A 60,963-nucleotide genomic window follows, 5' to 3' on the forward strand; every position below is an offset into this window, starting at 1 on the left:
ACAAAAATAAACTAACAGAGGATACAGTGGAAGTCTACTGAAATGATCTATGATATTTGCTGATAGGCTTCATTATGTCATAATTGTCCGGTTTATTCAACGTGATTGTGATGTCTGGGAGACCAGCCCATTGTAGAATAGTCATGACCAATGCAGTTCCACCGTCGTCAGGGTCACGAGGCTTAGGGGACACCTTCCCACGGGTCCCCTGTGTCTGTTTGATGGCTGTTTTCCTGATCCCTCTCCCAAGCCCACTACTCCGCAGTCCTGGCCGCTAACACCATGGGGACCTGACTCCGTCTGGCTCTAGCAAGCGCCTTTCCCTTAGCTCACAGCTCTCCTTTCCAGCTCTGGCTGTCACCTCTTACAAGCTTTCTCTTCCTTCCTTCCTTCCTCCCCACCATCTCTCCTCTCCACTGAGCTCCTGCACTCACTTGGATTGTCATCACCCGGTCACCCCAGGACAGTGCCCACTGGGCGGGGGGGGGGGGACTTGCCTCCCAAGGCAGGAGTGCACTCTCGCTTGGCCTTGTTATGGTTAGAGTAGCAGATCTGGGGAGCCAGGGAGGAGATGCAGTTCTGACGGAGCAGACACTGAGCAGTGCCTTGGGCCTGCCCCTCCCTGGGATCTCTTCAGGGCGTCAACCTCAGCCAGCTGCTGCTGCTCTCAGCTGCGGATCCCAGCCACCCAGAACCCCAGGGCTGGCATTCTGTGATGTCAACTGTTCCACACAGTTGCAGATGTTGCGGGGCCGTGTTGCCGGGTGGCGATCGCTAGTGTAAGTGACCTGGATCCGGGTAGCCACTCTAGGAAGCTGTGCCCTTAGTTGTCAGGGTTTTGGGAGAGCCACTGGCTGGCTGAGTTTCCTACACTCCGTGTCCTGTGGGGATGTGGGTTATTGGGAATTGAACAGCGCAGTGCTGCAGAGGGAAGAGCCAGGCCTGCAGGCCAGGCACTCTTCTGTCTCCAACCCAAAAGGACCTGCTTCTCCATCTGCCCGAGTGAGGGCTGCTGTCCTGTGCCCAGAGGTGTAGGTTGCTGTCCACATCCAGACACCAGCCACAAACTGTAAAGACTTCTGAATCTGACATCTTTCCTAAGACAGAAATGTCGCGGCTTCCCTGATTTGCACTCCAGTTGAGGAAGTTACTGTTTGGTTTCTTTTTGGTCCCCTTGTGAATCTGCTGCCAGCTATCTGATTGGTCTAGAATCCTTCTTGCCTTGCTTTTGAGGCTTTATTTTCAATAAAAAAACATTTAAATTGAGCTAACTCACCCTCTTTCTTTCTTTCTTTCTTTTTCGTAATACTGGGATCTAAACGCAGGGACACTCTACCACTGAGCTATGTCTCCAGCCCTGTTTTATTTTTTATTTTGAGAAAAAGTCTTGCTAAGTTGCCCAGACTGGGCTTGAACTTGCGATCCTTTTGCTTCAGCCTCCCAGAGTGCTGAGGTTATAGGCGAGCACCACCATGCCTGGCTCCCAGCCCATTTATTTATTTATTTATTTAGCAGTACCAGGGATGAACTCATGACCTTGTACTTGCAAGGCAGAAATGGCGCCACTAAGTTAAATCCCCGGCCCCCAGCCCTTTTAAATTTGCTTTGTTTCCTTCTTTGCTTTGTTGTGTTATACAGCCTCAATAAGTTGCTCAGACTGGTCTCAAACTTGTGATCCTCCTGCCTCAGCCTCCCTCACTGCTGCAGTTACAGGTTGTGCACCACTGTGCCCACCTTCAAAGGAATACTTTCTTGAATGACAACAAATTCCTACTTGCTTTTGTTTGAGGTGGGAGCTTGCTCTGTTGTATAGGCTGGCTCCAACTCCTAGGCTTGAATTCCTGGGCTCAAAATGATTCTACTGCTTCAGCCTCCTTAGTAGCTGGAACTACAGGACCACCACCAAGCCTAATGATAAAATTTTTAAAAATCACATTAATGATATGCAGTTAGAGGAGAAACTCATATAAATGGAGCGTTATTTATCCAGAAAAGCATCGTTTGTGTTGTTATGTTGTGTGGACACCTCTGGCTCCAGTCCAGTTTGCTGAAATGCGCTTTCCTCTCCCTTCCCTCCAGTTGTCATGGATGATGATGATGACTCGTGTCTCCTCGATCTTATTGGGTAAGAGGCTCCTCCCACGTCTGGGGAATCAACTAAGGTTTGCTGAGCAAAAGAGCCTAAGTATATGAAAACTCACTGGGTTTTAAAATAAGGAGTCTGCCGGGCGTGGTGGCGCACGCCTGTCATCCCAGCACTCGGGAGGCTGAGGCAGGAGGATCACTGTGAGTTCGAGACCAGCCTGGGCTACATAGTGAGTTCCAGGTCAGTGTCATCTACAGTGAGACCCTGTCTCAAAAAAACAACAAATAAATAAAAATAAGGAATCTTGATAGTCAAAGCAGCAAGACCACAGGAGGTTTGTTTCAACATGGGGTCGTTATTCAGGAGTCTCTTATTAAGTTTTTGTTCCCAAAATCCCCAGGGGTGTGGCTCAGTGGTAAAGCCTGTATTTAGCGTCTGAATGCCCCAGGTGTAAACACTAGCTCTTGCACAGGTGCCCACACATAGATATATACACTCAGTCATGGGAGGCAGAAATGAATCATGATGGGAAATGAGACAGCATAAATATAAAATAAAAGGCTACTGAGAAAATCATTTTAAAATAGTGAGTGATTAGCTGGGCATGGGGGCGCACACCTGTGATCCCAGCACTCAGGCAGGCTGAGGCAGGAGAATCTCTGTGAGTTCCAGGCCAGCCTGAGCTACATAGTGAGCTCATGACCAGCCTGAACTACATAGTGAGATCCTGTTTAAAACAAAAAAATAGTGATTTTACTCAGGCTAATACATCATCATTTTGCCCTAGTAATAACCCTAAGCACAGGTTACATATGTGTTTGTTCTTTTCTCTCTTTTTTTATTTTTCTTTTCCAGAGACCCGCAAGCATTGAACTATTTTCTACATGGACCTAGTAGTAAACCTGTAAGTAATGCTTATCAGCACGTCGCAGACACAAACTGGGTTTTTCCTTCCAGTCTCAGTAACCACTGTGCCGACTTTGTCCCTTTGCAGAGCAGCGATGACTTGACGAGTGCAGGGTACCCTGCGGCCAACTCCAACTCAATTTTTGCCAACTCCACTGTGAGTATTAGAAACTGAATGGAAGTGTTTCTGTGTCAGGATGCCTGGTGAATGGGGGTTTAATTGCTTTTGTATCCCAAGGAATCCTAACACTGTCCTTTGTAACTTACACAGCAGGAAAAGCCATTGAGTTAGGGGGACGCTTCTCTTTTAACTTGCTCACACATAAGGCAAGCTGAGATTTACTTTGCCAATTTTTAAAGTTTTCAACTTTCTTCCTGAAATGATTCAGAAGTATTATACCCAAGAAAGTCATCACCGGGCATAGTGGCGCATGCCTGTAATCCCAGCACTCAGGAGGCTGAGGCAGGAGGATTGAGTTTGAGACCAGCCCAGGCTGCATAGTGAATGCCAGGGTAGTCTGAACTACATAGTGAGACCCTGTCTCAAAAAAAAAAAAAAAAAAGTCATACCCAAGAAAGTCATACCAGAAAATTTTGAATCTTTTTGCATATGCTTTAAAGAAATCTTACATAGCTGGGTGTGGTGGCACACACCTGTAATCCCAGTGAGGCTGAGGCAAAAGGACTGTAAATTCAGGTCTTAACCTGGGCAAAAAAAGAAAGTAAGAATTTATTTATTTATTTATTTATTGGCAGTACTGGGGATTGAACCTAGGGAGCAGTGAGCTGCATCCCCCGCCCTTATTACTTTGTTTTAAACAAGGTCTTGCTAAGTTGCCCAGCCTGGCCTTGAACTTGAGATCCTCATGCCTCAGCATTCTGAGTAGCTAGGGTTAACAGGTGTGTACCACAGTTCCTTGCAAGAAATCAAATCATGTTTTATTTTATTTATTGATTTTGGGGTGTGTGACAGGGTCTCACTATGTAGTTGAGACTGACCTGGAACTCGCTATGTAGCCCTTCGCTGGTCTCCAACTCACAGCAATCTTCCTGCCTCAGCCTCCTGAGTGCTGGGATTACAGGCCTGTGCCACCATGCCCTGCTGTCAGTCTGTTTTGTTTTAATTTTTGTTTGCAGTACTCTGGATTGACATGGCCAACTGTTTGTTTGTTTTTTTTTTTTTATTTTGAGACAGGGTATTGCTAAGTCGCTAAACTGTCAAGAGTTGGCTCAAAGTCACAGTCCTTCTGACTCACCTCCCAGAGTGCTAGGATTACAGGTGTGTGCCATCACGCCTGGCTAAGAAATCATTTTTTATCACAGTTACAGATGATTTTCATCTTATGGAGGAAAAAAATGACATTTTTTGAGCATGTACTACATGTGTAACACTTGGGGCCCAACAAATACTAACATCACTTAATCTGACTGATTGTGTAAAGTAGTTCTGTTAGTATTTATATTCTGTAGATGAAGAAACTAAAGCATCACTGGGCCATAGTCACAGAGCTAGGATTCTGACCATAACCAGAGGTAGAGCTCATGTTCTTAAAATGGAGCATGGGGGCCAGGGATTTAGCTCAGTGGTTCCGCCGCCTGCCTTGAAAGCGCAAGGACCCTAGTTCAATCCCTGATACCAAAAATAAGCAAACAAAAATGGAGCATCAGCCTTGAGGAGGGGGAGTCCTGCTTGAGCTGTGTGGATGGAGATTACTATAGTCAAGCCCTGTGAGTTCAATCCCTGATACCAAAAATAAGCAAACAAAAATGGAGCATCGGCCTTGAGGAGGGGGAGTCCTGCTTGAGCTGTGTGGATGGAGATTACTATAGTCAAGCCCTGTGCTGCCTTAGTACTTAGTGTGTGTTTTGCTTTTTTGTTTGTTTTGTTTTTGTTTTTGTTTTTGAGACAGGGTCTCACTGTGTAGTTGAGACTGACCTGGAACTCACTTTGTAGCCCAGGCTGGTCTCGAACTCACAGCGATCCGCCTGCCTCAGCCTCCCGAGTGCTGGGATTGCAGGTGTGCGCCACCACTCCTGGCAGTATTTAGTGTGTGTGCGTGCGATACTGGGGACTCAACCCATGGCCTCCTGCCTGCTAGACAGGCATTCTGCCACTGAGCTACAGCCCCAGTCTTTTTTTTTTTTTTTTTTTTTTGATTATTGAGATAGAGACTTGCTAAATTGCCCAGGCCAGCCTCAGGCCTTGATCCCTCCACCTCAGCTTCCCAAGTAGTTGGGTCACAGGTGTGCGCCTCCTCTGGCTTACCTCACCCCTCTGGGCTGTGGGTGGGAACCTCGCCCAGCTGCTCTTAGCTGTGGAATTGGACACCTCAATAAATCTCTGATGTTCCATCAGATAGTATTTCTTTTTTCTTTTCTCTATTTTTAAGTGCTGGGGATTGAACCCCAGACCTCATGCTCTCCCACTGAGCACCAGGCTGAGTAGCATTCCTGACATTTGTTTTTTATTCTCTGACATGCATTTTGAATGAGTAATAATGGCATGTGATGCTACTAAGTCCATAAAGTAGACATTTATTTAGCCTGTCTTTCAACATAAATGCTTTGTATTTACTAACTCTCCTACTTCCATGTATTTGTTCTACCTTTTCAGACTGTTTTATTCAATATTATTTATTATGTCAGATGTAGTAGAAGTATTTAAAATGTTCTAAAAAAATGGGTGTCTATCCCAGCATCGAAGGAGGCTGAGGCAAGAGGATCGCACATTCAAGTCCTGCCTGGGCAATTTAGTGAAACCTTGTGTCAAAATAAAAAGGACTAGGGACATAGCTCAGTGGTAGAGCATCCCAGGGTTAGATCCCCAGTATCTTTAAAAAAAAAAAAGTCTTTTAAAGCCTGTGGTCTGTTAATTTGTAGACTATGAATGCATTGAACTCTGTGTTACTGTGCATGAGATACCCATTGTTGCCTTAATGTTTCTCTGTAAAGAAACCCTTGTGGGCAACTCGCTTTCTGGTTCCACGTCTGTCTCTTAGGTAGAAGCTTTCTTTCTCTCAATAAACTCTTCCTACTCTTAAAAAAAAAAAAGAAAGAAAGAAAGAAAGAAAGAAAGAAAGAAAAAAGAAATCCTCCTACTTTCATCCCTATTTCCTACTTTCTTTCAAATGATTTGCCAAGTCCTATGGTGATGTCCTTATTAGTCCTGTTTCAATTGTTAATTGGGTGTGAAAGGAACTGCTCTTGACTTTTCCTTTTTTTTTTTTTTTTTTGAGACAAGGTCTTACTGTGAAGTGTAGGCTGGCCTTGAACTCACTATGTAGCAAAAGCTAGCCTCAAACTCAAAGCAGTCTTCCTGCCTCAGCCTCCCAATTGCTGAGATTACAGGCGTGCGCCACCACGCCCGGCTACCTCTTTTGGCTTTGCTTTCCATTATGAGCTCCAGCACTTTACAGTTTAGACCTGGGATGGCTACAGTTTTACAGATTGGTGTGGTCTTGTTTTGTTTTGCTTTTTGCAGTACTGAGTGAGGATTGAACCGGACCTTGGCCTTCACATTGAACTATATCTCCTACTTTTGGGGGAGTGGGTGTAGAGCGGGTACCGGAAATCAAACTCAGGACCTTTCACTTGCAAGACAGGTGGCAGTGCCACTGAACCAAATCCCTGGCCCTCCTGCTTTTTTAAAAAATTTGTGACAGGGGCCTTACTAAGTCATTAAGTTGCCCAGGCTGGGCTCAAACATTCTTTTTTTTTTTTTTTTTGGTAATGGTTCTGGGGCTTGAACCCAGTGCCTTGAACATGCTAGATAAGCACTCTATCTCTGAGTTACATCTGAAGGCTGTGGCTCAGCTTAATATCCTTTGACCTCAGCTTCCTAAGTCGCTAGCCATAACGGGCATGCCCCACTCTTCCCAGCTTGGGAGCAGTCTTAAAACACAAAGCTTTAGGAGCTGGGAAGCATAGCTCAGTGGGAGAGTACGTACTTAGCCTGCATGAGGCCTTGGATTTAGGCTTCAGCACCAAAAAAGTAAAAGCAGTAGTCTGTGCCAGTGTCTCAAAACCATGGAGCTGAGCTCCAGGTAATCTGTGACTTCATGTTGTTTGTTTACGCACTGTAAAATAATATATCAAAGGAACAGATGCACAGACTTACAAACACGATGGCAAGCATGATCACTAAGGAACTAAGAGATTAGAATAAGGCGAGCAGTTTGGACAGTTGTACCTGAAAGGCAGGGTGTTGCTTTATTTATATTCAGGAATGAGATGAATCTTTTTTTATGGCTCTCTCAGAAACTAGCTATGCCCTGTAACGTGCTGCTTATTTTTTTAGAATGCTGATCCTAAATCATCCCTCAAAGGTGTAAGCAACCAGCTTGGAGAAGGGCCCAGTGATGGGCTGCCACTCTCAAGTAGCCTTCAGTTCCTTGAAGATGAACTTGAGTCTTCCCCACTCCCTGATCTCAGCGAGGACCAACCTTTTGACATTCTTCAGAAATCCTTGCAAGAGGCGAACATCACTGAACAGACGCTGGCAGAAGAGGCGTACTTGGATGCCAGTGTAGGCTCCAGCCAGCAGTTTGCACAAGCGCAGCTTCATCCTTCCTCATCAGCATCCTTTACTCAGGCTTCTAATGTTTCCAGTTACTCAGGTCAGACGCTGCAGCCGATAGGGGTGACGCACGTGCCCGTGGGAGCGTCGTTCGCGAGCAGCACGGTGGGTGTGCAGCATGGCTTCATGCAACACGTGGGCATCAGCGTTCCCAGCCAGCATTTGTCTAACAGCAGTCAGATCAGTGGTTCTGGTCAGATACAGTTGATTGGGTCATTTGGTAATCAGCCTTCCATGATGACTATTAATAACCTGGATGGGTCGCAGATCATATTAAAGGGCAGCGGGCAGCAAGCCCCGTCAAGCGTGAGTGGAGGGCTGCTGGTCCACAGACAGACTCCGAATGGCAACTCCCTCTTTGGGAACTCCAATTCCAGCGCCGTAGCACAGCCTGTCACTGTTCCATTTAACAGCACAAATTTTCAGACATCTTTACCTGTGCATAACATCATCATACAGAGGGGTCTCGCACCAAATTCAAATAAAGTCCCGATTAATATCCAGCCAAAGCCCATCCAGACAGGTCAGCAGAATGCGTACAATGTGAACAGCTTGGGGATCCAGCAGCACCACGTGCAGCAGGGGATCTCTTTTGCCTCTGCGAGCTCGCCCCAGGGCTCCGTGGTCGGCCCACACATGTCAGTGAACATCGTCAACCACCAGAACACACGGAAGCCCATCACCTCACAGGCCGTGAGCAGCACCGGGGGCAGTATCGTCATCCACTCCCCCATGGGCCAGCCACACACACCCCAGAGTCAGTTCCTTATCCCCACCAGCCTCGCCGTCACCTCCAGCTCTGTCCACCACGTCCAGACCATCAACGGGCAGCTTCTGCAGACTCAGCCCTCCCAGCTCCTTCCCAGCCAGGTGGCCTCAGAGCACGTCATGCTGAACAGGAACTCCTCCAGCATGCTCAGGGCCAGCCAGCCCTATTCCGGACCCATGCTGAACAGCCAGAATGCCGCCGCCGTCCAGCTAGTGTCCGGCCAGACCTTTGCCACCTCCGGCAGTCCCGTGATCGTCAACCACGCCTCCCCTCAGATCGTAGGTGGACAGATGCCCTTACAGCAGGCGTCTCCAACCATGTTGCACCTGTCGCCTGGGCAGAGTGGTGTTTCCCAAGGAAGGCCTGGCTTCACCGCCATGCCCTCGGTGACCAGCATGGCAGGACCCAGTCGGTTCCCAGCTGCCAGCTCAGCCAGCACTACCCATCCTGGTCTTGGGCCTGCAGGTCAGTCTGGGGCCTCAGGAGCAAACTTTACGGGAGATCAGCTGGCCCAGCCCAACAGGACTCCGGCACCAGTCAGTGCATCTCATCGTCTTCCAGTTTCTTCTTCCAAATCGACCAGCGCCTTCAGTAACATGCCTGGCACAGGAGCCCAGCAACAGTTCTTCTGCCAGGTAAGGCCCTCAGGCAGATGATGGTCTGACAGATTACAGATGGAAAAATGAAATGTGTATTTACATGACTATGATTTTCATCTTCCTATGTGTGAGCTTAAAATCTTTTTTTTTTGTTTTGTTTTGTTTTGTTTTAAGACAGGGTCTCACTACATAGTTGAGACTGACCTGGAACTCACTGTGTATCCCAGGCTGGTCTCAAACTCACAGTGATCCTCCTGCCTCAGCCTCCCGAGTGCTGGGATTACAGAGGTGTGCCACCATGCCCAGTTTAAAGTCTTCAATCTATGGTGGATTGCCCTTTTTTTCTTAACTAAAATGCTGTACTCAGCTAGGCTTGGTGGCACATGCCTAAAATCCCAGCACTTGCTCAGGCAGGAGAATCACCTCGAGTTCAAGGCCAGCCTGAACTACATAGTGAGACCCCGTCTCAAAAACCTAAATAATTAATAAAATTTTTTACCTGACACAGCACTGTGGTTAGAGTACAGACTTTAGATCAGACTTGGGTTTGAAGCTGGGCTTTCTGACATGGACCAACCTCTCTAGGCTTCAATCCTCCTGCCAGCCTCCCGAGTGCTGGGATTACAGGCGTGTGCCACCATGCCCAGTTTAAAGTCTTCAATCTATGGTGGATTGCCCTTTTTTTCTTAACTAAAATGCTGTACTCAGCTAGGCTTGGTGGCACATGCCTAAAATCCCAGCACTTGCTCAGGCAGGAGAATCACCTCGAGTTCAAGGCCAGCCTGAACTACATAGTGAGACCCCGTCTCAAAAACCTAAATAATTAATAAAATTTTTTACCTGACACAGCACTGTGGTTAGAGTACAGACTTTAGATCAGACTTGGGTTTGAAGCTGGGCTTTCTGACATGGACCAACCTCTCTAGGCTTCATTTTCCTCAGCAGGGAGAGGGAAGGATCACATTACCAACATTACCAGCTGTGGGGTTGTGATCCCAGAGCCTTAGCAAGATCTCTTAGCATGAGCCACAAGGCACTTGATTTTGGTTTGTTTTTTTTTTTTTGGTACCAGGGATTGAACTTGGGTCCTTGTGCTTGCAAGGCAGGTGGTGGAACCACTGAGCTAAATCCCTGGCCCCACAAGGCACTTGATGAAATGTGCTAAGGCACTAAGGAGGAAGATAGCTTCGGGTTACACTTACACCCATGTGCCTGGCCTGCTGGGAGTGCGGTGCTGCCGCCTCAGTATCAAAGGGAGCACCTGGGGGACCTGGTGGGACTCAGCAGTGGGCCTGCAGGGTGCACAGTGATCTTTGGGCCACACTCCTGAGCCTGCTCTAGTGCAGGGAAATTGTCACAGGCAGTCGGATTGTGCTTCTGAACAGTGTCAGGTCATTGCTAGAAGTCCCTTCCTCTCTGTGGCTGACCTCTGACTCCTCTGCTCTTGGTTCCCCCATTCCAAGCATGCGTAGGGGTTCAGGAGGACCCATTCTACCCCCACACCTGCCCTCCTCCATCCTCCTTGCCTCTGCTTAATTCCTCCACAGTCAGGAGTTTCAAGAACTTCTCTGTTTCTGTGCATAAAAATGTTTCGCTGTCAGGCTCTTAAGTATGGGCACAAAATCTTTACAAAAAAATATAGCTGTGCCTTAATAATTCCACTGAGAACCTAAGGAAACAAAGATTGTTTATGGTCAGAGTTGTTCAGTGTATTAGTTTTGGTATCAAAGGTGTGTGAGTGTGGAGTGTGTGTGTGTTTGAAATAATATCAAACTACAGAAAAGTTAAAATTACAAGAATTCTGCAAAGAGAGGTGTGTGAGTGTGGAGTGTGTGTGTGTGTGTGTGTGTGTGTGTGTTTGAAATAATATCAAACTACAGAAAAGTTAAAATTACAAGAATTCTGCAAAGAATTCACATATACCTTCACCAAGATTTCCAAAATGTTTACTTTTTACAACATTATTTTCATCCTCTTTACGAGATTTATTCCTTCTAGTGGACGACAGTATTTAGCATTTACCCCTCCCCTTCCCCTGTACACACACACACACACACACACACACACACAATTTGCAGAGTAAATTATCAGCCTGATATTTCTTGACCCTAAATGACTTGACTTCAGTGTATATTTCCCAGAAACAGTGCGTGACATTTCCCTATAGAGCTATAGAATAATTATCAACTTCAATAAGTCAGCATTAGTACAATAAAACAATATACAGACCTTACTCGGACTTAGTTCTTCCAATAATGTCCCTCAGAAAAAAAGGAAAAGAATTGCCTTGGTGTCTGTGGTCCAGGATGTAGCTGGGATGCTGCTTCATTTCCCCGATCTCTTGCCTTTTAAATCTCCAACACATCTTCTGTCTTTGGCTTTCGTGATCCTGGTGTTTTCCATGCGTATAAACCTGTTACTTTACACTCCATTGGGGTTTCTCTGATGTTTCCTCCTGATTAATTTCAGAACGTGTATTTTTGGCAGGATTGTCAAGAGGTGTTGCGTCCTTAAGACTCATGATATAGGTTTATCCCCTTACTGGTGAAATTTACTTTTTAAAATAAGTATTTATTATTATCAACTATGGATACTGCTTTTTGGTTTTTTGGTACCAGGAGTCGAGCTCAGGACCTTGTGCTTGCCAGGCAGGCATGGCAACACTGAACTACATCCCTGGCCTGACCTTAACTCTGAATGCTTGCTCAGGGCAGTGTCTGCCAGGTCTCACCACTGTTTTCCTTTTTGTTATTAGTAGGAATCTTCTGAAAGGTACTTTGAGACTCTAGATAACAATTTCTTATCAGACTTGTACATACTAATTTAAACTTGCGCTGGTGATTCCAGACTGAATCCTTCCCTCCCTCTTTCTTCTTTCTCTCCTTCCCCCGTTCCCTTCTTTTTATTTTTATTTACTAGAGATTGAGCCCAGGATGTCATACGTGCTGGGCAACTCCTCCAGTGCTGAGCTACATCCTCAGCCCTGTATCGTCTGAGAAATGACGGAGCTCTTGCTGTGCAGGTCTCCAGATGGGGACTCTCTCATTCCGTCACTGTTTTACCCTTCTTGTGACATCTACAAGAAGCTTTTCCTTCTCTTCCTACACTTGATCTTAGCCAAAAGGCTGAGAGTGATTTTTTTCCTTCTCTTCCTTTTACTTGTTTGTTTGTTTGTATGGGTGTATACTATAGATACTTATTTTATTCCATGAGTTATCAACTGTTGTGGTCATTTGAGGCTCAGATTTACCCAGGATTGACCAGCGGGCACTCCTCCAAATTGGCGGCAGCTCCTTCGGACGTGTTCTGTCATGCTCTGAGCACTGCCTCTAATTTGGCAAAACAAGATGTTCTGTGTTTGTCTTTCGTTTCTCTGTTCCTACCCCAGAATCATCAGTTGCTTTTAGGAGGTTTATTCCAATTCTAGTGGACAGCAGTATTTAGAGACCAACATCCAAGCAGAAGTACGGTCGCTGCTGCTGGGCCAACTCTGCTGGGAAGCCTGGATGTGCGTGCGTGCTCAGCATCCCTTGCTGTCCAGTACCTGTCCACCTGTGTACGGGCTCAGAGTTCACACTGGTGCTTCCGGTTCTAACCCACGGCTGCCAGATTCACCAAGTGCCCTCTTTTCCATACTCACCGCTCTCTTTTCTAACCGAGAAAGCCGGCTCCACAACAGATTTACTCACTTATTCATTCATTTGCTCAGTTGCAGAATTTGCACAGAGTAGCTTCAGAATTACTAATCCATGTTGCTCACCACCGTGAAAAGCAAACCTGCTAATTAGACTTTATTATCAGCGTCGAGTGCCGTCTTTACCCAAGGGTCCTGGTTAATTTACTGTATTCAGAAATGATTTAGCTTTGTTCTCTTTTCTTCTCCCTTGGCGGGAGTATGCCAGTCTTCTGAAGGATAGTTCCATTTCTGCTTTTTCTCACTCTTGGGTTCTTTCTCACCCTCCTTGCTGGTGTTTTTCTGTGTGTAATTCCTTTGGAATACATGAGCCACTGGCGCTGAGGATGCTTCGCAACCTGTTAACCTGGCCCTGGTCTTGCTCTTCCCCATCTCAGCCTCCCCTCCCCTGCCCGCTCTACCACGCCTTCCCCTGCTACTTCTCCCCACCCCTGATTCACTACTCTTGACTTTCTAGTTTATTTTTCCTATGTCCCTTTTTACAGAGAGGCAGATGCATACAACTTTTCTTTCTTTTCTTAAAATTTTGTTTCTGAGTGTGGTGCTGGGGAATGAACCCAGGACCTATGCAATGAGCTTGTTTGTTTGTTTGTTTATTTGTTTATTTTTGAGATAGAGTCTCACTGAGTCACTAAGTTGCCCAGTCCGGGCTCAAACTTGTGATCCTCCTGCCTCAGCCTCATGCCTGGCCATGCATATTTATATTCTCTCTCACTCTCTCTCTTTTTTTTTTTTTTTTTTTTTTTTTTTTTTTTTTTTTTTTTTTGGTACCAGGCATCGAACTCCAGGTCCTTGCACTTGCGAGGCAGGCGGCGGCACCACTGAGCCCCAAGCCCTCTTTTTTTCTTTTTGATACAGGGTCTCATTATGCAATTCAGGCTGGCACTGAACTCACAGCAAACCTCCTGCTTCAGCCTCCTGAGTGCTGGGATTATAGATGTGTGCCACTATACCTGGCTTCTTCCTTTCTTTCTCAGAAATGAAGCATACTATAGATATTCTTCCTTGACATTGATTGCAAAAAGTTTAAGTCCCAAATGTCCAATGATAGGGAAACAATTGGATAGAAGTATCAACTAACATATGTAGCCATTTAACATGCCTCCAAAATAATTTCTAATCTGGGGACAGGCTTAAAAAGCAATATTCGGGACTGGGGATGTAGCTCACTGGTGCTGTGCCTGCCTGGCAAGCACAAGACCATGAGTTCGATTCCCAATACTGGAAGAAAAAGAAAAAATAATTTTCAGTTAAAAGTACACATGCAAATGCAAGATATTTAATAAATAAAGGAGTTATTTACACTTTTAGAAGAAGGATGAAGAGAGACAATATCGTGAGTTAGAAAACTAGTTGCTTACAGCAGCCAGAAACTTGCTCAGGAGGAAGTGCCCAGAGTGGCGGCAGCAGTGTGGGCGGAGCCGTGCCAGGACCCCCCATGGCACAGAGAGCCATCTGCTGTGATGAAGTGTCCCCCAGCCCAGCCTGCTGACAGCTGCCTGGGTGTGACTGAAGGCCCCTCCCACCATTTGGGTTGGGGAGACTTTCAACCCTTTGGAAATGTGGAGAGTCCCGTGAACCCGTTCACCTAGTGTCACGTGCTGTCCATTTTGCAGCGTTTGCTTTCTTTGCACTAAATATCTGTGTCTCGCTATGTGCACTCACACAAATACACTTTCATCTCTTACTGTTTTATAGTTGGCAAGCATCATTACTCTTAATTATGTTTTTCTTTTTTACAGTACTGGAGATTGAACCCAAGGTCTTTGCACTGTGCTACACCCCCAGCCCTTCTTTATTTTTTGAGGCAGTCTTGCCAAATTGCACAGGCTAGGCTCCAACTTGCAATCCTCCTGCCTCAGCCTCCCAGAGTGCTGGGATTGCAGGCGTGCACCACCGCACCCAGCTAAAATCATGACTTTCTCCCTGCATGCTTCAGCCATGCTCCCCTAAGGAAAAGGACTTCCTTCTGCAGTCACAAGATCACTATCATACCCAAGAAGTTTAACATTAATACAGTAAAATGTCAGATTTCTTTCATTTGAACCAGTAAGGTCTGTTCAGTGTCTTTGCTCTCTAGAATCCAGCCAGAGCTCTGGTTCAGTTCTGTTGTCACAGCTCTTTACCTGACAGTACCCATCAGCTGCTGGTAGAACAGTCCTCAGAGCCAGTGGTCTGATCACTTCCTCCTGCCTGAGTCCATCTGGTCTTGTGGCTTGGGCAAGGATGCATCATGCCCTTGTGTCCCATCATCAGGAGCGCGTGTTCTTGGTGAAGGTGGCTTTCCCCAGGCTTCTCCTCGAGGTCCTTGTCCCCTCTGTAGAGAAATGATCTTAGAACGGTGCTTTGGGGCCACATGACTGTCCTGTTCCTTAACCTCTCCCCCAGAGATCTGAAAAGCATTTCATGGCTCTCTGACTATTGATAGTCATAAAATGGTGATTTTTTTCTAATTTTGTTAGCCTATGGACAGTTATTGGTTCGAGTTTGTCTATAAATATTTTTTTCTTCCTCTCTGTTTCCCAATTTTTAAAAATAACATTATGAACTCAAGTTTTTAAAAAAGAATTTCTGCATTCATTTAAAAAAAATTTATTATGGAGAATTTTAAATCTGAAAACATAATAGACCGAACTGGGCAAGGTAGTGCAAGCCTGTAATACCCGTACTGTGGGAGGCTAAGACAAGAGGATCACAAAAAAGTTTGAACCCAGCCTGGGCAACTTAGAGACTCAGTGAGACTCTGTCTCAAATTTAAAATATCTAAAAAGGAGCCAGACACGGTGGCACACGTCTATAATCCCAGCACTCTGGGAGACTGAGGCAGGAGGATCATAAGTCGGGGCCCACCCTGGGCAACTTAGCAGTTTAGCAAGATCCTGTCTCAGAATGGGGGTTGGGGGTGAAGCTCAGTACAAAAGGGTTCAATCTGTAGCTCCCCCCTCAAAAAAAAAACAAAAAGAACCATGTAACAAGCTTTCTCACTCAGCTAGAGCACTTACCAGCTCATGGCTGTTCCTGTTTCATCCCCTTCCCACCCCTTGTGGCCTGGTTGTTTTTGTTTGTTTGGTTTTTGGGTTTTGGGTTTTTTTTTTTTTTTTTTTTTTTTTTTTTTGGTTTTCTGAGACAGGGTCTCACTATGTAGTTGAGACTGACCTGGAACTTACTATGTAGCCCAGGCTGATCTTGAACTCAGCAGCTCACAGTGATTCTCCTGCCTCAACCTCCCAAGTGCTGGGATTACAGGTGTGCGTCACCACACCCAGCTCCAAAAAAACCCTGAGGCATCAAGACAATTTTAGTTTATGGTTTTGTTTTTTTGTTTGTTTGTTTTTTGGTATTTTTTTTTTGTACTGAGGATCGAACTTGGGACCTTGCACTTGAGAGGTAGGAGGTGGAACCACTGAGCTAAATCCCCAGCCCCTTGTGGCCTGGTTTTGAAGTACTCCTGACATTAGTTCATCTCTGATGTTTCAGAATGTACTTCTGAAAGTTCACGTGTTCTTCTTGGGCATAACGTGCTATGATCCATTACCATCTTCATTCTTTTGTGTGTACACATTTTCCCCGATGCGATCCTGTGTCCTGTCTCCACTTTTGGGCCCTTCCTAGCTGTCTCCAGGTTCCTAGGCCTCAGCTCTAGACTCAGCCCCTCCAAGGGGATTTTAAGTGAGTTTAAGTCTTAGTTCTGAGAGGAACGTACAGGATGTATATTTTACTATAAATGGATTCAGCTCAAAATTCAGTGATGAAAGCAGATGATTTGTAGGAGTTGAGCCTACAAACAAATTAAACAAATTATTACAGGTCTAAATCTCTTTAGATCTCTAAAGATTTAGTAGATTTAAAATCCTTGAGAGCTACTAAGCCTGCATAGCCTGTAGCACCTGTCATACCTAGGTATGGGAGTGCAGGGGTGACAGGTGACACGGCTGAATTGCATTGCCCCTCCATGATTCCCTGTCCCCCCTGCAGCCTGCCTGCCATACTGTGCAACCGTTGTTTTCTAGGACTTACTCCAAAATCTGGATGTTCTTGTTTTCTTCCTCTCTATACCTTTACTAGATTACCAAATCCTATAACTTCTCCTTTGAAAATATCTGCAGTCCATTCTTTCAGTAATGATGGGAATGAGGCTCATACTCTTCGCAGAGACCGTGCCAAGAGCTGGGCACATTATTTCCCACTGTTTCTTGCAGTGTCCAGTAGGCCTTAGCCGTCCTGGGTCGCTGCAAAGAAAGCCCAGGGCATGGACAGACTTTGTGGCTGACTGTACATCTGGTCCCATCCTTCTCTTTCCTGCACCCACTGAGGAAGACTCTAGAGGGACTGAAATATAATCCAGAAGCAGAGCTGGATCCCAACCCAGAGCAAAGTCATTGGTCTGGCTCTGCCAGTGAGGGGTTTTAGTCTAAGCTCTTTTCTTGAACTCTCTCAGCCCTGAGTAGCTCTTTTTTAGCCGTGCAGTAAAATCACCCAGGGAACTTTTTAAAAATATGGATCCCTAGATGACGTCCCATAAATCCTGATTTAAACAGCCTAGGGAAGGACGTTAGGCATCAACATTTCCCTAAAACTCCCCAAGTGCTTCTAAAGTACAGTGGCTGGCAGTTCCCGGGGCACTGACATCCATAATTAGACACCTGAACAATTGTCCTGGTGATTAATCGTCTTCGCTCGCTCACTCTTCCTAAAGCAGGTTCCACTGCATTAATCCTCCCACGACATGTGCTTGGTGACCTGAAATGAATTGCTTGGGAGCTCCTGTCCCTGTGGGAGGAAGCTCGAATCCCTGGCCTGTGGCCAACTTCTCTGATCAGAGGCCCCATCCGTGAGGCAGTACCTCAGCTGTCCCCTGGGCAGGCCAGGCACGTGGTGTGTGCAGTCCTTTTCTGTCTGGCCTCCATCCTTCACGTCCTTCTGGGACCCTAGCCAAAGCACCAACAGGAAGGAGCCTTTCTCACTTCCTCTTCTGGTCCCATCTCCCTGCCCTGCCTTGTTTGTGCCACCCGCTGGTTGCAGAATCAGTGACTGTGCTATGGATTTTCTCCCTCTTTCATTCCCTCAGCAGTCCCCTGAGAACCATGCTCAACGGTTCCAGGGTGTCAGCCCTCCTCTAGGCAGACAGATAAGCCAGCAGAGGCACGTGACACAGAATGTCCCAGGACATCTGGCTCAGCCAAGGAGCTCTTGGCACGGTGGCCTGGCAGGCAGGTTTCCTGGATACTGGCTCAGGGCTGAGCCCTCCTGCGGGGAGGAAGTGTGACCTCATGGGGAGATGCATGGGCAAGACACCAAGGGATTGTGGGGAACAGGAACTTCACCACTTAATCTTGTGTGCCAAGTCGTAGTCTGTACCTGAAGTGGTGATGGCCCACACCAGCCTGAGGTGGTTGAAGACCGTCGGTCTCAGAAGACTGGGGGTCACAGAGGAAGAAGGCCCACCCCGGGATCCTGACAGTGACAGGTCCACTGGGACAGAGAAGTGGGGGGAGATTTTAGTTTGAAGGGAAGGTACTGAGTGAGGATGTGTCTGTCAAGGTAGAGGAACCCAATGGACAAAGAGGGCTGACAAACAGCTACTTGTGCTAAAGCTTGAGACCCACAGTGAGTCTGAAGCAGGGTTGATCAGCAAATAAATTATCACTGGTGAAGCCAGATGTGGTGATGGACACCTGTCAGCTCCAGCACTCTGGGAGACTGAGGCAAGAGAATCCAAGTTCAAGCCCAGCCTGGGCAATTTAGAGATTTAGCAAGACTCTATCTCAAAATTTAAAAAAAAAAAAATTTTTTTTTTTTTTTTTTTTTCGAGACTGAACCCAGGGCATTCAAACTGAGCTACATCCCCATTTAAAAAAAAAAAAAAAAAAAAAGGCCTCGTACTTCCCCTTCGTTATTAGCTTTCATTGTTCTCAAGACCAGAATGGGCTGGGGATTTAGTTCAGTGGTGCCACCACAAGGGACTGAGTTCTATCCCCAGTACCAAAAAAAAAAAGGAACTTAAGATCAGAATAACCACTGAGGTTTCTCCACAGTATTCCAGTAAAGCCTTTAACAGCCACCACAAGGGCAGTGATTCCCAGAACTTAGCAGGGCATCAGAATCAACTGGAAAGCTTTCAAAATTATAGATTCTTAAGCTCTATGTTGAATCTCTTTTATTTTTTTAAATCCACATTGGATTTCTGAATCCATCTTTGTAGATAGAAAGATAAAAATTTTATCTTTCAGAAGCTCTGTGTGTGTATTTTCTCCCAGTACTGAGGATTGAACCCTTGCCCTGACCTACATCCTCAGTCATTTCTTATTTTGAGACAGTCTCCCTAAATTGCCTAGGCTGGGCTCAAACTTGGGATGCTCTTGCCTCAGCCTCCCAGAATGCTGGAATTAACAGGCATGCAACACCACCAGTATAATACTGGATTTCATTTGCTGATCTTTCCTGGGGATTTTTTCATTAGTGTTCATGAGTGAGACTGGTCTGTAGTTTGAAGTTCTTGTAATGTCTTTGTTTGGTTTGGGTATTAGGATAATGCTGATTTCTTAAGTGAGTTAGGGGTTTTCCCTCTGCTTTGGTCTTCTGGAAAAGATTATAAAGAATTCATAAGAGTTCTTCCTGAAATATTTGGTGATATTCCTCTGTTAACTGCTCCGGGCTAGCACTGTCTGGTTTGTTATTACCTATTTGTTTTTTTGTCTTTCAAGGAATTTGTCCAGTTTACCTCAGTTATCAAATTTACAGGCCCACAGTTATTACTTTATTACTCTTTCTTTCTATTTTTCAGTCCTAGGGATGGAACCAGTGACCTCACACGTGCTAGACAAGTGCTCTGTCATTGAGCTGTTATCCTTTTATTGCCCATGGAGTCTCGGGTGATGTCCCCTCTTTTATAAATAATATTAATTTACATCTTTTTTCTTTTTTCCTTAGTTATTTTGATTAGAAGCCAGTCTATTCTGTTGATCTTTCACAGAATGAGGTTTTTAATTTCATTGACTTTTCTCTATCCATTTTCCACTTTAAGTTTTATTGATTTTCCATCCTGATTTTTGTTATATCTTTTCTTCTTACTCTAGATTTAATGTATTCTTATTGTTATAAATTTGTGAGGTGATTGCTTTTAGATCTTTCTTCATTTCTTTCTTTCTTTTTTTTTGGTCTTTTGAGGCAGAGTCTCACTATGTAATTCAGACTGCCCTGGAACTCACTATGTAGCCCAGGCTGGTCTCGAACGCACAGTGATGCTCCTGCCTCAGCCTCCCTAGTGCTGGGATTACAGGCGTGCGCCACCACACCCCGCCTCTTTCTTCGTTTCTCATGTGTGCATCGAATGCTACATAGATTTCCCTGGAAGGTTGCCTTCGCTGCATCCACACATTTGATTTTAGCTTTTTTTTTGGTACCAGGTATCGAACTCAGGATCTTGCACTTGCAGGGCAGGCAGCAACACCACTGAGCTAAATCCCCAGAGCACATATGTTTGTTTTGAAGCAGGGTCTTACTACACTGCCCAGGCTGGCCTCAACCACCACTCTCCCGCCTCAGCCTCCCGGGTAGCTGAGATTATAGGCATGTGATGTTGTGTCGGACTCCATCCCACAAATTCGATATTTTCATTTTCATTTAGTTCAGAATATTTTTAAATTTATCTTGAAAAATGTTTCTTAAATTAAGAACGGGCCAGGGATTTAGCTCAGCGGTTCGGAGGCCTGCCTTGCAAGCGCAAGGACCCGAGTTCAATCCCCTGTACCAAAAAAAAAGAAAAGAAAAAAATTAAGAACGCTTTCAACAGAGAAAGATGGAGAAAGGGCAGACTCTTCTGTCCGGAGCCCCACCTTCGTAACAGCACTGTCTGTTCACATGTGTCCTCAAGGTCTCGCCACGCTGCTCTGTGGGTGTGGAGACTGGGCATGAACCACTTCACTAGCTGTATCGGACGCCACAGCACCCACTGCGGCTTTCCAAACCCATCCCCTCTCACATACAGAATTCGGTTCCACCCCCGGGGTTCCCTAGGCTCAGCCTGGGTAGCAGTCACCAGGAGGAGTCTTGGGCCTGCAGCTCTTGCAGCTGGTATTGCTTCCTGGTTGCTCTACATTTCTGGAGTCTCAAGGTCCCTGGCTGGGCCCCAGGCTGTGAGGTGCCCAGCTGTACCCTTCATGCCAGAGCCACACTGGGGCAGCCCAGAGCCCTGTGCCGGAGCATGGCGCAGGGTCCCAAGGGCACCTGAAGGCTGTCTCCCCAAACATCGTGCCATCCTAGAGGCCTGGGCCAGTGAGAGGAAGGAGGCCTCAAAGACACCCCTACACTGTGGCATGGGGGCAGTGAGGGGAAGGCGTGTGCCCAAGGCCTGCTTCGGCCCCAGCACCAACCAAGAAACTCCCAGGCCTTCAGGGTTGTCCTCCCTCGTCTTGGTGAACAGCCTTTGGCTTCCTCTCCCTTGAATACTTTTTGTTCTTCACATGTCGAGGCTGAGAATTTTCACATTCTGCTTCCCTTTTAATTGTAAATTTTACTTTTTAATCATTTCTTATTTTTGCTGTATGTACTTTAAAAAATGTAAAGGATTCATAAGATCCTTAATGTCTTGTTTAGACATAATGGCCGGGGATTTAGCTGAGTGGCACTGCACCTGGCTTGCAAGCTCAAGGTCCTGAGTTTGATCCCTGGTACTGGGGTCACAGGAGGGGAGGAAGGGGGGGGGAATTACTTCCTCCAGATGTCCCCATTCTCTTATACTTTGCTGTCCACAAAGCCTGAGGGCTTAGTCCTAGGGAGCCACGCACCGCCCCTTTCTGACGTGGTTGGTCTTGCTCTCGTTCCCATCCCCTCGGTCCTCGTTGGTTTAGACCATCGGACTTGCCTTTGCCATCCTTCCTTCTTTCTCTGTTTTGTGTTTGTATTCTTTTGTGGTTTTGAGACAGGGTCTCAATATGTAGTTCAGGCTGCTCTTGGACTCAGTATGTAGCCCTGACTGGCTTTGAAATCACATCAGTCCTCCTGCGTCAGCCTCCCAAGTGCTAAGATGACGGGGATGCACCACTATGCCCAGCAAACAGAAGACACTATCCTCAACAAGCATAAAATTTCCAACATATGAATAGAGGCTGGAATTGAATATTTCCATTCCCCACACAAAAAGTCAGATACCTAGGTTGGTTAGACTCTGAATTATCCTGGCCAAGAGCTTCTCCTAGCTCAGGTCTTGCTGAGAATCAGGCACTCTGTTCCAGACTGGCTCCAGCCTCCCCCTGCAGGCAGTGAGGGGAGCCTCCCATGCTCACTGTGAGGACCTGGCAGCACTCCCAACAGGCAGAGCTCACAAAAGCATGAGGGTCCCTGTACCAGGGCCTCAGGAGTTGACACCACGCCAGCAGTCACAGCAGCAGCCCCACCTCCCCTGCACTGGCTCACAGCCTGGACTCCTGATCCTACACCCGCCTGGCTGTTGCTCTGCCCTGGGGGCTCCCTTCTCTGACTAATCTAGGGAGAATTCTGCATTTTTCATTGTGTTCAGCTTTTAGTCATTAGACTTCCTCACAACTCAGACAGAAATCTGGAGTCCTTCGTGCATCTCCAGCCTTGCTGGTCATCAACCCATTTTCGTGGCAGTGGGGCAGTGCAGAGGAGAAACTGGGCAGACTCCAAACGCTTCTTGCAACCTGTCCTGCAGAGGGGGAACTGCAGGTATTTGGAGTTCATTGGGATTTTTCTGTCTACATGGTATGAATGCTTCATGGACCTTGAATTAAAATTGTCCATTGATATTATTAGAATTATTGGAGCCAGTTCTCAACAAAATACAAATAGTCCCTACTTATGATGGTTCACCTTAATGATTTTTTTTTTTTTAACAATACTGAGCATTGAACCGAGGGCCTTTGCACTGAGCTACATCCCCTGCCCTTTTTCTTTATTCTTATTTTGAGACAGGATCTCGCTAAGTCACTAAGTTGCCCAGGGTGGGTTTAAACTTGTGATCTTCCTGCTTCAGCCTCCCAGAATTCTGGAATCAGCTTCATGATTTTTTTACTTTAGTGTGGATTTGTCTGGATATAACTCCATCCTACATCAAGGAGGATCTGTATCCTCAGGTAGCTTTTATATTTATGAAGAAAATGTATTTCAAGAACAAATAAACTCTCTCAGATACTCTTCTCTAAAAGCTCGATAAAATACAGCCAAGAGAGGTGACACATGCCTGTAATCCCAACACTCAGGAGGCCGAGACAGGAGGACCACGGGGAGTTCTTGGCCAGCCTGGGCTACATCTTGAGTTCAAGGCCAGCATAAACTACTACCAGACAGGTCCCTCTCAAAAACAACAAAATAAAGTTCAGTAAAACAAAACAGTGATAAATTTTATCTCTGGAAAAGATCAGCGGGGCAACCTACAATCTGGGTGAATGGGAGGAAGTTGACGGCTCATTAGGCTGGACCATTAAGACTGGGAGGAGGACCCTATGACTTTTGCCTCAGTGGATTTCATTTACTTATTTTTTTTAGCAACTATTTCCTGCGTGCTCAGGGCAGCGCCTGGTCCTTTGTTGGTGCTGTGATCTAGAAGTGACCAGACAGAGTCCTGCCCTCAGAATAGAGGACTGCAGGCCACCAGGTCACCGTGCCCTCTTCCAGTTGTTGTGGTACCTGGCAGCAGGGCCTTTTGACCACACAGACCAAGGGCATTCAGGAGACTCGAGGTAGGGACCCTAGTGAGTGTCCCAGGTGGTGGGGTGATGGCCACCCTGGCCCTGTCCACATCTCCCCTGGCCTCTGCCCCCATGGATCGAGTGTCCAGTCCCAAGGGAAGGGTACATCATGGCTCCGGGCAGTGATCGAAGACTGAGACTCAGCCATGTTGGTGCCCAGCACCCTCCCAAGCAGGCGAGAAGACTTTAGAAAAACGAGAAGGGCTCATCTCACTGTAACAGACTGCACAAAAATAGCCCTGAACGGGGGCCAGGGACGTAGCTCAGTGGCACCATGCCTGCCTGGCAAGCACAAGGTGATGAGTTCAATCCCTGGTACTGGGGGGGGGGGGAAAATAGCCTTTAATGATAGCAGATTTTCTTGTTTTGATGTTAAATTGTTTTCCTCTAATATTTTGTATTGTGAAATAAGACATACTTGGAAAAATGCATAAAACAGCAGCAGAGCTAACAAGTTGGTGTAGAACAGTGGTAGCCATCCTATGGCACACGTGTTATTTTTTCCTTTAAGACAAGAGATATTAATGTATAGTTGTTTTTTCTAATTAAAACCTTCATAGGGCTGAGGATTTAGCTCAGTGGTTCTGCCACCTGCCTTGCAAGTGCAGAGACACGAGTTCGATACCCGGTACCAAAAAAAAAAAAAAAAACCAAAAACCTGGATGTTCAGGTTTTTGTTTTTTTGTTGTTGTTGTTGTTGTTTTGGTACCGATGATTCTTGGGTCCTTGGGCTTGCAAGGCAGGCAGCGGCACCACTGAGCTAAATCCCCAGGCCAGTATTCACGTTTAATTGCCATGTTGACACTGCGATAAATAAGTGGGTTTTGGGTCGCACTTTGAGTACTTGTCTCTAAAAGTTTCACCATCACTGGTGCAGATCAAAGGCTTGTGTAACTACCACTTCCCTGGAGAGAGAGGATGGCCGGTGCCCCCAACCATGTCCCAGCATCAGCCCCTCCTGGCTTTTGTAGTGACCTTGTCTGTGTGGTTCCACTGCGTATGCAGACTTGGTTTTTGTCCCAGGTGTTTGTTTAATAGTCAGGAATCATCCCACGTTGTTCTGATAAATAAGGAGGGAGATGAAGCTGTTTATGCCATTTCAATAATAATAATAATAATAATAATAATAATAATAACAATGTTTGCGGGCTGGTAGAGTGCATCTCCAGCACATACAAGGCCCTGGGTACCATCCCCAGTGCCACAAAAAAAAAAAAAGGAAAAGGAGATTTGCTCGAAAGCCACAAGGATGACTGTCCTGTTTAATGTGAACCAGAACCACTGAAAGAAACCCCAGCATAAATTGACCATTTTAATATGTTTAGAACACTAGAGGAAACTGTGTCTAAAGACCTGCAGGTTCCATGAAAAAGAAGTATATACTGGGCCAGGCATGGTGGTGCACGCCTGTAATCCCAGCACTTGGGAGGCTGAGGCAGGAGGATTGCTGTGAGTTCGAGAGCAGCCTGAGCTACATAATGAGTTCCAGGTCAGTCTCAACTATATAGTGAGACCCTCTCTCAAAAAACCAAAGAAAAAGGGCTGGAGATTTAGCTCAGCGGTTCGGTGGCCTGCCTTGCAAGCGCAAGGACCTGAGTTCAATCCCCGGTACCAAAAAAAAAGAAAGAAAGAAAAAGAAAAAAAAAATAGAAGTATATACTTACAGGAAAGTTTGACAATGATGTTTTGTCAAATCGAGAATATCAAAGACTATACTCCCATGTATAAATTCTTACATGTTTGTATATGTATTATTATATATTCACATATTGTATATAGATTGTAGAATTAAAAAGTACAGTAACTGAAGCGGAATATTTGCTAGGGGAACTCGGTAGCAGATTTGGGCAGGCAGAGGAAAGAATCAGTAAATTTAAAGATAGATTGATTAGAGGCCCTGGATTTAGTTCAGTGGTTCCGGCATCTGCTTTGCAAGTACAGGGACCTGAGTTCGATCCCTGGTACCAAAAAACAAAAACAAAGAAAGAAAGATAGATTGATTAAGATCATCAATTATGAGTACTGAACGAAAAAAAGAATTTGAAAAATGGCTGGCACCTCAGAATTCTGTGGAACATGATCAAGTATAATAACACATGCATAGTGAGAATTCAAGAAACAGAAGAAAGGGGCAGAAAAAAATATTTAAAGAAACGATGACTCAGAATTCCACCAATTTGATGAAAATCGTTAATCTGTGCACCCAGAAAGCTCAAGAGGGCCAGGGGTTTTGGATCAGTGGTTCCGCCAACCTCCCTTGCCAAGCACAAGGACCTGAGTTCAATCCCCAGTACCAAAAAAATAAAAATTAAAAAAAAGAAAGCTCAAGAAAGACCAAAGAAGACACATGTAAAGATGGAATACTTTTTTCTAAAATTGATTCTTGCATAACTCTGTGAATATACTAAAAGCCATTAAATTGTACTCTGTACTCTGTGCAAATCGTTAAGAAAAAGAAAGAAATCCCAGCTTGTCCTGTGCGGGCCGCACCACTGTGAGGACTTGGCAAACCTGCACTTCTTCATTCGTTTCATCTGTTTCATCTGTTGCTGTCGTTTTCCCGGTGTCTTCCCCCAGGGTACCCCATTTCCCAGTCCCACCTGGGAAGGCGTGTGGTCGAGTGGCTTAGAGTCTGACCCCTTGACGTACTTCTGGGGAGGGCTGTAGTTCCTGCTTGTCCCGGTCCTCCCTGAAACCCAGGCGACCTCCCCGTGGGTGTCCTTGTCAGGGTCACCTTCTGGGGGCGGTGCTCAGAGGACTGGAAGGTTTTTGACAGACTTTTCCCCTCGTGATTTTCTTTCTTCCTAAGACTCTGTTGTCTGCCGACCTGGAGCAGTGTGGGTTTGCCCTCTCTACTACCGCATGAGAAAAGGGACCATTTCCCACTCTAGTGACCCCCACCAGTCTTACTTGGTTAATATCAGATTCCTTTCTATTTTCATATTAGAAATGAAGAACCAAATAACTGAGCATGGTGGTAGACACCTGTAACCCAGCACTCTGGGAGGCTGAGGCAGGAGGATTGCAAGTTGGAAGCCAGCATGGGCAATTTAGCAACTTCATGAAACTGCGTCTGATGTTTTAAAGGGGTGGGGATGTAGCTCAATGAGGATTGAACCCTGGTTCAATCCCCAGTACCATATATGCCATCACATTAGTGATTATGTTGAACTCAGGCAAATATTATATTATATTGAATTTACATTTCCTGATTACTGGTGATCTGGAGTTGATGTGGCACAAACTGGAGACACTCCAGAGGGCAGGAATGAATTGTGCTCACCTCAACCCAAGTTAGTGTATCTTGGCAGGAGATCGGGGACTGGTCCGGTGTCCAAACCACATAGGAACTGGTAATCAAGATCATAATCCCAGCAGGTGTGGCATAAAATTGCCATGGACAGAAACAGAATCTCTAGCCCCAGCTCTTGCATCTTGCACTGCAAATAGCAGTCCTGGGATTTAAGAAACGTCCTGGTGTCAATTCAGCATCCCTGCAGACCAAGGTCAAGAAACTCACTGTGGCTGTTGATTTGATTTCACTTATTCCATTTATTTTTTGAGATGTGATCTTTCTGGTTGCCCAGCTGTACTCAAACTCTGACTCCTCCTGCCTCAGCCTCCCAAGCCGCTGGGATCACAGGCTGCAACACAGTACATAGCTCTGTCTATAGATTTTAGGGGATATACTCTGCAAAATTTCTCCAGTGTTCTAAAGTAGTAATGTTTTGAAAGTTTTGTTTTATCATCTAACCTGAAAGTGATGCCAGGTAGGCATTGAGAGGCTGGGTTGTCATTTTAAGTAATCCATAAACTTTTAGTAATGAAACTCATTTTTTTCATCTTGGTTGTGTTCCACAGGCTCAGAAAAAGAGTTTGAGTCAAACCTCCCCTGTTTCCACTTCCAAGGCTGCAGATGGCCTGAGGCCGGCACAGATCCCCGGGCTCCTGAGCACCCCGCTGCCAGGTCAGAGCCCCGATGCAGTTCCCAGGCTGCCCGTCTTCCCCACCCTGATCCGTCTGCATGGAACCTGCCTGCCCAAGTTTCCCTGTACTCTGATCAGTCCTCTTCTCTGTATCCTTTTCATCCAAATAATGCACTGTGTTGCATCAACCATAAGATATATCACCATTTCATTTGTTATTAAGAGAAAAAAAAACACAATGGAACTGGAAGGATTTTTGTTTGTTTGTTTGTTTGCCCAGACTGAGTTTAAGCTTGTAATCCTCCTGCCTCAGCCTCCCAGAGTGCTGGGATTATAGGAGTGCACTAGTGTACCTGACAAAAATATGCTTCTTTGGGCCAGGGATTTAACTCAGTGGTTCCACCACCTGCCTTGAAAGCACAAGGTCCCAAATTCAATCCCAAGTACCAAAAAAGAAAAATGCTTCTTTGAAACAATGAGATCTACTATCATATAACACACATATGACTTTGTAATTCTCCTCATGCCACTTTATATATGTATAGTAATAATCCCAGGCAGGTTTGATGGTACATGCCTGTAATCCCCACACTCTTGGGAGGCTGAGGCAGGAGAATTGGAGGTTTGAGCCCAGAACAGACAACTTAGTGACTTAGCAAGACCCTGTCTCAAAATTGTAAAAAAATTTTAAAGGGGCTAAGGATATACCTCAGTACCAAGGCTTTGGGTGAAGCCCTAGTATCCACCCCTCCGACAAAATGACCCTTCTCTCATGAAACTGAAAATATTTTTGAGTTATAGTGCCATTTTTTTCCTAATGCTTTGAACACCCATGCTACTCAGTTATGTTAGAAAACAACAAAAGCTTGGGCCTTGCTAGTCAGTTTCTTCTTTGGCCTTATGCTGCATTTCGGGGACTAGAGTATTACAGACTGCAGGCTTGAGATCTGTTTCTTAGTCCATAGATAATTTGAAATAGGCTTTAATGATGCTCTCCTCTGCCTGACAGAGAAATGTCCCCGCTGCTCCTGTCCTTGCAGGAGGCGTTCCTGTCACTGGGCGCCTGCATACACTGGGCTCCGGTGTCCGGCAGGCCTGATGTACCACGTCTACGCTGTCTTCTGTCTTAATTCTCACAGGACAGGATGCGGGAAGCAAAGTGATGCCAGCGTCCTTGGGAACAGCACAGCCACAGCTGGAGAAGGCAGCGGGGTCGTCTCCTGGGCAGCCAGCCCTGCAGGTGGGAACCGTCTGCTCGTGTCTACATGGCTGGACGGAGGTGTGCTTGAGGCACACGATTCTAGAAGGAAGGTGTCTAGGCCATTTCTGAAATGTTACATTTTTCATGAATCTGTTCTTCCATTCTGATTTCGTAATGGACCAGCAGGGGCTGAAGCGTGGCTCAGTGATAGAGCTCTTACCTAGCAAATCCCCAGCACTGAATGAATGAATGCACTCATGCATGAGGAAATTAAATATCAGCATCTGGAGCATACGTACTAGACACTCAAGAAATCCACCAGCTGGGCGTGGTGGCGCACGCCCGTAATCCCAGCGCTCGGGAGGCTGAGGCAGGAGGATCGCTGTGAGTTGAAACCAGCCTGGGCTGCATAGTGAGTTCCAGGTCAGTCTCAACTACGTAGTGAGACCCTGTTTCAACCCGCCCCCCAAAAAACAAATGCACCAGCTGGTGAGGTGCACACACTTGTAATCCCAGCACTCTGGGAGACAGAGGCAGGAGAGTCGCAAGTTCAATTCCCACTACTGCCAAAAAATTACCAGTTAAGAGTTTAATGAAACTTGCCACAGTCTGGGCCAGCCCCACGATACCAGAGAAGGATCTATTTGGTTCTCTCCAGGTCTGATATACAGAGAGCTTGTTTCCTTAATGAGACATAAGAAATTCTGTTAGACCACACAGCTGGGCTGTGTGATAGGGCTGAAAGTGCTGCTTCCTTACTCACTGTGACCAGATGATTAAGTAGCATCTGCTGATTTCCAGATGTGTGTGGAGTTGGTACCCACACACATTGCTTCACAAATGTAACAGTAGAGAGCTAAGGGTTTAGGCTTAAAGTACAGCTGAGCTGGGCACAGTAGTGCCCATCTGTCTTCCCAGCCAGCTTCACAGATGCTGGGGCACAAGGCTTGCTTGAGCCAAGAGTTCAGAGCTGGGTGATACTTTGTCTCAAAAACAAGAAAAATCCTAAAAAAAAAAAAAAAAATCCTAGAAACTTGAGTCCTCAGTTTTTTGGTTTTTTTTTTTTTTTTTTTGGTTTTTTTTTTTTTTTTTTTGGTTTTTTTTTTTTTTTTTTTGGTTTTTTTTTTTTTTTTTTTGGTTTTTTTTTTTTTTTTTTTGGTTTTTTTTTTTTTTTTTTTGGTTTTTTTTTTTTTTTTTTTTTTGGTACTGGGGATCAAACTCGGGGCCTTGCACTTGCGAGGCAAGCAGTGGAACCACTGAGCTAAATCCCCAGTCCTTGAGTCCTTCTTCGACGCTAACAGCATAGCTCTCTGTAACCTGAACTCAGCACCGCTTTGCTGCCTAGAGTCTGTGGGTTTGTTGGGTTTTTATCAGGGTGCGTCCTGGAGCCCTAGAAGATGCTCTCAGTAGGTCATTGAAAATGTTTTGAACATAGTGACTTTTCTGTGTAACTGCATGCTGCTGCTTTTTCTAGAAAGGGGACTAATGAGAGGTGTCTTGCCCTCAGATGGACAGTCACTCGGGAGGACAGAAGAGGCCAGCCACAAAACAGCTCACGAAAGGCGCTTTGTGAGTACCTCTGGAAATGACATTAACTTTCAGCATTTCTCAGGATCCCTAACCTATATTAAATAAACTCCAGAAACAAGGCTACAATAAGGAACTTAGGAGCCTTTTGAAAAATCTTTGCTTTTTTGCATGATGGTGCACACCTTAATCCATCACTCTGGGAGGCTGAGGCAAGAGGATTTCGAATTTGAGCCTAGCCTGGAGAAATTGGTGATTTAGCAAGACCCTGTCTCAGAAAAGAGTCAGGGATGTAGCACAGTGCAGAGGCCCTGTGTTCATTTCCCACTACTGAAAGAAAAAGTCTTGAAATCTTTTCCTGCAGTTTAATTTCAGTGGGGCCAACGAATATATCAGCCATAGCTTGAGCTTACCATTGCTCACTTATTCTGAAGTAGAGCAGTTCTTCATCTCTTCGAGACTCTGAGGAGAGGCCTGGCCTGATGAACTCCACGTTGGAGGCAGTCGCGTCAGCAGCACATGCTCGCAGTCCACTGGTAGCAATACTGTGCCTCTGCTCTACAAAGTGCAAACCAGGGGGGAAACCCCGGTGCTCTGTGAAAGCAGCACTCCTGCTGCCCGTTTGCTTCGCACACACACACGTGTCATGGCCACACTCGCTCCCTCCCTCACTGCACTGACCTCGCCACTTCCCTCTGCAGAATCCTCGAGCAGTTACAGAGGGACCAAGCCCATGCCGTGACCCCCGACAAGAGCCAGTTCCGCTCACGCAGTGATGCGGTGCAGAGGCTGCTCGCCTACCACGTGTGCCAGGGCTCCATGCCCACCGAGGAGGACTTGAGGAAAGGTGAGCACCCAGCGCCAGGTGCTGTGCTGCCCTGGGGAGTGGGCACCGCTTATCCAGCCGGGGGGTGGGGTACAGTTTTCATTACAGACTTGCATTGCTCCCCTGTTCCTGTTTCCGGGGCCACGGGTGGGGTGTGGCTTATTCTTCATGTCCTGGAACGGGGACCTCCTCATGCCGCGGTGTCTGATTGACGCACAGTGGGGCAGGGAATGACGCAGATGGGACAGGTGTGCACTTGCTGCCCCGCACGGTGCTTGAGCTTAGGGGTTTCACCAGTTGTTCCCCAGGTAGTTCTGTGAGCCTCGAAGGCATTTCCTCAGGTCTCAGGTTAGGCTGGAGCAGTGGCTGAGCTTAATGTGTCTTAGTCATTTTCCTGTTGCTGAGACACAGTACTTGACACCCACGACTTAGAGCAGGAAAGTTTAGTTTGGCTCGGTTTCCATCCAAGGTCAGCTGGCTGCAAGGCAGAAGCAGCACGGCACAGGGGCCTGGACAGGAAAAAGCTGCTCACATCATGGTGGCCAGGAAGCAGAGAGGGCAGTGAGCTGAAGAGGGAGATGCCCCCTTCTAAGCCACGCCCTGGCGACCAAGGCCCAACCTCCCAACAGCATGTCAGCTGTAAGCCTTCCTGCAAGCATGTGAGGCTCTTGGGGGACATCTAGATATAACCATAATGTCAAGAAACTGGCAGGAAGATGAGGGACCGGGGCCCCTGCTCCAACCTAGAGCTCAGCCCATTTGGCTGCCTGGCCCAGCCGCCAGCTCTGACTCCATCAGTGCCTTCCATACTCCAGTCCTTCCGGAGGGGCTGCCATGAGTCTGGCTGCTCCTGGTGGCATCTCTGATTTCAGAGGACAGTGGAGTCTGTCAGTCACTGTGAGCCTCCCACGAGGCTGTAAAGACAGAGAAGATGAGTAAGTTAGCGAACATGAAGTCTTTGGAGACTGAAAGACAAACGACAGAGCTGCACACCGTGATCCGCATGGCATCAGGGCCGCGTTCATGCCTCTGCATTGAGCCGGCTGCCCAGCTGCACCATTGGTGGTCGTTGTATCCGCACGGTGTGGAGGGACATAGGGGCTTAGCTCGTGAGACCAGCGGAGCTCTGCCTGCTCACTGAGGTCTGGTGACTATCCGAGTGGGGCCACTCAGTGGCATCAGGGTTTTGGTTCCTACTGAACGTCCACATAGCCGTGCACAGCGAGAGACAACAGCACAAGACGCCGTGCTTAACGGAGGGAGAGCGCAGGAGCAGCATTCCAGTCCTCAAGAGACGAAGGCCTGGCAGGTGATCCACACTCGCCTACTCTCTTCTCTCTTTTACAGTGGACAGTGAGTTCGAAACAGTTGCCACTCAGCTCCTAAAAAGGACGCAAGCTATGCTTAACAAATACAGATGCCTGCTCCTAGAAGACGCCATGGTACGTACATTGTACTCCCAGGTACACTCGTTTCTGGCTCCCCAGCCCCAGCGGCAAAATTGGGGAGGAAGAGGTGAAGGAGCTGTGCTTGCAGAACATGGTTTAAGAAGCTCAGATATTTCAGGTTCAGGAAAACTGACGCTTAGCCGCTACAAGTGACAGCAGCTGACACGGGCTGTGGCTCCTTGTGTGGATCATGAATAGTGGTACCTTCTTCTCATTTAACAAATAAGGAGTTGTGAAGTTACACAAAATGAGGCCGGCCCAGAGAGACAAGCATCTTGCTGTGGGCTCCCTCCAATCTAAAGTAGTGGATCCTCATGGTAGTTAGAGTAGAGTGGTGGTTCCGGGAGGCTGGGGAGGAGCGGGAGGGAGAGAAGGGGAGAGATGGATCAAGGAATACCGAGCTGCACTTAGACAGGAATGAGAGTTCTAGTGCCCCTGGGAATGGTGCCGTATGCCTGGGATCCCAGCTACCCAGGAGGTTAAGCCAGGAGGATTACATGTTCAAGCCCAGCCTGGGCAAGTTAGCAATACCCTGATTCCAAAAAAAAAAATTTTTTTTTTTTTTTTAGGAAGGGCTAAGGAAGCTGGGTGTGGTGGTGCACAATTGTAATCCCAGCACTTGGATAGCTGAGGCAAGAGGAGCGCTTCGAGTTCGAGGCCAGCCTGGGCTACGTAGTGCATTCAAGGCCAGCCTGAACTGTATAGCCAGACCCTGTCTCACAAAAATAAATAAATAAAAGAAAAAAAATGAATACAATTTAATATTTGATTCTATACTGCAAAAGCCTTTAAAAAATTCAGAACCTAAAGTAAAACGTCCCAATGAAAAGATGTGTAAAATACATTAGTAAGTAGACAGGAAGAAGAGAAAGGTACAGAACCCCACTGCTCTCATTTATGTGCAGACATAAAGAGAGAAACGTTTGGCTGCTGTGTCTGCCTAAAATATCTCTGCAGCTGCTGTGCAGATGGGTGACTCCAGTGAGAGACACCTGCTGGCTGCAGGTGTACAAGGGATCCAAGAGGGCAAGCTCCTCTTCACTTGCTCTTACGGTAGAACCTTCAGAATTCTGCACCAGTGTGTAAATTACTTTTTAGAAATGCATCCTGTGCAGCTAGGCTAAAGTAACCAGAAGAACTTATTTCTGATGACTTCATTATTCAGAGACGCAGCCACTTGTCTGCTTTAATAAAAGGTGCCAGGAACAACTGTCTTCTCTCTTTCACAGCGGGTCAATCCCTCTGCAGAGATGGTGATGATCGACCGAATGTTCAACCAGGAGGAGAGAGCGTCCCTGTCCCGAGATAAGCGCCTGGCGCTTGTAGACCCGGGTAAGACCCCAGCGGCCCCTGCTGTGGCTTGGAGACGGAGGGAACATCGGGGAGGTTGTGAACTGATCCATGGGCAGGTCCAGAAAGTAGAGCGTGAATTCCGGGGAGAAAAGTCCCGGAGTTGAGAGTAGTATATGAAGATGCTGAGAATGTCTCTATTCTGTAAAATCCAAACTGGAATTTTCCATTTGGTTAAGTGATTCTTCTTCCCCTTGTAAAATGAAAATTCTCAATCTTTCTCTGTATTTTGGTTTTGTTTTTTGTTTTTTGTGGTACTGGGGATCAAACCCAGGACATTGTGCTTGCCAGGCAGGTGTGGCGCCTGTCAGAGGGCTTCTCAGAAGCAATTAAATCTAGGTATATTATTATTTTTACTTTGGGTACCAGGGATCAAACTCAGGACCTTGCGCTTGCAAAGCAGGTGGTGGAACCACTGAGCTAAATCCCTGGCCCTAAGTATATTATTGAAGCTGCTTGCTATTTATAAGTCACACTCAGGAGGGAAAGATCGTAAAAGTCCCTGAACACAGCCAGAGCATTGTAACACTCTGTTGAAGTATTTTTCTCTCATCGTGTTTGTTTCCTGCCAATTTCACATATTTTAGGTTTGTCCCATATTCTGTCATTTAAAAATGAGTTTTGGTGCTAGGGTTGTAGCTCAGTGTGCAAGGCCCTGGATTCAGTCCACAGCTACAAAAATAATGAATTCTCTGCTTTTTCCTAGCCTCTAAAATATTGTTTTGTTTTTGAGGAGGGGGTCTCAAAAACAGTCTGGTCTTGAACTCATGTGCTAAAGTGATCTTCCCACCTCATCTAAAATGTTTTAAATCGGGACGGGCGTGGTGGCGCACGCCTGTAATCCCAGCACTCAGGAGGCTGAGGCAGGAGGATCACTGTGAGTTCGAGACCAGCCTGGGCTACATAGTGAGTTCCAGGTCAGTCTCAACTATATAGTGAGACCGTCTAAAAAAAAGGGCTGGGGATTTAGCTCAGCGGTTCAGTGGCCTGCCTTGCAAGTGCAAGGACCCGAGTTCAATCCCTGATACCAAAAAATAAAAAATAAATAAATAAAATAAAATGTTTTAAATCAAATAACACTATAATAATTCACAGAATATAAATCTTATCTATGTTTGCACCATTTATAAAAGAAATGTTTTTATTTTTCCGAATTTCTTCCAGTTGTGGTTCACATCGCATGCGTCATATGTACAGTTAGACTCGTAGATCATGTGCTAGATATGACTTTGAAATCTAATATTCTTTCATTTAACACATCATGACAGGGCCAGGGATTCAGCTCAGCAGTTCCGCCTCCTGCCTTGCAAGCGCAAGGACCTGAGTTCGATCCCCGGTACCTCCCCCACCCAAAAAAAAAAACACATCATGAGTTTTTAAATCATGTTGCTGTAGTCTTCAAAATAATATTTAATGCATTTTAATATTATCAGCTTGATAATTTAGCTAATTCCTCACCCTGTGTCTTACTTTTCTCGTTGCTGAAACAAAATACTCTACACCCAAAGTTAAAAGGGAAAGGTCTATTTAACTCACAGTTTGTAGAGTTCATAATCAGCTGGCTCCAAGGCAGGGTGGCCCACAGCGGTCATGGCAGCAGAAGACAGCCAAACCAAGCAAACAAGGGAATTTAACAGCGTCTTTCTGCCCTTTTTTATCTTATCCAAACTACTCAGGGCGGGTAGCACTCACATCCTTAATCCTAGTACCCTTGAATCTAGCATTGCACCATGACTTACACCCTCTAAATTCTGCCTCCTCTGAAAAAGCCCCACCTATAACTGCATGAAGCTTTGGGGGAGAGATCTAGATACAAGCCATAACACCCTGCTACTGGACTGTCATTTTCCTGTGGCTTTAGTCTCTTTAATGTCTCTTCTGAGACCTGAATTTTACGGTTCTGCCTTGTTTTTGATATGGCTTGAGAAGACTACAGATAGAATACATGACCTTCGCACTCTATCTAGTGGAAAAGAACTCTGTGTGCCTCACAAGAGCCTCAAGCCTTACTAAAAAAAGGAAGAGGGCGGTGTAGGATATATTCCTATCCTTTTCTTAGAACCTGAAATCTCTCGTTGCCTCTTGATGAACTGGCTGTGTCCTGTCCTAGCCCCAGTCCCGGGCACCATGTGGTAAGGACGCTTCCCTAGGTGTGGCGTTTACACACCCGGATTCGAGCTGTATTCTCTGCCTAGGCCTCTCATTTGGGGATTTGATAAACAGTTCATTTTTGCTCTGTGTATACTTTTGTGGCTTTGTGGATGTCCAGAACCCTACTTTGTTTTCTTGCTGCCTGACAACAGTCTGCCTGCCCCCAGCCAGCCCCCGACACCCTAAATCCTCACACACACGTCTTTGCCACCCGCCGGCTCCCTGTGCCCAGACAGCCCAGTGCTCACGTGGACAGCGTCTCTGACCCACTGATCTCCTTAGCAGATACTGTCTTGCTGTGCTTGGCCATTCACCTTGGAGTCTTGGCAAAGTGACAGAGTCTGGAGGGGCTGAATCTCATCCTCAAAGACAAGTCGCTGTCTCCCTCCCCCTTCCCTGCACACACACACTGCCGAGAAGCAGCCAGGCTGGTACCAGTGCCGACTTCTGTTTTCAGACTGTGTCTTTTTTGGGGGTATGAGGAATTGAATTTATCCTTGCCATGTAGACACTGTACCACTGAGTTACATTTCTGTCCCTTTAGACTATGTCAAAGCAGTCATTCACAAGACACTCATAGAAAATAACAGTGTGAGGTGCCAGAGTGCAGCTCAGAGAGAGAACACATGCTAAGCATGTGCATGGCCAGCATGGCGGTGATAATCACACTCAGAGTCCAGAGCTAAGTGGAGCCTTCTGTCTGTTGCATTTTCCCACGGGACATAAAGCAGCTACCTTTTCAAAGAGGTTCAGCTTCCTGCTGGAAGGTAGGGCTCCAGAGCCTTGATTACATTCGTGGGATTCTCTCCCTGTTTTTCCCCCAGTACTGGGGGGAGTTGAACCCAAGATCACAGGGTCTTGTTAAGCCACTGAGTTGCCCAAACTGGGCCTCTTGATTCTCCGGCGTGAGCCTCACAGAGTGCTGGATTTCAGGCGTGCCACATGCCGACGGGGTGCCCTCTCCACGGTGCTCCCGCATGCCGCAGACCGGGTCTCACCTGCGTGCTGAGGCCTGCTGAGTCGCCCCTGCCCTCTCTCACGCTCACTAACGTTCTTTCTACTCCGGTTTCCAGAGGGCTTTCAGGCCGACTTCTGTTGCTCCTTCCTACTTGATAAAGCTGCTCATGAGACACAGTTTGGCAGGGGTGACCAGCAAAGCGGAAAAGCAGCCTGCTCGCTCCACCTGGCAGCCAAGGCCCAAAGCAGGGACCGAGCCAAGCTGAGCCTGACAGAACCAACGAATCATGACCAGTTTCATCCAGTGCCTAATCACATCGTGGTCTCCCCTGAGGGAAACATCTTGAAAAAGTCGGAATGTCTCGGCCACACCTTGAAGTTCGACAAAGCAGGCTTGGCGCAGTACTGGAGCGTGTGTGACGACAAGGGCAGCCGTAGAGACCCTGGGAAGTGCTCCCACAGGCCCGAGGGCCACCTCAGAACCTTGTCCCGCCCAGACCACGGTGCCGAGAGCAAACTGTCCAGCATCCTCGCAGATTCGCACTTGGAGATGACGTGTAACAACTCCTTCCAGCACAAAGCACTGAGGAACTCCCCAAAGAATGAAGTCCTGCACACAGACATCATGAAGGGGTCCGGGGAGCCACAGGCAGACCTGCAGCTCACCAAGAGTTTAGAAACAACATTTAAGAACATCTTGGAACTCAAAAAGGCTGGGCGGCAGCCCCAGAGTGACCTGGCAGGGAGCGGCTCTGTGGAGCTCGATTTCCCCAACTTCTCTCCAATGGCTTCACAGGAAAACTGCCTGGAAAAGTTCATCCCGGACCACAGCGAAGGTGTTGTAGAGACGGACTCGATTTTGGAAGCAGCTGTAAATAGTATCTTAGAGTGTTAATAGCAGCAGCGCACCCTCCCTCCCAGTCCAGACAAGTTAGCTGCTCCCTGGCAGAAGTGAATGGAAGCGGCCTCCTGTCTCCGCCTGCTTTCATCTCTCATCACAGGTTTCCTTTCTATCTCAGCCCCATCCTTTGTTTCAGAGCAATACTCGTTGCGGTTACAGGGAGATCCTTGAGGAAAACCAGCCCTTGGTAGAGAGCAGTCTGAAAGGCCCCACACATTCAAGTGTTCTGAAAGTGCTACAGTCCTTCCTGTCTGTCTGTTGGTTTGTTTGTTTTGTGTGTGTGTGTGTGTGTGTGTGTGTGTGTGTGTGTGTGTGTGTTTTAAACACTGTCACTCAATGAGACCACAGTACACTTGGCCCTGGGTAAAATTCTGACAATCATAAGTCATTTGAGAAGAACAGACTTATTAAAGAAAATCAAACAGGACTGATAGAAGCTACTTTTAAACCATATCCAACTGCAGCTCCTAATTGCTGTTTTTTTGTCTTGTTTCTGTTTTGAGGATTTTAGGTGGGGAAGACCACAGAGTTGCTCCCTGCTCCGCCCTCACTGAGCCCCAAGCCAGGAGCGCAGAGCGGAGTACTGCTCGTTCGGTGCTTTTCAGGGCTCCCGGAGCAGAGCCACGTACTTAGGCACCGTGCTGAGCCCATCCAGGGAGCGCTCTGTTCACAGCTGCAACAGCATGGCCCGAAGTAATGCACCGGGCTCATAAAGGAGGATGGAGCTGGGTGAAGTGGCACAGTGTAAGGGGAGGCCGAACAGAGCCGTGAGGATGATAATATGTATATATGTAAAAGCATATACATGTTGACTATTGAAAACAAACCACAAGTTTTGCATTTTATAATTGGGTAGAGTCAACACACAATGTTTTTGTCCATTGCTGGGTTGTGTTTCCTGACCCTCTGTACCCGCTCCCACAGCAAATAGCCAAACATCAGAAGCACTTTCGTTAGAAAACTATGTTGTAATTTTTCAGTTTAAACTTGAAGGGGACTTTGGCCTTGTTGATGCTCCTTGTCGTCTGAGAACAGCAGTCACCCTGGCAGCAATCATTACCAAAACACAGACAAACCAAAGGAAACCAGCCAGCCCATCACTGCGCAGAGAGCCGGAGGACACGCCCTGTCAGCCTCTGTGTTTGGCCGCGTTCGTGTCTGTAACATGACTTCCTGCTTTATTTATTTATACTTCTTTTCAGGGAATGTTCCCTACTTTCCTCTCTCATACACCTGTCCCAGGTCACCCCATTCCTGTTGCTTTGGTTCTCAGTGTCATCAGCCCCATCTCTGGAAGCAACACAATGGCCACCCTTGTCCCATGGGTGCAGAGGTCTGAGCTGTTGGCTCACAGAATGCACCCCAACTTGCTTACTCTGCTGTCTCCCTGCCTGAGGAGCACCCACTGATCTCCACTCTGACATGTCCCAAACCAGGACGTCCCAGGGCTGGGGACTTAGCTCAGTGGTGCTGCGCCTGCCTCGCAAGCACAAGGTCCTGAGTTTGATCCTGAGTTCGGTACCAAAAAAAAACAAAACAAAACAAAAAACCAAATGGGGACACCCCATAACGTCACTGTGTTGGACCTGCAGTGGAAAGGAAGGTTTCTGATTATCCAGAAGCACAGCAACAGCAGACCCTGCCCTGTGCCCCTCCGTCCTGCCGCACAGAGAAACCTGAGACAGCCAGGCTGCATGAGGGCAGCTTAGCACACCTTCTCCCAGCCCCTCTGAAGAAGGGAAATCTAGGCCCTCCGAAGTCTCCAGTTTTTCCCTACTTGTGCCAATGTCCAAGTTGCAGGTCCCCTCTCCTGTATTATAACTTGTTAGATAAGTTGGTATTGCCAGTTGCCCCCTCCTGTTTGGGCAGCCCTGGGTTAACAGGAACCCCATGATTTTATAAATTCTTCTTTTAATTCAAAATGTTCCCTCCTGCTAAATTTTTCTCACTGTGGAACTTTATACCCACAAGCCTTCACGCAGGCTGTTAATGAATTGCATTAATGACTGCAAATCAATGGAATTACTTTCTTTTTTTCAGTATTGGGGATCAAACCCAGAGGCACTCTACCACTGAGCTCCATCCCCCGGCCCTTTTTAATTTTTAATAAAACAGGGTCTCATTAAACTGCCCAGCTGAGACACAAACTTGATCCTCCCACCTCAGCCTTCCAAAGTGCTGGGATCACAGGCGTGTCCTCCTGAGCTCAGCTTGGTTTTTGTTTTGTTTTGCTTTCTTGAGATGGGGTCTAAGTTGCCCAGGCTGCCCTCGAACTTGCACTCCGCCCTAGCTCAGTGTCCCTAGAAGCCACTGGGCTTACAGGTGTGCACCACCACGCCTGGCTCCGTGGAATTCTTAAGGGACAAGATAAGCCTCGTGTGCATTTGTCGCCTCTCTGTCCCTCTCCTGCCCTGGTTCTCCAGTCCCAGCTTTTTTCTCTATGCCATCTGAAAGCATTTTTAAGCCCTCCCACTTGCCCAGCAAACAGAGAGCCTCATTTACCAAAATGAGATGTGTAAATTTCTGTGTCCTTGTATGTAAGTTTACTTTCTGTGGAGGGAAGAGTCTAGATAATGACAAATGAAGATTACAAACGTATTTCACCCGTCATTAGGTTGCGCCTGGGGTCCCCATGTGGTGTGGTGCCCCGTCTGACAAGGGCAGGAGAGCGCAGCCTCTGAGGGCCAAGATTCAGTTGTCCGGGTTCATTAGGCAAAGTTCCCTTTCAGAACTACTTGTGCTCAGTAACAAAAATAATTTTTTTTTCTTTTTCCGTTTGTTGTTGTGGAAATGTGTGAATGTGTTATTACGCATTTGGTTTTCTCTGTCCTTAAGTACTGCCTGAGGATGAGGCAAATTTTAAACTGGCAATTACGAAAAAAATATTTTCGTTGGGACGAATTCAGTAGACTCTGTTAGATTAGGGAGGCCTTACAGACTGACTAGATTTCAAGAGGATGCGTCACTCACTGTCAGTGTGGTGTGGGCTTTATTTGCTTAAATACCTTCATTTGTATAGTATGTCTCACTTGAAATTGCTTTGTATACATTTTGTAAAAATATTTATAAAATGTTTTGTAAAAAAAAGTATAACAAATTGCAGTTTATTTTGTTATGTTGGATAAATACTGTTAAAAAGAAACCAGTCAGTAACTATATTGTTAATCCATGGTTAGGAAATGTTTAGTTGGAGATTACAAAATGAAACAACCATTGCAATACAGCCAAAGATTTGGGAAAATGTGCAACTGTGATTGTCTTGATTTTGCAAACAGGAATAGCTACTTTCCCCAGGAACAAGGGGGAGGTTAAATGTTCAGTGAGAGTTCTGGTTAAATGTGTTTACCAAAAAGTAACCTACCCAGTGAAGGGACAGGATTTTAACTGGTTGGTCTTTCTAAATAGTGATCAATTAAATGAAATTGGCCAGTGAGGAAGTTTGGTCCTGGCTGACCTCCTTACTCCTATCACTCGATCCTTGGCTAAGGAAGGAGAAATGAGGATCACTGGAAAAGATCATTTATTTTGTTTCTGTAGGGACAAGGATAAAACTAAAGGATAAACTTTTAAAAACTCACATTAAGGCTTATTTCAGATATAATATGCTTCTCTTGGGATTCACATATTTGATGCAACTGAATGGGGAAAACATTCTGCCACCATTTCTGTAGAATCAGCCTCTTTCTATTTTCTTCCATCATTACCGTGTTCAAGTTTCAAAATCCCAGCCAGGTGTGGTAGCACACACCTCTAATCCCAGCACTCCAGAGGAGGCTGAGGCAGGAGGATTGCCCCATATTGTAGGCCAGCCTGGGCTACCCATTGAGATCAAGGCCAATCCGAACTACATAGCACAAACTTGTCTTAAAAGAAAAACAAGTTCAAAATCTCAAAGAAGGGGCTCAGTGGTTCCACTGCCTGCCTCGCAAGTGCAAGGACCCAACTTTGATCCCAGATACAAAAAAAAAAAAAGTCTCATGTTCTCTCCCACTGGGAGGTGAAAAGTGTTGAAAAGACCTTACAGACCCCTGATGCTTAAATCCTGGGCTTAGTGCAATGGCAAACACCTGTAATCCCAGCACTCTGAAGTCTGAGGAGGACTGCAAAAAAAAAAATCTCATGTTCTCTCCCACTGGGAGGTGAAAAGTGTTGAAAAGACCTTACAGACCCCTGATGCTTAAATCCTGGGCTTAGTGCAATGGCAAACACCTGTAATCCCAGCACTCTGAAGTCTGAGGAGGACTGCAAATTCCAGGCCATTTTGGGCAAGACCTTATCTCAAAATAAAATTTAAAGAAAAAAGGTCATGTGTGTAACTCAATGGTAGAGTGCTTCCCTAGCATACATAAGGCCTTGGGTTCAATCTCCAGCACTGTGCTCACACGCGCGCATACCACGTTAAGTTTTGAGAGGGCAAGCATTTGGAATCGATGTTCCACCTCCAAAGTTGTACACAAGAGGGAAAGACCAATCCCCAAGAGAGATGGGTTACTGTCAGGAAATGGAAGTGATGGTTGGCCAGCCCTAAAAAGGAAGGCTGTCCGTCCATGAGGTTTCAGGACTTCAAGCCCTGTGTCTCTGCACACAACTGCATGGTCATCCATGAGGTATCCAACCATCCCCTAAAGCTGGACATGGCCAGGAGGAGAACTGAAAGCCAGGTGTGGTGGCGCACGCCTGTATTCCCCAGCACTTGGGAGGCTGAGGCGGGAGGATCACTTGTGAGTTTGAGGCCAGCCTGGGCTACATAGACCCTGTCTCAGAAAACAACAACAACAAAAAGAACAGCCTACGAGGACAGACTTTAAAAAGATAAATTTAAGGTTCTAGACAGCCATTGCCACATTCTCATTCAGTAACCTCATTTAGGGGGAAAACCTACATGTCATGTGGTCAGTGTTCAGTAAAAACATCCAGTGAGTGCACAAGTTCTTGGTTGCAAAGAACTCTATCCCGGTCCGCGCCCCCATCAGCCTGGTGCAGCGCCAGCTTTGTGCGGAGAATCAGCGCTCGCCTAGCACCATCTGCTGGCTGAGAAAACCATTTCCTGTATCTTCTCCCAAGTCCCCTTCCACTGGGAATGTGGTTAACAGCCCTGAAATTCCTCCTCCCTGAATAGGACAGGAGGGCAGAATCTACCTTTTATTCCCAGGCAGGGAAAGATACAAAATACTGATTTACTTTTGTCGCTTGTTTGCTCTTGAATGGCTCTTGCATTTTGGGAACCCTCTCTTTGGCCTCCAAAGTAAGGTGTATGGTGTGGTGTGTGGAAAGAGAATGAGCCTCAGGTCACTGGCTAAGACTCTACACATTTTTCCTCTTCACCTTTATCTGAGCATAAGCAGCCCAGTCCATCCCCCGCCTTTCTACTTTCTTCCATCCTTACCTTGCTCAAGTTTCAAAATCACACAGTGATGCCGTGTCACCAGATCAACTCTTGGATATTTAACAAACCCCACGGGCCCTCCCTGTAAGAGGTGTTGCAGAAGATACAGAGGGAGTATAAGTCCCCTGTCCTCAAAGAGCACACAACATGGGGCATGGTGGCACACACCTATAATCTCCACACTCGGGAGGCTGAGGCAGGAGATGGCTGTGAGTTTAGGGCCAGCCTGCGCTACAGAGTGAGTTGAAGTCCAGCCTGAACTACATAACGAGACCTTATCTAAAAAAGGGGGCAGGGATTTATCTCAGTGGTACCACTGCCTGCCTTACAAGCACTAGGTCCTGAGTTCGATCCCTGGTACAAAAAAAAAAAGTCAAAGAGCACTCATCCTGGGTAGAGAAACAGCAAGCCCAAGGCATGGGACAAAGTGCAAGAGTGACTTTAGGTGCTGTCAAAAAATGGCATTGCCTGGGACCTTTAGGATAAGCAAATACACTGTACTAGACAGCAATGATAGAGGAATCTGTGATAATCTCAGCAGGAGAAGAGGTGTTACTGCCATCTAAGAAGTGATAACCCAGGGGTGCTACTAAAGAGCCTACAATGCCCACGACACCTCCCCCCTATGAATAAAGGATTGTTTGGATCCAAATGTCAATAGTGCCAACATTGAGAAACTGGAAGGAAACTCAGGATGAGTGAAGAGCAAGGTATAACCAAAAAACAAGAACGTACTCAAAAAAGTCTCCCGTCCCCTCTTCTTCTCTCTGTTTCTTTTTTGGCTGGGGTTGAGCTGAACACAGGCCTTGCACAAGGGATCTGTCACCGAACCACACCCCAGCCCAATTCTTTTTGTTATTTTTTTTTCTTTGAGACTCAGTTTCTATGTTGCCCAGGATGGTCTGAACCCCCTGGCTCAAGCATTCCTCCTACACCAGCCTCCTCAGCAGCTGGGACTAAGGCAGCGCACCAAGCACCTGCCCAGTAGCTCTTGCTTACACCCTAAGAGAAGCATTCAGAGAAAGGAAAGACGCTGCTCACGACCCTTGCTATTCAAAGTGTGGTCCACGTGGGCGTGGTGGTGCACACCTGCAATCCCAGCACTGAGGAGGCTGAGGCCAGAGGGTCACTGCAAGTTTGAGGCCAGCTTGGGCTACACAAGTTCAAGGCCAGTATAGCAAGAGCCTGTCTCAAAAAACAAAACAAAGCCAGGGATTTAGCTCAGTAGTTCCACCGCCTGCCTCACAAGTGAAAGGACCCAAGTTTGATACCTGGTACAAAAAAAAAAAGTGTGGTCAACAGACTAGCAGCACTGATCTGTGAAGCTTGTTAAAAATGCTGAATGGCCAGGCATGGTGGAGCACACCTGTAATCTCAGCACTTGGGAGGCTGAGGCAGGAGGATCACTGTGAGTTCGAGACCAGCCTGGGCTACCTAGTGAGTTCCAGATCAGTCTCAACTACATAGTGAGACCCTGTCTCAAAAAACCAAAAAAAAAAAAAAAAAAAAGCAGAATAAGGGGCCAGGGATTTAGCTCAGAGGTTCCACCCCTGCCTTGCTAGCGCAAGGTCCCGAGTTCCATCCCTGGCACTGAAAAAAAAAAAAAATGCAGAATATAACCTGTGGTGGCACACAGGTAGTCCCAGCTACTTTAGAGCCAGAGGCAGGAGCATCTCAAATTCTAGGCCAGTTTGGGCAATTTAACAAGATGCTGTCTCAAAAATTTTTAATATTGTTTAATTGGTTGATTGGTGATTGAGAAAAAGGGTCTACATAGTCCATGCTGGCCTTGAACTATGTAGCCCAGGCTGGCATTGAACTTGAGGCCATCTTCCTGCCTCAGCTTCCTGAGTGCAAGGGTTACAGGAAAATATAACTGGCTCTAAATTTTTTTCAAAGGGCTGGGGATGTATCTCAGTGTAAGACTACTTGCTACCAAGCAAGACTTTATACATTTGCATTTTAAAGGCATCCTCAGGTGACTCCTACACCCTTGAATGCTATGGAGGTTTCCAAGGATGACAGGACTTGAGGTGATTCTCGGGACATCCGCTAGGACAGATGGGAGCATACAGCAAGCAGTGAGGGCCACACAAGGTGAACTCTGAGATGTGAGGCATATTTCTAGTCACGGGTCCAGCAGTGATGGTGACCAGCATAGTGTTGACCACTTAGCGTCAGGCGCTGTCTTCCACGCTTAACGTAATTTCACCTAGTCCTCGGATCGCTGCTGCTCATCCCATGGGTAAGGAAACCGAGGTGGAGAGGGAATAAATATCGGTCACAGACCCAAGAAAGGAGCGAAGGCAACAGAATCAGGGCTACACTGTTTTCTACCACTTTGCACTGAGCTACATCCCCAATCTCTTTTTATTCTGGAACAGGGTCTCACTAAATTGCTAAATTGCTCAAGCTGGACTCAAACTTGCATCGATCCTCCTGTCTCAGCTTCTCAGAGCTGAGATGACAGGCATGTGACACTGCACCCACTCCTGCTTTACCACCCCAAGCAGTCTGCAATCACCTCCACCATAGGTAGGAGCCAAAGCCAGGACCTCAGATCTCCCTGCCCAGCGAATACACTGCCGCAGGTTGCTGGTTGCCCTTTGCAGAGCAGCGCAATACAGCGCAAGCCGGAAGTGCGGCGCGAGAGCGGAGGCAGTGGTGCATTGCAGGAAGCGTTTTATTCACAGCCAAACCTCCAGCGGTTCGAGAATGTACCTTCAATGAAAAGAACTTGATTTTGAAAATGGCAGAGGCGTTAAGAGGGGTGCGAAAGAAGCTTTGGGTCATTTTTGGCAGGAATCATATGGTTAGCAAGACCTCTCAGAGGCTCACAGTTGCTAAATGGGCGTCGGCTGTCAGAGTCATCCAGTGTGAGCTAGAGTAACCGTCTCGATGATCAAGTAAACACAGAGCGAGTCCTCTCTTCCCCAAGGGGTGGGCCTGCGCATGAGCAGTAGCTTCAGCTCTGGAAAGATGGCGGAAGAGTAAGTTTTGAGGGTTTGACTCCGTGGAGTGGGACCTTGAGTATCCGATGCCATCCTTGGTGTTTAGTGCTTTGGTGGTAGAAAAGGAGGATAGATGCGGGTTGTAGGAAGAGAAAAGGAAAGGCCCTAGGTTACAGAGGGTCGCCATGTAGAGTGAGGGACGGTAGGGCTGGGACAAACGGAGAGGGCCGCCGTCAAATTCGTGTTACCTCGAGAGTCGAGACAGGCGGCGGTTAAGAAAACAGGTACAGAGGCACTGAGGTTTTTTTCTTAAATAAAAGCTTTTTTTAAAAAAGAAAAGAAAACAGGTACAGAGGAGAGAGTTGTTTAGAGTTCCGGGAAAGTACCAAGAGTCGGGGGGTCATACAGCCTGACTTTCAGTATTCACCCTGCACTTGTACCAACGCCACAAGGCTTTACTGGATCTCACAGGTGTTAGCGTCTGGAAAATTGTAGCAGTAAAAGCTATTGATGTATGCGAACCAGAGAGCTAGGGTTTCGTGGCCTCGTTTTTGAGACAGTGTCGCTCAGTAAAGCAGGCTGGTGTCGAACTGTGATCCAGGCTGACCTCGAACTCTCTGCCAGCCCTCCTGCCTCACCCTCCAGAGTGCTGAAATTACAGGCGTGAACCACGACGCCCTAGTCAATGTCTTTTTAAGACTTTGAGGATAGTGAATATTAAGGGTCCGTGTTGAAGACGGTGTCCCCCGTATTCCAGGATCCTGAATTGGTTTGGAAAGGCATTGAATCTTCGTTGCTTAAGTCGTATTATTGCTGATCTTGATTTTCTGTATCAGACAAAGAAAAAAGATCCCCTTGGTTCCAGAAAATCTCCTGAAAAAGAGGAAGGCTTATCAAGCCCTCAAAGCCACCCAGGCAAAGCAGGCGCTTTTGGCAAAGAAAGAGGTAATGCGGGGAACTGGGAGAACGTGTTAGAATTAGTGTTGGATGAATTTTACCTAGCAAATTGTTTATACCTCAGAAACTTTTCACCGGGGATGTAGCTGAGTGGTGCAGCGGCTGCTTGGCAAGCACCAAGGCCCAGAGTTGATTCCTGGTACAAAAAAAGAATCTTGCCAGTAATTTTCAAGTTTTCTTTACTTTTTTTTTTTTTTTTTTTAAGACAGAGTCTCGCTATGCAGTTTATGCCGGCGGTGAACTCACTGTGTGTTCCAGGCTGGCCTCAACTTTCTAACGGTCTCCTCCTCCTCTTTCAGACTGCTGACTTTACCAGCGTGCACCACCACACCTGGTCCAAGTTTTCTCGGCCTTTACTTGTTTTCTTACTTTTCCCTATAAGAACAGAGTATGTTTATTTGCTCCCCTTTGCAAAACATGGAAATAGGCTGACTCCTGAATTACTATTGTGGAACAAACAGTGTCAAACAGAGGGCCCAACATTATGATGCATGGCTATAATGCCAGCAGCTTAGTGATATCCTGTCTGAATAAAAAATAAATAGGGCTGGGGGTGTAGCTCAGTACAAAGGCCCTGGGTTTAATCCCCAGTATAACAAAAGGGAAAAAAATGAGTGTAAATGCAAAGTACAGTAGTGATGGTGGTCTCTCTTTTCTACAAAAGAGAAAGGTAAAAGAGATCAGATTTAAGCGACTGGAATCATTCCTGCATGATTCCTGGCATCAGCGACGTGACCAGGTACGAGTGAAACGACTAAAAGTGAAACCTCGAGCTTTGGAAGCACCCGATAAACATTCCTTGGCCTTTGTTGTCCGCCTCCAAAGGTAAAGTACCGGTGTCTTTCAGTTCACCTGAGTGAAATCTTTCCCCTGGGTGGGTCTTCTCAGCTGAATGAACTTTCAATTAAGCTTTGCACCTTTTCTGGGGAAAGAGATAGAAGGGCCTAAGCCACTGTTAGGGGTTCAGAGTTGAGCATAACAGTTTCCCTCTGCAGAGTTAGGGAGACTGACTTTAGGCAGATGGACTTGCATGGAAAGGAGTTCAGAGGGGCCAGGAGGTGGCTTTCTAGGTTAAGTATTGAAGTAGAGAAATTGAGGCGTCTTTCTAGGAACTCAAACAAGGCACAATGGGTGGAGCATATCAGTACTGGGAAGAAATTTCCGTGTTCAGTGGTACTTTGCCGACCTGTCCCCATTCACATGCAACTGTGATTCTTGATATGAAACTTGAGTTTGAAATACTTGGAAATTTTTTCCTTTTTAACCCTTATTCCTCAGACTGTAATGTCCTTCCTGGACTATTGTACTATATTGGTTTTCTAACTAGATTTTCCTGCCTCTGATTCAGTCTCAGATCTTTTCTATCAGCTCCATTCAGTGATTATCAAAAAAAAATGTGGTGTTTCTCTTGCTTAAAATCTTTAGTAGCTATCACTTCCCACAAATTCAGGGGCTGTCCTCCCATTGGCATTGCTTCACATCAGGGGAAGATGGCACATTTACAAACTGCCACCCACTAAACAGCTCTTTAAGATGTGGCATGTTTTTCTCCCTCCTCGCCCAGTGGAATGGAACACATTTCCTAGGTGCTTGCTAGACTGCCATAAACTAGAGAGGGCCTAACTTACCTTCCTGTTTGTTCCAGAATTAACGGGTCAAGTTTACTGGTACAGAATACCATCGCAAGACTTCGCCTGAAGAAGCTGTTCAGTGGTGTCTTTGTTAAAGTCACCCCACACACCCTCAAAATGCTTCGTGTCGTGGAACCTTATGTGACCTGGGGGTAAGTTTTTCCATGTGCATTCACAGTGCGTATGGCTTGTGTGCACTCAGACCTGTGTGCTCCATTGGACATGTGACCACGTTGCCCAGAAGTCAGGACCCTTGGGGTGCAGGGCTAGCAGGGGAGGATCAGTGATGCTAATGTCAACTGAACAGTGTCGTGCCGTGGCTTGTTCAGTTGCCAGCTTGGGTTCTTGAAATCCAGCCAGTAGCAGTGCTCATATAAGAGTAGTTACTATCCCTCAAGCATTAAAGCCCAACAGAGCCTTGGGTTTAATACCCAGCTTCTGTACCCCCTCCTCTTTTTCCCCCCCAGTACTGTGGATTGAACTCAGGACCTTATACATGAAAGGCAGGTGTGGCACCACTGAGCTAAATCCCTAGCCCACTTCTGTACCCTCTTGAGTGTATTGGAAGCCAGGATATGATTTTATAGTACTGTGCTGTCAAAGCAAGAGCAGGATATGGTTTTTATTGTATCTGGGGAGTAAATTGTTTTGCCTGTGAACACTCACCCATACAAATAAATGTCTAGATATGTAGCCAGGGCTGCTGTTTTAATCCCCACCTGCACATGTGTATCCTGACCTGGAAAGGGGGTGCAGAACACACCCAGGTTGAGAGTGAGGTGGGGAGGAGAACCCTCCCTCCTTTTCTTAACCAGGCCACAGGACTGAGTGAGTGACTCGTGGCAGTGTATCGGGTGCCACCTAAGGCTGTGCTTGCCTCTGCGTCACGTAGATTTCCAAATCTGAAGTCTGTCCGGGAACTCATCTTGAAACGTGGACAGGCAAAGGTCAAGGACAAGACCTTCCCTCTGACGGACAACACCGTGATCGAAGAGCACCTGGGTGAGTGCCTCACTGAGGGATCAGCTGGGCCAGAAAGCAAGGGTCTTGGCTGGTGCTGGTGTGGGAACCAGGGTATATTCTTGTTGGGTCCCCAGAAGCTTCTCAGTGTACGCTGCACAGATAGAGAATAAAGGAATCTGTGCCTTTGTGTCTCTTAGGCAAGTTTGGTGTGATTTGCCTGGAAGACCTCATTCATGAAATGGCCTTTCCGGGGAAGCATTTCCAGGCAATCTCCTGCTTCTTGTGCCCTTTCCACCTCTCTGTGGCCCGGCACGCTACCAAGAACAGGGTGGGCTTCCTCAAGGAGATGGGCTCACCTGGCTATCGGGGCGAACGCATCAACCAGCTCATCCGCCAGCTGAATTAGTTCCAGGTGAGCTAGGGCCGAACGCTGTCCTTGATCCAGCCTTTCATGGGCTGCACTTTGTCCCTTAAAAGTTCTTTCGTAGGCCAGGATATAGTTAGTGGTGCAGTACTTGCCTAGCCTAGGAAAGACTCTGACTTTAGTCCCCAGCAGTGGCGGGAAAAAGTTTTTAATGTATTTACCACTACATGAGAGTAAATGGGAGGTTGGGAGGAAAGAGGAGGTGGGTGTTTGCCAGTTTGGTGGGTAAAGACATGGGCTCTGGGTACTGTAAAGAGGTGCAGGGGCAGAGCTGGTGGGGTTGCAGTGGTAGAACACTCATCTAACATGGCCGAGGCCAGGTGCAATTCCCCGCAGGTTACAGACTAGAACACATCTGTATTACTGTGGTTGTTTACCTGAGGATAGGAAAGGCAGAACAGAAATAATAGGAAAGGTAGAACAGAAATAAATTTAAAAAGAATTTTAACACCCAAGTCATCTATGTATTTTGTTGAAGGACTCTGAATTTTGAAATTGCTTTTTATTGCTGCTGCTATTTCTCTTGGGTGGCAGATTGTGATGAGATTACATTGATGCAGTTGTGCTCTTTCTTCCTCAGAATATCAAAGCACAATTCCTTGGAAGCATGTGTTTTTGTTTTTTGGAACTGTTACCAAGTATCTTCAGAGAAGAGGATTTTCTGCCTTCAGAGACTGGAAGGAAGCAGTCCGGGAGGTGGCAGGTTATGGTCACGGCAGGCACCTCTCATCACTGCCCAGTTTCACAGAAAAGTTCCATTGCTTTCCACATTGTCCGTCCTTTCGCCACCACTGCCACTGAAATCAGCACATGTCGTGGGGAAAGGAGTCCTGTTTTGTTGCATCTTCTGCCCTGGGGTTTGGTGTCAGTGAATGAATAACCTGACCACAGATAATGAGGCTCCCTGTGACTTGTAGCAGTGCACCCAGCCCAGAGGTGAACTTGCATCTGGGCTTCCAGGGCTTTCTTTCAAAGACTTGAAATATAGTTACAAAGATCACAAAAGCGAGTGTTCACATGTCTCTGTCTTGAGTCCGTGCTCCAGCTTTGTGAGGTCTCAGACTGCCTGCCTGGCTGAAGTGGCCCTTGTACTTGGCTTCTTCTCTCTTAACTCACAGTTCCCAGAAGACAGACATTCACTGGAGTTTGGTGGGGATTTCACGGTGTCCTGGAGTGCTCTTTCAGGACCTGAGCATCATGTATAAAGAAGCCCAGTTTCTGTTGGTGTTGGTCACCCAGGCCCTGAGCTAGCTGATTGTCTGGTTATGTCCTGTAGAAGACCGGAGGTTACCAAGCCAGTTGGGTGCTTCCTGTTAGCTTCGTTACATTGTGTTGCCTTCTGCAACTGAGAAATCTGTAACTGAGAAATGCCCACCTTGTTTTTCAAGGACTTTAGGGTGTAATTTCCAGGTTTCCCTGATGATTGTCTCCTTAAAATCCAGGCAGGAAAAGCCTATTATGTTCTTGGTTTGGCATTGATGAAATTAGCTTTTTAGGCTGTGGGCAGGCAGGGTATTTGGTTGGATCTTTTACTTGAATATTTTGGACTCAAAAGAATTGGACTTTGTCCTGATAATGATGGAATATACCAGGAACAAGGGTTCTGGGAATATGAATCTGAAAAGTCCTTACTGCTACAAGTTGCTGCTGGGTATTTCATTTCATAGATCTCTGAAGTCTTTGTGGGGCCAGATTTTATCATCAGACCTTCCTTTCACTGCCTGTCTGGAAAATGGCTGAGAACTGTAAAAATGTCACCTAGATCCCAGGGTATGTGATGCTGGGTGGTTTTCGGCGGTGGGGGGGTTGTTTGTTTTGTTGTTTTGGGGTTTTTTTGAGACAGGGTCTCACTATGTAGTTGAGACTGACCTGGAACTCACTCTGTAGCCCAGGCTGGTCTTGAACTCACAGCGATCCTCCTGCCTCAGCCTCCCAAGTGCTGGGATTACAGGCATGCGCCACCACGCCTGGCTCTGGGTGGTTTTCACCAGTGTCATCTGTTCTCCCTCACTGGCCACAGCTCACCAATCTGAGCAGTTGGTGAAGAGGTACCAGACAGGCCTGGGCTATACTGAAAACTTGTTCAGTTATTATGCTCCCTGATCTTTTCAGAACAGCCTTGCTACAGTGTTGCCTCTTGGCCCTCAGCCTGGCTGTGAAACAGTTGGAGGGCTAACAGTGCATTACCACCTGCCAGATTATGAGGTCAGTAAGTGGGTTGGTTCCATAGTTAACCTGCCAGGAATAGATGTTAGATTGCCTTTATTATGAAATCACATCATATTGATATTCCAATAAGTCATGGTAAAAGTGTAGGTATGGAAGTTGGGTTTCTATCCCGGATCCATCTTACTAAATAAGGGAAGAGGACTGGGGCTGTAGCTCAGTATAGGATACTTGGTGATCACAGAGGTCCTGAGTTTCATCCCTAGCACAAAATAGAAAACTGTCCACTCTTGCTTGTAAAGAGCAAGCTTGTCCTCTAGCTTGTCTCCCTCTAATGGTGATTTATTTAAAAGGCCATTTAAAACAGCATAGCTGAGGCAGGAGGATTGCTGAGTTGAAGACTACCCTGTCTCAAAAACTAAAGGGCAATTAAAATTATTTTTAACTTAAAAGTTCTATGTAAAAGGTTATTTTTTAAAAATCATGTACTTTAAAATGCTGGGTGATCAGACAGCCATGCCAACGGGCTTTTCAGGGCACCCACACGAGGTGTGTGCTAGATTTCATCACGAAAGCAGTGTAGGTGGCCCGTACAGACTGCCATCAGAAGGTGGTCTTGGGAGCTTTTCCTCTGCTGTGAGCCCAGCCTTTTGCCTGTTTCCAAAAGCCAGGTTTCCTAAAGGCTTTTGCAATTGGTTAGCGCCAGGTATTTCATAGATCTGGAGTCATCTGGGGGCCAATTTTTTTTTTTTTTTTTTTTTTTTGAGACAGGATCTCACTTGTATGTAGTTGAGGCTGACCTGGAACTCACTAGTCCAGGCTGGTCTCGAACTCACAGTGATCTGAGTACTGGGATTAAAGTCGTGCGTCACCCCGCCTGGCCGGGGGGCAAATTTTAATATCAAACTTTCCTTTCACCCCGTCTGGCCACTTGGATCCCAGGTTCCTTTTGTCACCAGCACCGGAACAAGCTGGCCTGGTGTAAACTGATGTTCCCACGTTACTAATCCCTGGGGGTCGGGCAGTGTCCGTGTAGCCTCTGTCGCACGTTTTCATTGCTGAAGGATGAACCCCAGCTCCCCCTGCTTAGTACAATTTTGAAGACAGACGCAAGGCAGATACTTGACTGGTGGAGTGGGGTTTTATTTTTAACTAAGAATCTGGTCCAGAATCCCAAGTAGTGGGCAGCCCCATGGAGACTCCATAAGGGTAGGTCCAGCGGAATCTGGGCAGGACGAATCCGTAAAAGATGGAGTGGCCGCTTTCCAGGGTCACAGGTCAGTGCGGGCATTGTCGTCCAATCTTAGCCGCCCAGGGCCGGAGGCCTCAGGAGCCCAGGGCGGCGAGGCGGCGGCCTCCCAGGGTTTGGGCCTCCGCGGGAGCCGGGACGCTGTGGGGTCGCCGTGGGTGGCCTTGATGTGGCGCTTCTCCAGCCCCGGGAGCTCCTGACCTCGCTGCATCAGCTGTATCACCTGCGCCAGGGTCACTGAGGATGAAGGAGACGCGGCGGGGGCGAGGTGTCCGAGGGTCGGGCTGGGGCTATGGGATCGATCCATCTGCACTGGACCTGCCGCGAACAGTGGAGCATGTACTTCCGGGACGCAGAGCCTGTCGGGAACGTGGGGAGCAACCACTTCCGGGGGGGCGCGGAAGCCTGTCGGGAGCGTTGGGAGCCAGCACTTCCGAGTGTGCTCTTGACGCCACCGTCTTGGGACGCAGGGAGACTGGGCTAAGAACCAGCCATTCTGCAGCACGCGAGGTAGCTGGCCAGCTCGGCACAGAAATGCTCCGGACCGTATGATTTAGCTCACCCAGGCAAACCTACATCAAATGCCTCTTTAGAAAACGCGTAAGCGGGCCGGGGATTTAGCTCAGTGGCTCCGCCGCTGCCTTGCAAGCACAAGGCCCCCGAGTTCGATCAATGGTACCAAAAAGAAAAAAGAAAAGGCCAGAGCCGGCAGTGGCAAGCTCAAGCCTGTAAGGCTCAGCACTCTGGGAAGCTGAGACAGAATGATTGCAAATTCAGATGACATCGTGATAGCATTGTCAGTTTCTCACTGTAGCATGCTCTCTGGAGAAGGCTCTTGTTCATAGGTGAAGTTGAGAGAAAGCAGAGGAGCAGAATGACTAAGGGCCAGGGACTCTGGGCGGTGATTGTCGATTTCAGGATAAAAGGTTGGGCCGGAGCTCAGTGAGAGCTAGATGGGCCAGCTGGGGGGAAACTGGCCATAGTGCGTGTTTAGAGCGAGGAATTGGTCTTCGAGGGAGACTAAATCCTTAGAATTCCTAGTCTACTAGGAATGAGGCTCCTGGGTAGCGTCTGTGGGTGAGGTGACTCAGTGGACTACACTAGCTGCAGGATAGGGAGCAGTCACACTGTGCACACGGCCATGTGGCAGGAGTTTTGAGGCCAGGAGGGAAGGTGGAACATTCTTCAGACAGTGAGTTAAACACTGTTATAAAGTCTGACCACAACTCCGGACATAGCTCAGTGCAGCTTCCTAGCTGGTGAGCATACCAAGTGACAGCCTGATTTTGTGAGGAGAGGACATAGCAGTTCTGCAGTCAGGGCTCTCCCAGAACTCCCTCACTGTGTCTGTTTGCTTGAAAGTGCTGGTTTGTGTCCTGTACAATAAAACTTCACACAAAACATGGTGGCACACGCCTGTAGTCCCAGCACTGGGAGGCTGAGGCAGGAAGATTGAAGGTTCAAACCAAGTGTCTTGATTTTTCTTGTTGCTGACAAAATACCCAAGACCCATAGTTAAGGAAAGAAAGGTTTATTTTTTTACCAGAGGCTGATAAATCTTCTGAACTTCCTAGAAAGAGGGGAGGCAAGGATTAAAGAAAGACAATAAAGACATAGTTTTGTAATATATGGGGGACTGGGAGGTCAGTGCCTCAGAGTGGGCAAAAACAGACACTCTGAGCTAGCCACGATTTATTGGGTGCGCACAGTAATTGGAGGGAGTATCAGGTGACTTGGAGGGTGGTGGTAATCCTATGTTGAGGATCTTAGGTTGATGAGGACAGTGAGATGGGCAAAGCATCTTTACAATAGGTGCACCTTCCCCCAGGTGAAAAATCTCCCTCCCTCCCTCCCTCTCTCTCTCTCTCTCTCTCTCTCTCTCTCTCTCTCTCTCTCCCTCCTGCCTCTCTTTTACTATTGCATTCTGAAAGAACCAGGATGTCTTCAGCTGATGTACTCTTACCCTTGAGCATCACAGTTTCGTGGGACCATTGAGGCCTCAGTTTGTGACTGAGGATAAAGTGAAGTTAAGCTCCCACATGCCATAGCTGGCTCCCAGTCAAGACATTGGGCTGCTGGGGATTTAGCTTAGTGGCACCACGCCTGCCTTGCAAGTACAAGGTCCCAAGTTCGATCCCTCATACCAAAAACCAAAAAGACATTGGGCCTTAGTCCTAATCATAATTTGATTATGAAATGACATTTCCAAAAAATATATATAGAATGGTTCTTGACATATTTTGGCTCAGTTTGTAGAGGTTTCAGTTCACAGTTGGCTGGCTCCAAGGCAGGGCGGCATAGCAGAGGAGAAGCAGTCCATGGAAGGCAGAAGGCAGCAGAACAGCAAGTGAAAAGCAGCGAGCACAGCAGCCCTTTTTCTGTCCCTTATATTCCATCCAAGGAGGGTAGTATTCACACCCAAGTGGTGCACCCTTAGTCCTACCCAGAACTATGTCAAACCAATCAGTGGACGAATTTAGTAATCACACCCTGATCCCAGCATCACACGCTAGATCCAGCCACCTCTGAAAAGCCCCACCTATGACTGGGGGAGCATTTAGACACAAGCCATAACGTTTCACCCCTGACCCCCCAGAAAGCTCTTGCACGTCCCTTTGCACAAAAGGCATTTAGCCAGGGATTTAGCTCAGTGGTTCGAGTACCTACCTCACAAGCGCAAGGACCGGAGTTCAATCCCCAGTACCAAAAAAGAAAAGCATTTAGACCATCTCCAAGAGTTGCCAAAGTCCTATTAGTTTTATCATTGCTAAAAAGTCCAAGTCCAAAGTCTCCTCTGAGATTTAAGGCACACTCTTAGCTGCCAGCCCTTGTACAAATGAAAAGAAGGTTAAACACTGTCAACATGCAGTGGCACAAGGTAAACATTCCCATTCCAAAATATACAAATAGGGAGATACAAAGGAGTGAAACTAAAGCAAATCCCAAAATCCAGCAGTTAAAATCCAGGATTAAGTCCTGTAGTTCCATGTCCAGCATTGGAGGCAAGATGTGAACTCCAAAGGGCTTGGGTGGCTCCACCCCTACGGCATTTCCGGTGATTGTAGCTCATGGCTTCTCTCTTGGGCAGATCTTGCTCACCCGTTGAGCTTTCCTCAGATGACCCATGTTCCTGAATTCTCCAACCCTCTGGAGTTTCCCCTGCACCTTTGGCTTCAAAAACTACCCTCTCAGGATCACACTGTCTGGCCTAACACCAAAGCTAGGCATTTTGGCAATTTAGTGAGCAACACCCTGCCTCAGCCTCCCCAGTGCTGGGATTTTAGGTGTGGGTCACCATGCCCTGCTCTCCTGCCAGGTTGGGACACAGAAAACCCCTTTATAGATGCAGCTCCTTGACCTTGGACTCCCAGCCTTAGAAGTGTGAAAAAGAAATTCCTTTGTTTCTGGCGTTGAATCTTCGTTAAGTGTTTTCTCTCCCCCCACCTCTCTCTTTTTAGTTTCTGGGTTGGTGCTTCTGAATTGCATTGTTGCAATTTACTTCTCAGTGATGTCTTTCAGGTGTAGCTGGCTTTTAGGTTTTGAGTTAGTTGCAGGACCCTACCTCTTCAATTTCTTAGGGATGAGAAGTTGCTGACTATTTGGCCTAGTCTCTGGTTCTTTGGTATTGTGCTATAGAATTGTCTATGCCCCTTAAGCAATCCAGGAAGAACAACAGTTCAGAACCATTATACCACCTTGGCTAAAATAGTACAATCAGCAATAACAATACCATCAAACACAGCCTAGAAAATGACTAATTGTGGTAACTATTAATTTGCCACCTTTAACCATATGAACTAGATTTGTGGTTATATAACAAATCCTAAACCCAACCAGAAAATTATATACAGTAAATGTGCCCTCGGTATGGTATTTTACCCTCAGGGGAGAATTTTAAAAGGTGTTAGGGGGGTTAAAATAGAGAAATAGGGCTGGGAAATTTAGCTCAGTGGCATCACGCCTACCTCGCAAGTGAAAGCTCCTGAGTTCGATCCCTGGTACTAAAAAAATAAATAAATAAAATAGAGAAATAGGAGAAGAAGAGATTAGATGAAAGGCTAAAGAACAAAGGAAGATTCCACAAACTTGGGAAAACTGGTGAAGAAGTCCAGAGGGAAAGAGATGGAAGAAATACAAACAACAAAAAACTAGAAACAGTATTCAAACATATAAAAACAATAGTAATCAAGCAAAAAAGAAAACAGAACAACAAGAAAGGAAAAAAAAATCCACTTCAAGACATATCTCTGCTGTCACTGGTAGACAAAGTGGGTAAACAGAGTCCAGATCCATGTTGATTAACCCTAAGAAGCCAGCCATGGCTTTGTGCTGGGTTATTGGATAGTCCCAGAGAACTTGCACATTTAGTTCTGAAGCTGAGACTCGTTTCTGGGTATGAGTCTGGAACCTATTTTGTTCAGCATGCAACACCCCGTGTGCCCCGCCAGCTTGATCTTGGGTCCTTGACTTCCTGCTGACTTGAACTTGGTTCTGCCTCACCCTGATAGAGCCAGCCTGCAGCTGCCCTGAGTTCCAAGCTCAGGTGGGCCCTCTCCAAAATGGCTACCAGCCAAACGCCCTCTTGTGGGGACATCTGAACCCGAGTAACTCACCACCCACCGCAGTCCACTGTGTTCACTGCTCTGTTCCACTGGTGCATCTCTCTGGAGGCCTCTGGGTTCGGGTTCATCAGTAGTCCCCATGCTTCTGCAGGTTCAACCTGCCCTTCCCACGCAGTGAGTCAGGTCACTTCCTTCTTCTGCACTGAAGTCTCCTCACTCTCCCTGTGGGCTTCAATTCTCACTTCCTGTCCTCGCTGCATCTTGGGGACCCTCCTTTTCTCTCTTCCTCACATTGCTCTATTCTAGCATCTGGACACCAAATCTTGGAGAGGCTGCTTCCCTGCTATTCACCACGCTTATCTTCCTAGACGTCTCCTTTGTTTCTGAATCACCCAGTTCCTGGTACTCTGTAATAGCAGCACAAAGCACTGACAGAATGATTCTTCATAGACTCGAGGGGTCCAGGCTGACCGCAGCTCCACCCAGGCCTTGGTGGAGCACACCCAGCTGTGCCCAGGGCCAAGGGCTGGCACACAGACACAGGTCCCCGGCCTCCAGGGCTCTGGCCTCCCAGGGAAGTCACAGAAGTAAGTTATGTGATGACTGTGAACTATGTTTGTCATGTAATTTTTTTTTTTCCTGATACCTGGGATCAAACTCAGGACCTTATGCTTGCAAGGCATGCACAGTGCCACTGAGCTAAATCCCCAGCCCTGTCACAGGACCTATTACAGAAATAATATAGTGTGGAACCTGGTATGTTAAATTTTGGGTACACATAAAATCAGGAGTGTACATATTAACTAATTTTTCTTTTTCTTTCATTTCTTCATTTCATTTTTGTGGTGCTAGGAATTGAATCCAAAACCTTCACACTGAACTATATCCCCATTCCCTTTTATTTATTTATTTATTTTTTGAGTCAGGGACTTGCTAAATCACTAAGTTATCCAGGCTGGACTTGAACTTGCCATCCTCCTGCTTCAGCCTCCTGGGTAGCTGGGATTAGAGGTATGGACCACCATAGCTGGTTTATGCTGATTTTTCGGTGTCTTTGGTTTTCAAGGATAGATCTCTTGCAGTCACCTGCTGAACAGATGGGGCTGCCCAACCCCAACTCTGGAGCCACAGCAGCCCCAGGTCCTGTCCCCAGCTGTGGTGCACACACTGACATTTTGAGGCCAATTTGTTCTGATTTGTGATTTCCTGCTGTTGCTGGTATACAAAGTGGGTAAACAGAGTCCAGATCCACGTTGATTAACCCTAAGAAGCCAGCCGTGGATTTGTGCTGGGTTATTGGATAGGGAGGCGCCTGTCCCTGGGGCCATTTCCTGGTTTCCTGGATGAGGAGTGAGGCTCACAGAGGACGACCAGTTCTCCCCGTCTGACAGAGCATGGGCATGAGCAGCCAGAGCTCTTGGTGGCAACGTGGGGACGTCCCTTACCTCCCACAGACCCAGGGCACAGGTGACAGCCGGCTGGCCCAGATGTCACTGGAAGGGTTGCCGAGTTTCAGTGCTGATTAGACGCTCAGCCTTCCTGGTCTCTCATGCTAAGGCCAGGCCTGGCGGGAGTGGGGACCCTGGGCAGGGACAGAGACCCTGAGAAGATACCGAGGCTGAATGTGCTGAATTTTCGGCCCTTGTCTGCAGAGATAACCTGTCTTGTGTCCCCCTCCTAGGACATGGGACATCAGCTCAGTGTCCTCCCTGCCCGTCCTCCTCGGCCCGGGCCATGGTGAGTTAGATCCCGGAGAAGCCGCCCGAGAGGCAGTGCGAGCCCTTGCCGAGACTGCCCACAAAGAGGCAGCCCTGCCAGGCCACCCTGGCAGTGCAGGGAGGCTGGGAGGGTAGAATGTAGGGCTCCCTTGGGCCAAACCCGAGCCGCAGTGCTCATCCAAGACCTGGGATTTCTGCGAGCTGGTTAATTACTTAAGGGCGGGCTTGATGGTAGCCTACAGCGAGTAAACCTGAGGCAGCAGACCTCCCTGGCATCTGAGGGAATCAGAAGTCTGGAGCTCACAGCTCTGGACTGGCTTTGTCATGTGCGGCCTCCTCAGCTCCGGCTGCACATCTTCAGAGGTTCCAAGCACTCCCTTTGCCAAGCTGTTCAATCCTCGATGGCCCCCAGTGTGGATGCCTTGCTCTGGTGACTGTGGTCACTGGATGAAGGGAAGGCACTGGGTTCCCTGACCTCAGTGAGAACTGTGGCATCGGGGGTTCCCGACTGTGGTGCCCGACCTCAGGGACAAAGCGGGCTGGGGTGCAGCTCAGTGTACAACACACGCCTGGCACGATGGGGCCTTGTGTTCTGTCCCTGGCACTGGAAAAAACAAAGGCCACAAGGAAACAGTGGTCCACAGTAAGGAGGAAGGACAAAGTGATCTCCGGGTTGAGATGCAGCCCTCTCCCACCACGTGTGCTCGGGAACTGTGTACCAGTGGCCCTGGTGGTGGGCGTGGAAGCTCTGCTCAGGCTCTGTCGCCACCATCACCTGCTCTCACGCAGATCCGGTGTCCAGGCCACTGTTCCCATGGCGACTGCCACCTGAAGAGGCCCAGCATGCAGCTCAGAATGACTCTACAGGATGCTGGCCCTGTCACTGACGTCAGTGACCTCCACCAGGGACATGCACATGCCAACCAAGATGATGATTCCCTGCCCCATGTCCTGGAGGCAGCTGGTGGCTGTGCTCTGGCCTCATTAGGGTACACCTGGAAGAGATCGAGTGCTACTCTCTGGGATGCAAAATACTTTTTATTTATTTATTTAGTTAGTTAGTTATTGAAACAATGTTCTCACTATATAGTTCAGGCTGGCCTTGAACTTGCAGTGATCCTCCTGCCTCAGCTTCCCAAATGCTAGGATCACAGGAGAGCACCGCCACACCCAGCAACATATTAATTTTGGGGCGGGGGTACCAGGGATCGAACCCGGGACCTTGTGCTTGTGAGGCAGGTGGCAGAACCACTGAGCTAAATCCCTAGCCCTTGTTTTGTCTTTTTTTTTTTTTTTTTTTTTTTTTTTTTTTTTTTTTTTTTTTTTTTTT

General features: G+C 47.1%; 3 protein-coding genes and 1 long non-coding RNA gene across 5 annotated transcripts; 3 read left to right on the top strand and 1 right to left on the bottom strand.

Annotated features, from left to right (window-relative positions):
* Positions 1-498: 498 nt before the first annotated feature.
* Positions 499-39,842, top strand: Bicral (BRD4 interacting chromatin remodeling complex associated protein like). Of its 2 annotated transcripts, XM_010617632.3 has the most exons (12): positions 499-779; positions 2,080-2,125; positions 2,942-2,990; positions 3,081-3,149; positions 7,290-8,972; positions 27,201-27,306; positions 28,405-28,505; positions 29,974-30,035; positions 30,695-30,840; positions 32,167-32,261; positions 33,497-33,599; positions 36,842-39,842. In XM_010617632.3, the coding sequence occupies exons 2-12, from the start codon at positions 2,085-2,087 to the stop codon at positions 37,618-37,620; spliced, it is 3,234 nt and encodes a 1,077-aa protein (XP_010615934.1). In that variant the 5' UTR covers positions 499-779; positions 2,080-2,084; the 3' UTR covers positions 37,621-39,842. The 2 variants fall into 2 exon arrangements, with proteins under 2 accessions (XP_010615934.1, XP_010615933.1); XM_010617631.3 differs by lacking the exon at positions 499-779 and having other exon boundaries at positions 1,979-2,125.
* A 6,073-nt stretch (positions 39,843-45,915) lies between these two features.
* On the top strand, positions 45,916-51,768 carry Rpl7l1 (ribosomal protein L7 like 1). Its single transcript, XM_010617633.3, has 7 exons — positions 45,916-46,002; positions 46,800-46,908; positions 47,585-47,745; positions 48,566-48,703; positions 49,444-49,553; positions 49,712-49,926; positions 50,519-51,768. Exons 1-6 carry the CDS (start codon positions 45,965-45,967, stop codon positions 49,918-49,920), a joined length of 765 nt encoding a protein of 254 aa, XP_010615935.1. The 5' UTR covers positions 45,916-45,964; the 3' UTR covers positions 49,921-49,926; positions 50,519-51,768.
* A 1,165-nt stretch (positions 51,769-52,933) lies between these two features.
* On the bottom strand, positions 52,934-53,712 carry CUNH6orf226 (chromosome unknown C6orf226 homolog). Its single transcript, XM_033766354.1, has one exon. It carries the CDS (start codon positions 53,658-53,660, stop codon positions 53,376-53,378), a length of 285 nt encoding a protein of 94 aa, XP_033622245.1. The 5' UTR covers positions 53,661-53,712; the 3' UTR covers positions 52,934-53,375.
* A 45-nt stretch (positions 53,713-53,757) lies between these two features.
* Positions 53,758-60,627, top strand: LOC104857623. The gene is made up of 3 exons (XR_778899.2): positions 53,758-53,863; positions 59,597-59,652; positions 60,423-60,627. It is a non-coding gene; the product is annotated as an uncharacterized LOC104857623 (long non-coding RNA).
* The last annotated feature ends 336 nt before the right edge of the window (positions 60,628-60,963 follow it).

This window comes from Fukomys damarensis, unplaced genomic scaffold (genome assembly GCF_012274545.1).
Source record: "Fukomys damarensis isolate Sample0158 unplaced genomic scaffold, DMR_v1.0_HiC HiC_scaffold_20, whole genome shotgun sequence".
Lineage (NCBI taxonomy): Eukaryota > Metazoa > Chordata > Mammalia > Rodentia > Bathyergidae > Fukomys > Fukomys damarensis.

Excerpts from the sequence above, each read along its gene's own strand:
- CUNH6orf226 (XM_033766354.1), bottom strand. The coding sequence starts at position 53,660 with ATGGATCGATCCCATAGCCCCAGCCCGACCCTCGGACACCTCGCCCCC.
- Rpl7l1 (XM_010617633.3), top strand. The coding sequence starts at position 45,965 with ATGAGCAGTAGCTTCAGCTCTGGAAAGATGGCGGAAGA. Across the intron at positions 46,003-46,799 it reads TCTGGAAAGATGGCGGAAGA|ACAAAGAAAAAAGATCCCCT; the intron begins GTAAGTTTTGAG and ends TTTCTGTATCAG. Across the intron at positions 48,704-49,443 it reads GAACCTTATGTGACCTGGGG|ATTTCCAAATCTGAAGTCTG; the intron begins GTAAGTTTTTCC and ends TGCGTCACGTAG.
- Bicral (XM_010617632.3), top strand. The coding sequence starts at position 2,085 with ATGGATGATGATGATGACTCGTGTCTCCTCGATCTTATTGG. Across the intron at positions 3,150-7,289 it reads CAATTTTTGCCAACTCCACT|AATGCTGATCCTAAATCATC; the intron begins GTGAGTATTAGA and ends TTATTTTTTTAG. Across the intron at positions 27,307-28,404 it reads CCTGAGCACCCCGCTGCCAG|GACAGGATGCGGGAAGCAAA; the intron begins GTCAGAGCCCCG and ends TAATTCTCACAG.